The sequence below is a fragment of the Podarcis vaucheri genome, assembly GCF_965113315.1.
Source record: "Podarcis vaucheri genome assembly, chromosome: 17".
NCBI classification, from domain to species: domain Eukaryota; kingdom Metazoa; phylum Chordata; class Lepidosauria; order Squamata; family Lacertidae; genus Podarcis; species Podarcis vaucheri.
The window spans coordinates 2,103,585-2,157,506 of NC_138755.1; the positions used below are offsets into that span (position 1 = coordinate 2,103,585).

The 53,922-nt window shown below is 45.5% G+C and overlaps 1 protein-coding gene across 1 annotated transcript; it reads left to right on the plus strand.

The window, feature by feature from the left end:
• Positions 1–20,833: 20,833 nt before the first annotated feature.
• Positions 20,834–46,779, plus strand: LOC309522510 (intercellular adhesion molecule 1-like). The gene is made up of 7 exons (XM_082205839.1): positions 20,834–20,954; positions 31,528–31,791; positions 33,608–33,928; positions 34,554–34,832; positions 36,162–36,437; positions 44,030–44,272; positions 45,242–46,779. Exons 1-7 carry the CDS (start codon positions 20,882–20,884, stop codon positions 45,424–45,426), a joined length of 1,641 nt encoding a protein of 546 aa, XP_082061965.1. The 5' UTR covers positions 20,834–20,881; the 3' UTR covers positions 45,427–46,779.
• The last annotated feature ends 7,143 nt before the right edge of the window (positions 46,780–53,922 follow it).

Consider the following 53,922-nt stretch of genomic DNA (forward strand, 5'->3'; position numbering starts at 1 on the left):
GTTTCTGTTAAGGAGCTTTTATGCTGGAAACGATTCCGAAAGCAACCACTGTCGGAATCTGCAAGTGACTAGAGCAGCCATGTCTGAGGGGCTCCGTCACAGACAGAAGTTTGTGGACTTGCACAAACTCTGAGGGACTACGATTTTACGCACAAGCAGCTCATCATCCCATCACAGCATTCCGACAGTCTCTGTAAGCAGTTTGTGCAGGAGAAGGCATCATGAGCGACCCAGCCGGAACCGGAGAAGCAGGAGTTGGAGCGGGTCCAAGCTTGGAAGAAAGGTACCGAGCGTTGGAGATCCAACTGGCGCTGCAGACGGCGAGGCTTGAGGAGAGAAGGGCTCAGGATGCAGACAAGAAGGGGAAAGCCACCCAGTTCACCAGAAAGGTACCAGGATTGGTGCAGAAGTTTGGGGGGGACCCCAAGGACTACCATGCCTTTAGGACAGAGATGTAATATGCCCTCAATGTGCAGTTTGATGAATTCCCTGACGAGGAATCGCGAGTGGCTTTCGTGATTGGGCATCTTGAAAGGGGGGCGAGGGACTGGGTTAGACCCCTGATGGCAACGAATAATGACGTCCTAAAGGACACAATGAAGTTCTTTCGTGCAATGGATCTGATGTTTTCCAGCGATATTGAGCAGGGGGTGGTGCGCAGACAGCTAATGGCTTGCAAACCATTAGCCGATCTGTCCGTGAGTACTGGACTGAGTTCACCATGCTGGTTCACAGATTGGGGTGGGACTTATCGGCGGAACCCATTCAAATGCTTTTTGAAGAAGGGCTTGCTTCGGCTGTGAAAGACGAACTTTCCCGGAGTCCCAGAGCGGTTTCTATGGATCAGCTGACCAAATCTGTGCTGACCATAGGAGCGCGCCAGGAGGCGAGAGCCTTGGAGAGGCGGGAAGGGAAGGGGGAACGGTGGAAGGAGTTCCACATTCCAGACATTCCAGAGCCAACGTTCCCGCCGGCGGAGCCCAGTGAGGGGGGAAAGAAGGAGGGAAAAGGTGCCCGGAAATGCTATCTCTGCCAACAGCCAGGTCACTTTGCCAGAGTCTGCCCCCAGAGGAAGGAATGGCAAGGGATGGTGGGAGCTGTTGAGGGAGGAGTGGAGGAAATACCGGAGCAAGTAAAAGCCAACTCCTGGCTGCCACCGTCGGGGCACAGCAGCCAGGCCAAACAGCAGTGAAAGTGCCCAAGCCAGAACCCCCTAAACCTGCCCTAGTGATAGAAGTGTCACTAGAGCTGCAAAACGGACACCCTCTAAAGATAAAGGCGCTGTTGGACTCAGGCAGCTCCTGCAATTTTATGAGCAAAGAGTTTGCAGCTGAACACGAGATACAGACGATCCCTTTAAGCAACCCCCTGCAGGTGACCACGATCGATGGCAGGGAGCTGTTGGGAGGAGAAGTCAGCTTGCAGACCGTCCCAATGATCATGAAGGTGGCAAGGCACACCGAACTGATAGCGTTTAATGTGGCCACCTTGGGAGGGGCTCCTATTATTTTGGGGATGAGCTGGTTGGCGTTACATGATCCGCTGGTGGGCTGGCATCAGAGAGTGGTTTCCTTTGGTTCCGCACATTGCTTAGAGCACTGCAAGGAGGGAAAGGGTTCAGCAGGGGCCCAAGCTACCCTAGCAGGGACGGAAGTAACGGAGAAGGTGAAGGTACCACGACAATACGCAGATCTCAGTGACGTGTTCAGCGAAAGGGAAGCTGACCAACTACCCCCGCATAGACCCTTTGACTGTCAAATCAATTTACTCCCTGGGGCACAGCTCCCTGCAGGCAAGCTGTACGCCATGTCAGACAGAGAGATGCAGGAGCTAAGAGAGTTTATTGACAAGAACCTGAAGCGAGGTTTCATCAGAGAGTCCAGAGCGGTGGGAGGTAGCCCAGTGTTTTTTGTGGATAAAAAAAACACGGACAAGCCGAGGCTGGTGTGTGACTTCAGGGCTTTAAACGCAGTGTCAGAACCAGTGGCCTTCCCTATGCCCAGGATTGGCGACATTTTGACCAGGGTGCGGAAGGGAAAGATTTTTACAAAGCTGGACCTCAGGGGGGCGTACAACCTGATACGTATAAGGAAAGGGGATGAATGGAAAACCACCATGTTCACCCCTTTGGGGGCATTTGAATATTTAGTAATGCCTTTCGGCCTACAAGCAGGCTTGGCGTGCTTCCAATCGTTTATGAACCACGTACTGGGGTCTTTGCTTTACAAGAATTGCGTGGCCTTCCTAGATGACGTGTTGGTGTATTCTGAGAATGAGGAGCAGCATGTGAGAGACGTCAGAGAAGTGTTGAGCAGGCTGCAAGCCAACCGGCTGTGGGTGAAACTGGAGAAGTGTCAGTTTCATACCAAGGAGGTGGAATTCCTGGGGTACCGCCTGTCAGACAAGGGATTGGCCATGGATCCCGGAAAGGTCCAGGCAGTGCTGGAATGGAAAACACCCAAAACAAAGAAGGATGTGCAGAGGTTCCTAGGGTTTGGGAACTTTTATCGTAAGTTCATCCGAAAGTTTGCTCACCTGACGGCGCCCATTACAGACTGTCTCAGCAGTAAGAAGAAATTTGTTTGGACTGACGAGGCGGAGCGAGCATTTGAGGAACTGAAAAGGGCCTTCGCCTCTGAAGAACAACTTCTGCATGTGGATTTACAAAAAAAGATGAGAGTCGAAACAGACGCATCAGACAGAGCCATAGGGGCGGTGCTTCTTCTGCAGCCAGGGAAGGAGGAGTCAGAGTGGCGACCGTGTGCCTTTTTTTCGCGAAAGCTGAACAAATCCGAGAGGAACTACACGGTGTACGACCGAGAACTTCTTGCTATTCATGAGGCTTTCTGGAGATGGAGGCACCTGCTAATTGGTGCACAACATAAGGTGCAAGTGTGCACAGACCATAAGAACCTAGAGTATTGGAGAACTGCGCGAGTGCTCAACCAACGGCAGTTGAGATGGGCCCAGGAGTTCTCCAAATTTAACTTTGAGATTTGTTACGTGCCAGGCCCAGAGAACGTTAGGGCGGACGCTCTCTCACGCAAACCTGAATATTTGGAGGGGGAGGGAGCACCCGAAGAAAGACATGTCATTCCAGAGGACCGCTGGGTGTGTGGGGCTGCATTGGTGAGGCAAAGAGAACTGGTAGAGGGAACGGAGAATGATGAATACGCCCAGGACAAACTCAGGGGTCTCAGGAGGGAGGGAGATAAACCCGGAGGTTTTGAGGAGAGAAACGGGGCGTTGTATTACAAGGGAGCGTTATATATATCCGAAGGAGATTTGAGGGGGAAGGTACTCAAGCAGCTGCACGATAGCCCCACAGCAGGGCATTTTGGGCAACACAAAACCATGTGGCTGGTTACCAGGGAATTTTGGTGGCCCAAGTTCAGGGAAGATGTGCGGGAGTATGTGAGAGGTTGTAACCAATGCCAGAGAGCCAAAGGGGAGAGTCGGGCACCGGCAGGCTTATTAGAACCACTACCCACACCTGAAAGACCATGGGAAGCAGTGGCCATAGATTTTATGACTGATCTGCCAAGGTCCAGAGGGAAAACAGCCATCATGGTTGTGGTAGACCTGTTAACCAAAATGGCCCACTTTATAGCCTGCTCACATGCTGTCACGGCAGAAGAAACCGCTAAATTGTTTGTAGAAAATGTGTTTAGGTTGCATGGCGCCCCCTTGAGGGTGGTTTCAGACCGAGGGAAAAAATTTACTTCCAGGTTCTGGAGGAAGCTCATGAGCTTACTGCATGTAGAGGTCAATTTTTCGACTGCCCGGCATCCTGAAACCAACGGGCAGGCAGAAAGAGCCAATGGCATCCTCCAGCAATATTTGAGGTGTTATGTCAATGACAGAGAGAATGATTGGGTGGAGAAGCTGGCGTTGGTGGAATTTGCCTACAACAATGCGGAGAACGTGTCCACGGGGATGAGCCCCTTTTTGGCTAATTACGGGTGCCATCCCAGGGCTTTCCCAGGGGGGGAAGGGGAGAAATGGAGCGTTCCAGCTGCCGAACAGTTCGTAGAAGAAATGGAAGCGATTCATCGTCAGCTCCAACCTAACTTAGACAGGGCCAAGGAGGAATATAAGAGGCAGGCAGACAAAAACAGAAGAGAAGGTGAAACCATTAGGGTGGGGGACCAGGTGTGGCTGTCAACCCAAGGGTTACCATTCGAAGGGGGTTGTAAGAAGTTAAGACCCAAAAGATTGGGCCCATTTGAAGTCACGCAACAGGTCAACCCAGTGGCTTTCAGACTCCAGTTACCGAACCACATGAAGCTGCACCCAGTTTTCCACAGGTCGTTGCTGTCACCGTATAAAGGGGACAGAGAAGGGAGGGTCACTCGGGGACCAGCAATGGAGGAAAGGGAACGCAGCTACCATGTAGCGGAGATCCTCGATTCCAGGTGGAAGGGAGATCAAGTAGAGTATTTGGTAATGTGGGAAGGGGAACCGGAGTCGGAAAACACCTGGGTCATGGCAGAGGATGTCAATGACGAGGTTTTAATAGAAACTTTTCATCAGAGGTTTCCACGTAAACCTCAGCCTGTAGCGAGGTTCCGGAGGGAATACTTTGCCACCACCGACGAAGAAGAGGAGTTGGAGGGGTTCACAGATTCCGAGGAGGAGGAGGAGTCAGCGAGCCGGAACGGCGACCGATGGAGGGAAATGTTTGAGACGTCTGAAGATGAAGAGGATTCTTTTCGGGGTTTTACCTCCTCACCGCCCAGAGGAGAGGGAACGGGAGGGGGTGAAGGGGGCCCTGGAGGGGAGGTGGATGTCAGGGAACTGCCATCGGAGGAACAGGTGGTGGAAGGGCTCACGGAGGCTGGGAGAGACTCAGCAGCTGAAGCAGGAACCAGCAGGGGGAGAGGTGGATCTCTGAGGGAAAGCGAGCAAGAGGGAGGGCTCAGGGACACGTCCAGCGAGAACAGTGGGGAGGTATCTGAAGCTCCCATAGGGAGACCCACTCCTCGCCGGAAACTGTCACGACGTGAGTCCAGAAGACGTGTTTCCGTTAAGGAGCTTTTATGCTGGAAACGATTCCAAAAGCAACCACTGTCGGAATCTGCAAGTGACTAGAGCAGCCATGTCTGAGGGGCTCCGTCACAGGCGGAGGTTTGTGGACTTGCACAAACTCTGAGGGACTACGATTTTACGCACAAGCAGCTCATCATCCCATCACAATAGTCATAAAAGAAAAAGGAGGCTTTGCTCTGCCAGACCTGCAAATATATTATGAGGCAGCTTGCTTGTGCTGGTTAAAAGAATGGATTACACTGGATATGCGGACATCCTGGACTTAGATGGCCATAATTTAAAATTTGGCTGGCACGCATGTCTCTGGTATGGGAAGGTGAAAATCTATAAAAGTTTTATGAACCATAAAGGAAGAATTTGTATAAAGTTTGGGAGAAATATAAAAATCTGCTTGAGAGGAAAACATCTTTATGGCTATCTCTTATTGAGGTTATTACAATAAAGAGAGTTAATAGACAACTTACAGGGAATTGCTGTATTTCACAGAGGGAGAACCTAAACTGAAATCAATGGACAATGTAAGAAGCCATGTTACAGACTGCCTACAATATCATCAATTACATGAAATGTTTAAAATAGATAGGAAAAATGGTTTCTTGGACCAAAGCTCACAATTTGAAAAAGAACTTATACAAAACACAGAAAACCTTTATCTAAAATGTACAATCTGCTATTAGAATGGGAAACAAAAGACGAGCTTGTCACAGCCTCTATGACTGGGCAATAGACAGAGGACATAGCATAGATTTTAATCTCTGGGGAAAACTTTGGAAGAGCGATCTGAAGTTTACAGCATGTTATTCCTTGAAGGAGAACTGCTTGAAAATGATTTCCAGATGGTACCTACCTCTGAGTAGGCTTGATAAGATATATAAGGCTGAATCAGATAAGTGCTGGAGATGCAATGAGATCGAAGGTACTTTCATATGTGGTTGACCTGTAAAAGGGTTAAAGAGCATTGGAAAATAATTTATAATGAACTGAAAAAAAATGTTTTAAAGCACTTTTTTAAAAAAACACCAGAGTTCTTTCTGTTGGGGATAATTCAGATGGAAATTCCCAGGTGTCAAAAAAGGTTATTTATATATGCCATAACCACGGCCCGTGTATTGTTAGCCCAAAAATGGAAAACGAGTGAGGTCCCAGCCAAAGAAGAATGGCAACTTAAACTGATGGAATATGTGCAGCCTGTGGACCTAATTTATAGAATAAGAGAACAAGAAAAAGATACGTTTAAAGATTGGAAAATGTTTATTGAATATATGGGGGAAATTGTGTACATTTGAAAACGTTGGCAGCATTAAGATAAATTAAACAGTGTAAATAAGTTTTGATGGATGTAATGAAATACTGAATGGTTTAGCTTATATAAAATATACAGGCATTTATGTTATGCAAAATGAACCATGGAAAGAGAAGAAGGGAAGTCATTGATATTTTAAGGCTGTTTAAATGAATATTCTAATTGTAAAACAGAAAATTTGTTTGGCCGTCAGATGCTGCTGAACTGCAACTCCAATCATTGGCCATGTTTGCTGGGAGTTGCAGTTCAGCCGCATCTGGAGGGACAAATATTCTGCACACTTTAAAGGTTTCCCAAGGGGAGGTTGGTAATTTAAAGTGGGTAGGGTGGGAACCAGAAAAGGATGGAGGATTGCAAGAGCTCTGCTCTGCCCTTACATTCACTGGGCCAGCAAGAACCCGCCAGGTCACTTGATAATTTGTCCATCTTCAGTCCCTGTCACTTTAGGATTAAATTAAATAATTTAGAATCCAGTTACTTTTCAGATGAAGTGCCTGGATAAAGCCCCTGCTCTGTCCGAACAGGTGCATGAGCACAAGAGACATGTGGAACTTCAGGATGGTGGGCCAACAACTGTGAAACTCCCATCTGCTAGAGATTAACTGGGTTCCCTCTTTCTGCATTTCGACAGATTGTAAAGACATTTTCTTTCCTAATACAGTTGTACCTTGGTTTTCGAATTTAATGCGTTCCAAGAGGCCATTTGATTCCTGGAACACTTCGAAAACCAAATCATGGTTTCAATTGGAAGCTGCGGAAGCTGTGCCAGATGTTCGGCTTCTGAAAATTGTTCAAAAACTGGAACAATCACTTCTGAGTTTCGATTGTTCAGGAGTCGAAACGTTCAAGTTCAAAGGAGTTCAGCTTCTAAGGTTTTTATTAACATTAATTAGTGACTTGCTCTTTCACCACTATTGGGAGTTTTAGACCTTTGGGTGCTTTAACTATTGTGGGTAATTGTTTCAGTAGTTTTGTTCTACCATGATTTTTTTTTAAATTTTAAGTCTCTTTGATTATTTTAATAGGCAAGTGGAATTCATAATCTAACAAAAAAACCCTAAAGAGTCCAGTCCTGTGCATATCTACTCAGAATGAAGTATCTCATTGGATTAAATGAGACATACTCCCAGATACATTTGCTTTTATAGCCTAATTTGTTTGACCAGAATTCCCATTTAGCAAGGTCCATTTTCCCTTGCAGCTGGCTTCCTCCTTGACCTATTCTTTCAAAACAAAACCTATTCTTTCTCCTGTCTTGGCTTTTTCTTCCTCCTTTACAAGTTGCTTCCTGTTCACCAGCAGATTTATGGCAGTTGAGACCCGGATCCTAATTACTCAGTCTCTGCTCCCTGCAAAAGTGCATGAGGGCTTCAATTTATGACTTTCTCTCTGTAGCGAAACTAATTCCTCATCATTATTTTTTAATTAATTGCACATCTTAGGTGGTCCAGTGGTTCATGAATGCCCCACAATCTATCTTCTGCCCACCCCCTGGGAAGAGACAGAAAGCAACACTTAGAGGTTTCTGTTGATAGTTTGTTCTTAATAACTCATCAAAAGGAAGCAATCCTTCCTTGAAACTGTCTGTTCAAGGTTTTCCTGTTATTCCTTTGGCTTCATAAAAAACTAACAAACAAGGAATGCCACTTTCACTTGGCTGCCCTTGAAAATGATTGGATTTGTTTGTGCAATTTTGGCACATCACTGACTATTTGTCAGGCCATTACAGAACATAGTGAAATCAAGTCTGTTTACAAAAAATAGTCAATATATAATTGTTCTTTAATCAGGAGAAAAATGACTGTTGCAGAGTAACAATTATGCTCAATGCTTTTGCATCTCCTCTAAGAGAGTAATGGGCCACCATCCTGAGGAATCAAGTGATCCTGGATACATTGCTTATGGCAAATTTGAAATTAAGCTCACAAAAGTTACTTGTGTGCAAAATCATCATCATCATCATATCTGCATTGTGCATTTAAAGCACATGGCCTTTCCCAAATAATATTGAGAAATATCATTTGTTAAGGGTCCTGGGAATTGTAGCTGTGGGGGGTAAACAGTTTCCAGGATTCTTTGATGGGAGCCATGTGCCTTATGGTGCAGATGTGACCACTTGTCTCCTAGGAACTGCCAGAAGAGTCATGCAGAGCATCTTTCTGGCGACCTCTCCCTGCATTTCAATGCTGGGTGCAGAAGCAGGGGCTTCTCTCCTCTGGACGCCCACCTGACTTCTCTGCTGAGCACTGAACAGGGACAGAGAACTGTTCCACTCTTCTTCTCTCACTTGCTGTCGCCTGCAGACTGTTTGTGGGCTCTCTTTAATTTGTATGTCATCACAATCATTTCCTTCCCTTCACTGAACTCTCTTGGCAGTCATCAGGAATCCGTGTTCCTGGTTTTTGACAGCATCATGTTCTGCAATCACATTTTCATTACACCTCATACTGTATTCCACTTGTGGGTTCTGCCCAAAAAGCTACAGAGTTTGCAACCAAAATCCTGTGAAGGAATGGAAATGTGGTCATTTTGGCAGTAATATAGGGACCGACCAGGCTGAGTAGTGATCACTGAGTAGTTCTGGGATGGAAGAAAGCTAAGGGATAGGGAGCCCCCAGACAAGGAGATTCGAGGTCTTTAAGCAGAGGCTTGACAACCATATGTCAGGAGTGCTCTGATGGTGTTTCCTGCTTGGCAGGGGGTTGGACTCGATGGCCCTTGTGGTCTCTTCCAACTCTATGATTCTATGATTCTATGATTCTATGAAGGTAAAGCACATCAGATGCCAGGGAGATAAAGAATCACACAACTTTCAGGGAAGTTTTTTATGTCTGACATTTTATTATTTTTTATATTTTGCTGGAAGCTGCCCAGAGTGGCTGGGGAAACCCAGCCAGATGGGCAGGGTACTACTACTACTACTACTACTACTACTACTACTACTACTACTAATGCAGAGCCGTAGGTAATGGGAGGGGGGGCTAGCCGGGGTTTGGGCACTATTGAAGCTCCCAAACTGCCAGGATTTACCCCCCCCCCGGGAAGAGAGAGGGACTGAGGCTGCTTGGCTCTCCCCAGTGAAGCCAGATGGGATCCCCTGTGGTTTTGCAACTACAGGTATGTGAGCAGGGACGCGGACTTATAAAAAATATTGGGGGGGCCCGGGAAAGCTCGTGAAATGTAAATAAGCTCATGAATATGCAAATAAGCGCATGAATATGCAAATAAAGTGGCGCCGCCCCCTCGTGAGCGAATAGGGGAGAGCGTGCTGCTGCATATTAATCAGCTCCGGAACAGCTGATAGGCGAGAAACCTGGGGCTAGAGGCAGGAGCCCCCGCCCCCGGGGATTCCCTAATCTCGCGGGGGACGGCCGGGGCTCTCCGGCTAGGGCGCGCGGCTGGCTGGCTGGCTGGCGAGGGAGCAGGTGGGGAGGAGGCGGGGGACGGCGGCGGCGCCCGAGATTATTGGGGGGGCTGAGCCCCCCCAAAAATTTTTTTGAGGGGGCTCAAGCCCCCTCAAGCCCCATGGAGTCGGCGCCTATGTATGTGAGAGAAATCCTGGAGAGAAGAATGGGGTGGGGGGAGACTGCCCTCCAAGCAAAGCTGAAAAAATACAGGTTTGTTGCTGTCAACGGCTAGTTTTGCTGTTAAATCTAAGCGAATAATAGAATTGCAGAGTTGGAAGGGACCCAACCCCTGGAAATATCCTTTCTGCTTTTTCTCTTTCCTCCCCTCCATGTTTCAGAGATCCCTACCCTGTCCTTTTTTTGGAAACAGGAGCTTTTGTCACAATTAAACAATTTAAATGTCAAGTTCACAAGATAAGCCCTTTGGAGTATTGTTTGCTTATCATATGTGTTGTGTGTGTTTCTGAATCTAGAGGACAATGTATTCCACATGCACCATGTGAATACGTAAAGAGGGCACTGCCACATACAATCAGCTCTAAAATACTTGAAATGGAAAATGTGGTGCTGACATGAAACACTTTGTATTTACGGTATCCCTTCCTGTAATTTTTAGCCAATCCAGCTTCCTTAGGCAGGGTTTCCGGCCTCAGCCAAGTTGCTGGAAACAAACGGCAGAGCTCAGTGGCGGGAGAGACCAGCCAACCAGCCAAGTCTCAGGGGGTCCTTGCCTGGAGGCAGAGTCCATATACAAGGTTCAGTCCAGTCCTAAGGGCAGGAGCATCTCAGCTCAGGTAGTCAGATGGTCCGGGGGTCAAGAAAGCTGAGGATCCAAGGTCAAGCGAAGCAAGAAGCAGCAAGGTTTGACTGAAGCAGGAAACCCTGCCTAAGAAAGCTGGAGCCAGCTGGTTCACATCAGGAGCAAGAGGGCTGATCAGCAGAAGGTGGAGTCACTCTGCCTTCTGCTCCTTCAGGCTGCTGCTCAGCAGGTGAAGCTGATTCCTGGCCCATGACAAATGGGTTGAAGAAGAAACCTGACGGAAGAGGCCTGAGACAGGACCAGTTCCAGGTGTTGTTTGCAGGGGTTGGGCAGCAATATGCCATTGGGTTGCTCTCTGATAGGGTGGTGGGGTGGCTGGAGCTGCTCCTTGGAAGCTGCACAGCAGCAGGGTTTGGCAACAGGCCCTTCCAGGGTGCTTGCAGCCCTGGTGGCTTTCCAAGGATGTCTGCTGCTGCCAACCATCTGCTTGTGATATCTGGACAACCCTTTACAACTGCAGTCCCCAACAAATACCTCCTTTAGCACCCACCAAGGCACCGCTGCCCCTTCTGTTTTTTAATGGTGCGCAGGTATAGTTTGTTTGTTTGTAAATGTTGACCTTGGGGGGGCAGGTTCCCTTTTTTGCCTATGTTTCATATATTTTTAGGGTGTTGGTGTTTTGCCTGTTTGGGTAGGGGTGCGATCTGGGCACTGTCAATTTTTCTTCTGTGCATTATGTGTCCATCGTGGTTTATTGAATTCCACATTTGCTCTTCAGTTCAAAAAAGTTAGGGCCCCCTGTTTTATAGTATTACACTCCCTTCTGGAAGCATCCCCCCCCCCCGTTTTTTACTGAGCAAATACATAACATTCTCACAAAATCTCTCCCTGCCTTCCTGTATTTTCCCTGTGCTATTTTCATCCTTTTTTCAGAGCACAGAAAAAGCCAACTGTTTTGGGGAGACCACACTGCCTTGGTGCTACCTTTTCATTTTTTAAGAACAGGTGTGGGGAGCCTGAAGCCCAGGGGCTGGATGCGGCCCTCCATTCCTCTCCCCAAGTCACACCCCTTCCTCAGACCACACCCCTTTCCCCAGACCACACCCCTCTGGGGTTCTGGGATGTGTCCTTGAAGTGCAATCCTATCCCCGCTCATTCCCTGAGATCATCTGGAGTAGCGAGAGAGGAGCTGGGCTCCTCCGCTTCCAGGCTGCAGAGATGCAGCAGGAACCCTCACTTCCAACTGCTTGAAGCTTTTTTGCCTTGTACTGTTTTGAATTATGTGTGATGGTTTTTTTGCTGTACACTACCATGATATCAAAATACAGTGGTCCCTTGGTTCTCAAACTTAATCCGTTCCGGAAGTCCATTCCAAAACCAAGGTGCACTTTCCCATAATAAGTAATGCAAAATGGATTAATCCATTCCAGACTTTTTTTTTTAATAGATTTTTTATTAAAGGTTTAAATAAAACATATTATCTTAAAATATATCATCCTTAATCCCCCCCATTTTCCCCCTCCCTCCCATAAAACAACCCACCTCCCCACCCACCCCCAACTTCCCTCAGTTCCAATCTCTGGTTTCTCTATCAATGCTATTCTTCATATTACAGATTTGTATAGATCCTTAATTTGTCTAGCTGTTTGTTATCAATAAAAAAATTGTGATTGTTTATTCAAAACCTACCAAGGAGTCCAATTCATTTCGTTGCGTCTTTAAGTACTTTGTAAAAGGTTCCCATTCATCTTTAAAGTCACAGTTATCCTGGTCCCGTAGTTTGTGTGTCAGTTTTGCCAGTTCTGCATAGTCCATCAGTTTCTCTTGCCATACTTCTTTCATCGGAGTTTCCTCAGTCTTCCATCCTTGTGCTATTAAGACTCTCGCAGCCGTTGTCGCATACATGAAGATGTTTTTCAGATTCTTTGGCAGGTCTTTCCCTACAATCCCTAACAAAAATGCTTCAGGTTTTTTGACAAATGTTAGATGGAACACTTTCTTCAATTCATTGTATATCATTTCTCAATTTTTTAAAATTACATTACAATCCCACCACATATGATAAAAAGTCCCCTCATTTTCCTTGCACTTCCAACATATATTTGAGCTAGTTTTGTACATTTTCCCTAGCTGCACTGGTGTCATATACCACCTGTACATCATCTTCATATAATTCTCCCTCAGCAAAGAACAATCTGTAAATTTTTGGTCAATTTTCCATAACCTTTCCCAATCTTCCATCATGATGTTGTGACCTACATCTTGTGCCCATTTGATCATGACTGATTTTACCTCTTCACCTTTCGTCTCCCATTCTAGCAGTATGCTGTATGCAGCCTTCAGTAATTTCACTTCCCCTTCAAACACTTCGGTTTGAAACCTAGATCTTGTATAGCTAAATCCTTTCTTACTGTCTTTTTCATATGTTTCGTGTAATTGTTGATAGTGCAACCAACCGGAAGTCCGTTCCAAAACCAAGGCGCGACCTTTGGGGTAGAGTTGTCATATGTCCGGTTTTTACTGGGTACATCCTCTTTTTACGGTTTAAAAGGGCTATCCGGGCAGATTTTTGAAATTTTGCAAAATGTCCAGGTTTATTTGTTTTGTACCATTAGTAACACCCAGGCCAAAGCAGTAGCAGCGCGACCGGCAGGCAAGGCCAGGGGAGAAGGGAACATGGGGTGTGAGTGACAGAAACAGCTGCTGCTCCTCGCCCTCCTGCAGCCAGCAAGAGTCTGGATGCTGAGTGCCAGTGTGGGGAGGGCGCTGCAAGAAGAGGGCTCCAGCACTGTCACCGCCTAGGTGGAAAGTTCCCCACTGCGTCAGGCCAGCGAGGAACTGCCGAAAATCAACCAGCCTCTGGCAGGCAAAGGGACATACGGATCTGCAGATCTATCCAGGGGACAGATTCCCCCCCCATGCAAACTTTGCATTTTCCCCCACACTGCCTTTGGGGGGGGGGGCGAAAGCCCCACTTGCTCCCCTGAGAAAAATGCACCTTTACTCTACTGCCTTGCAAGGAAAGTCGCCACTGGTAGACAGTGAGTAAAACCTCTTCCCGTGCCAATATATTCTGCTGTTTTTGTTAGGATATTTCCGTTCCACCTTAAAAGGGAGCAGGCTGTGAGTCACAGAGTCTGCGTATTTCCTGTTCACAGGATGTTTATGTTTCCTATTGCTTTCGTTCTCACTCTGTGATGGAGACACTGACGCAGGCAGTCATGTCTTTCTTTGTTCAAATCAATGCTTATTAAAACTTGTAAATAATGCTCTCCTGAGTGCGACTTTTGCTGTGACTATCTGCTGATAGAGTGTGCATGAGCTCTAGAATGTGGCAAGCTTTTTCCTAGAAACTCATGTCGCTACTTGCTGATACTGCGTGCCTACGGGAGATCGATGGATCGTCCGGCAGACGGCTTGGGGCCATGATGGACTTTATCTCCCTGGCAGTATCCCAACAACAGGTTTCGGGCCCAGATTCACAGCACTTACAGGAGAGTAAGACTGCGACGGACTGCTGAAAGGTATGTGGAGGAAAAGCGAAAGTGAGGCTTTTCTATTTGCCGCAGCAAGGGCCTTTGAACTCCGCGTAGACTAATGGATCTGGGAGCTGCGCCAGAGAATTCGTGATTTATGAGCTGCCGATATAAGACGTTTCTGAAGTGTGAAAGGCTCATGGCTCAAATAAAAAGCTGGAATGGAGTTTTTCCAAGCTTCTGAGGCTGCTGAGTGCCCAAAGTTAAATCGGCACAATTATAAAACCTAGGCATAATGGTGGGAGAGTTTGCTGCGTCAGTTTGGAGCGTGGCATACTGTGTCTGAGGCCCCTCCAGTTCCTCTGACAGATAGATGGAAGGCCGAAAATTCCAAGGCCATTGACGTAATAGTCTTGTCCATCTCTCTGGAGGAAATTAAAACGTTAGCTGGCAACGTGACTGCACGTAAGATGTGGAATGCTTTGAAAGAAGCTCATCTGCCAGTCATCCAAGCCCAGAGTTTGACTGCATCGGAGGTCCTGGCTGTTTCCCAGAATGCGAGTGAATGCAGGGATGCCGAGGGCACCGGTTTCAAGCTGCAGGGGGAGCTGACTGTCACGTCATCCCAGGCAGCATTCCAGCCTCCAGGGGGAGCCAAGGAGTCGGCAGCTGAGAGCTCTGTTTCTCATGGGAACCAAGGTCATCGCCTTTGCAGAGACCGGAAGGGCAAAGGTAAACAGAGGCAGACGCCTGCAGATGGCCAGAAGCAGAGGGAGGGTGAAGAGCCCACGCCAGTGGAAAACAAGGCTTTGTTTGCTGGCACAGCTTCACCAAAGGCTAAAGGCAAGTCTGATGGCCAGGAGCAGGGGGGCAAGCTGCAAAAGCCCACGCCGATGGAAAACAAGGTTTTGCTTGCTGGAAAAGCTGCTCCAAAGGCCAAAGCCAGGTTTGTTGTTGATTCAGGGAGTACCCGCCATATCTCAAAGGACCGCCATCTCTTTATCTCCTTCAAACCTCAAGGTGAGATCCACGTGGCTGACGGAAAGACATTGCGAATCGCAGGAGAAGGGACTGTGAGACTAGCAAGTCTGCACACTACCATCAAAGATGTACTATATGTTCCAGGTGCTGCAGACAATTTGCTCAGTGTCCCACAGCTTACTGGGTGTGGTTTTGATATTTCCTTCAAGAGGAGTGTTTGTGTCATCAGAAAAGGCAAAGAGGACATTTTGCATGCAAAGTTTATGGATGGATTGTTCTGTATAACTTATGATGACACTGGTGCTGTTGTGTCTAATGTTGATTCTTGTTGTGTTGCACAAACTAACAAAGTTCTTCATGGAGGATGCATTCACGATGCACACAGAAGGTTTTGTCACCTCTCTTGGAAGGCACTGGCCAAGATGCCAGAGATGGTTGAGGGTTTGAACATCAAACCCTGTAAGTTTCACATGAAATGTGTATCTTGTGCAGAGAACAAGGTGAAGGTTGCTCCAAAAGGCAAGGAGTCTAGCAGGCAGGCTTCCAAACCCTACCAGCTAGTGCACGCAGACCTGGTTGGTCCACTTGCGCCCTCTTTGGGAGGAGCAAGGTGCTTCATGGTTCTAATTGATTCTTTTTCCAGGTACATTCATGTGTTTATGCTCGAGCAGAAGTCACAAGCGTTTCCTAGGTTCAAGGCATTCTGTGCTTGGTTGGAGAATGTTCACGGTAAACGTATTGGCTGTCTCTTTACTGATCGGGGCAGGGAGTTCACTTCTCAGCAGTTTGAAGCTTTCCTGACTGAGAAGGGAATCCAGCATGATTTGTCAACGCCTAGATCGCCATGGATGAATGGGCTTGCGAAGCGAGCAAATCAAACGTTGCTGCAAGGAATGAAAACCTTGTTGCATGATGCCAATCTCCCTGATAAGTTTTGGGGGGAGGCTCTGTCGAATTTTGCTTACACTTTTAATTGCAGATTGTCATCACCTATTGGTTGTACCCCCTATGAGAAGATGTTTGGTAAGAAACCCAACATCAAGCACATGAGAATCTTTGGTTCTGACATGTGGGTACACACCCCACAGAGCAACAAGCTTGGGAAGCGTGGGGCACATGGTTTGTTCATGGAGTACGAAAAAGGTGCATACAGGGTATGGACCTGACTCTAAGTCCATTAAGTTCACAAAGAGTGTTGAATACAATCCTAAGTGGGGGGGGGGAATGTGGGAATTTTCCAGAGTTACCCAGAGGAGGATGAAGGTGATGTGAAGAAAGCAGATAATGTTGAGGAAGCTGAGGAAGCTGAGGATGATGATGATGGTGATGATCAGAGTTCGGATTCCAGTTCAGTGGGCGGCGCTGCTGCTGGTGTCAGTGACGGTGATGACACAGCAGACTACAAGAGCGCAAAGGCCTCAGTCAGACCATCTGATGCGTCTGACAATGAACTGGAAGAACCACTGTTCACCATTGGTCGCTTTTCTCTTAAGAAAGAGGAGATGAGTCCAGAAAACTTGCATCTAGTACGCAGATCTGAGAGAGCGACCAAGGGCAGACCTCCAAAGAGATTTGCTGATGAGTTTGCTAAGACAGCAACTGCTGTTCTTAGTAGCTCAGGGAAGGTCTGGGAACCTTCAAGCTTCAAAGAGGTTCAGGAGTTAGCCTCGAAAGATGCTGAACCTTGGCTAAATGCCATGAAGGCTGAAGTTGATTCCTTGAACAGGAACCAAACTTGGGAACTGGTACTGGTAGGCCCAGGAATGAGACTGGTTGGCAGCAAATGGGTCTTCAAGGCCAAGACAGACCAAAATGGCAAGGTTGTCAGACACAAAGCTAACGAGGGCCTGCTCGTCATCAGAAAAACAATCAGTCTCACGCCAGGATGGATTTTAAGAGCCTCGCTCTCTCTCAGGAGCTGCTGCAGCCCACATTTATTAAGAACAGTAAAAAACATACAACATTGTATCAACCAGCAGATAAAGACAATACCATATATGGGGATCACCCCACCATCAGACCATTTTATGTGGTCCAATCACTTTCCTTGCATGAGGTGTTCACGTGCTCATCATGCCTAGCACAGCCTGTCCTGCCAAAAGGTCAGGCTGCAGTAAATTTCCATCCACGCGCCCATCTTGCCACATAGATAAAAACTTATGCAAGCAACCATTTTCCTACATGCCCTCTTTTCTTATTTGTTTTATGAAAAGTAAAATATTTCTTAACAAAACCTAATCAGAATCATTTATCTCATTGCCTAAGCGTTTATATCTTGCAACATAAATTCCTCTTGTAATCCCTGTGGTGGGTCTTGGTTTGTACCACCACGTAGTACATTGGGCAAACAAAGAGGGCAGGCATTGAACGCAGCAGCACAACACAATGAATCCTACACCGAGCAAAATTACAAATAGCAAAAGTTTTCTTAACCAGGCTCTATTAGGTAACCAAGAAGACAACCATTCCCATGGATCAAAACCTTCAGGTGGATTCAAAGGATTATGGGCTATCATTTGTTCCATATAATCAATAGTAGCAGAAATATTGGCCGATTGATCAGATATATACATACAACAATGAGAATGAATCAAGGCACAAACTCCACCTTTAGATGCAAGAATTATGTCCAAAACATAGCGATTTTGAAGAGAAACGTCCCTTATTTCTGACATTTCTGTGTTAATTGTTTTTAAAGCCAAGATGGTAGAATTAAACAAAGCTTCGGTCCAGTTTGCCAACATGTGTAGATCACGGTAATTCATTCCTACACCTAAAGAGGGCATAAGGGACCTGGAGATGGCTGTCCCTGTATATCGAGAAACAGGTGATTGTACTTCCCTTCTGTTACGCAAACGGACCTCTGGGAGCTTGTCCATTTTATACACCAAGGGAACAACCACACCAATAGTACATACACCAGAAAAATCCATTGGAACAGATTTAAAAGCTCTAGTCCCACACAAAAGCCATAAATCATCAGGGAGAGCAAAACTAACATTTTGTTGTTGTGTACGGTTCCAAACATCCTGAAGCAAAGTAGCTATATGCTGTTCATCACCTGTTTGATTAGCTAACAGATTGGTTGCCAGAGAGGTTTTTCACAGGTACCAGGACAGGATTACCACGAGACCTATTCACCCACAGTCAAATATGAGAGCATTCGGCTGATGCTCAAGATAGCTGCAGAGGAGAAACTGCATGTTTCCCATCATAACATTAATACAGCTTTTTTGTACGGGATTTTGGGGGAGGAGCTGTTTATGCTTCCACCTGATGGAATGCAGATACAGAAGGGCATGGTCTGTAAACTGCGGAAATCCGTATATGGTCTCAAGCAGAGTGCCAGGTGTTGGAACACGAAACTCACTGAGACATTGCTTTCTCTAGGTTTTCACCAGGGTAAAGCTGATCCATGTGTGTTTGTCAAGGAGGAGGGGCAAAACAAACTGTATTGTTTATGTTTTGTTGATGATCTTCTGATGTTTTGGAAGAATCAGGCTTTGTACCAAAGCACCCTAGCTCAGCTGAAGGAGCACTTTGACATGAAGGATCTTGGTGAGGTATCCAACTATCTTTCTCTGCAGGTGGAGAGGGACCAAGCAGGTAATTTTCTGGTACACCAAACACAGAAAATTGCTGATGTATTAACCAGGTTGAATTTGGTTGATGCAAACCCAGCAGACACACCGATGGTGACAGGTTACCAGGTAGACAGTACTGCTGAAGCGTTTTCTGACACAACGCTGTACAGATGCATTCTAGGCAAGTTGAATTTCATTGATAGATGCTCAAGACCTGACATAGCTGTAAGCACTAACCTGCTTAGCAGACATGCTAACAATCCTACTGTTCAGGATTGGAAAGCTCTGAAGCGCATAGCCCGCTATTTGAAAGGGACTTTGCACTACAGGCTGAGGTTCACCAGTCAGAAGACTGGAGGTCTTGAAATCTTTGCAGATGCAAGTTTTGGAAGTGACACCATGGATGGTACAAGCACTTCTGGAGTATGCTACATGTACAACCACTGCCTGTTTGACTGGTTGTGCAAAAAAGCAGACGACAGTGAGCCTAAGTTCCTGTGAAGCAGAACTCACTGCTCTGTCATTTTCACTCATGGATTGTGAATGGTTGATGCAACTGTTTAAGGACATCAGAGTCTCTGTGAAATGTCCTGTACAAGGGTATCAAGACAATAGATCGTGTTTGGCTTTGCTGAACTCAGAGAGTTGCAAGCAAAGAACCAAGTACTTGCAGATTAAGCTACATCGTGCAAGAGAGTGTATTCAGAAAGGACTCATTCAGGTGTCCTACATGCCAGGAAATGAAATTCCTGCTGATCTGTTGTCTAAGGTTGTTAACAGAGAACAACTTAAGGTTTATGTACAGAAGTTGCAATTGGGTTGAACCACAGGTACTACAGGTTACACGGAAAGGGGGAGGATGTTAGGATATTTCCGTTCCACCTTAAAAGGGAGCAGGCTGTGAGTCACAGAGTCTGCGTATTTCCTGTTCACAGGATGTTTATGTTTCCTATTGCTTTCGTTCTCACTCTGTGATGGAAACACTGACGCAGGCAGTCATGTCTTTCTTTGTTCAAATCAACGCTTATTAAAACTTGTAAATAATGCTCTCCTGAGTGCGACTTTTGCTGTGACTATCTGCTGATAGAGTGTGCATGAGCTCTAGAATGTGGCAAGCTTTTTCCTAGAAACTCATGTCGCTACTTGCTGATACTGCGTGCCTACGGGAGATCGATGGATCGTCCGGCAGACGGCTTGGGGCCATGATGGACTTTATCTCCCTGGCAGTATCCCAACAGTTTGGTGGGTGGGCGGAAGCAGCGCCTTCCCCAAGCTCTCTTCCTTGGAAAGTAATTTGTTAGCAGCAGTCAAAAATCAAAACAAGAAAGGCAGCCTATTCCTCCCTCCTGCCACCTCAGGCTCTCAAAGTGGGGGGGGGGGCGGGGGCGGGGTTTGCATTCAGTGTTAGTCATACTCAGCATAAACCCATTGACATTAATGAACATGGCTAAATTAGGCCCCTTTATTTCTGTGAGTTTCCTTTTGAGTAGAGGTCAGTTGGCTCCACAGACCCTCTGGGTGCAGATGGGGGGCAAGTGCCCAGCAGTGACTCCGCTTCAGGGCTCCCCCTCCCCACAAATTAACAAAAACTCCACCCCCGCCACTGAATGAGGGGCGCGCGATCCACGTGTGGTCGATGCCTCAACCTGGGCCACATGGGGGGGGCAGGGTTGCGTGACATCATATACACGTCATGCACAACGGGGGGGGGAGGCAAACCAGGCGCCCCTGGCAGATCCCCAGGCTGCCGCCCGCGGGCGGGACGGGGGCGCCGAGGGCGCGCGGGCGGGCGGGCGATCTGCTTGGGGCGCCCTCGGCTCCTCGCCCACAGCTATGGAGGGGCCGAAAGGCGGTTTCACTCCGTTTTTAGAGTTGTCCAGGACAGACACCGAAGAGCCTGACTTTGTGAAGCTTGTGGACAGAATTCTTCGCCCGAGGAATCGGCTTCGCCTTCTCCCGACTGAGACGGGGCTTCCCCGAGGATCCGCGCTCCTAAACGGTCCTGAGTCGGGGCCGAGCGCTGAGGGGGCGCCTGGTGCCCGCGGGGAGCAGAAGGGGAAACGGGCCGGAAAGCCTCTCCCGAGGCGGCGCCTGACCCGGCTCCGTGACCAGCGCAGCCCCTCGCCGCCCCCACGAGGCCGGCCCGGAAAGGGGGCCGGGCGGCGGCGGGAGTTTCCCCGACCCTCGTGAGCGGAGCCTTTCCCGGAAGCGCCTCGGGGCGTATAAACCTGGGGCGAGAGGCTGCGGGCGCCACAAGCGGGACTGAGTCGGCGTCGCCCGCGCCCCGAAGGGCTCTCCGGCCGCAGCGCCCGCTCCGCGCCATGCCGCGCCCGCCCGCCGCCCTCCTGCTGCTGCTGCTGCTGCTCGCCTCGGCCGCCTGCTCTGCCGCGCAAGGTAAGGGCGGGGAGGGAGTCCGTCTGTCCCGCCGGCCGAAGGTGCTGGGGCGGGCGAGGGCGAGGGCGAGTCTCGAAGGCCGAAACCACGTGCTCGCCGTTTGAGAAGAAGGGGCGAAGGGTCAGAAATGCACTCTCCATATGCTCAGAGGCACTTTCTCTGAGCCAGACTTCACAGGGTTGAGCCACGGCATTGCAAAGGGCTTCTTTGATTTCGCTTAAATCTGTGACCGGGCTCTCCGCTCCCGGTTTGAGGAGGGAAGGGGGTTGCCGTGAACCCCCCAACCTCCCCTCCTCTTGGGCTGAGGCGCAGGGTTGCATTCCTACCTTTCTTAGCTGGGGGAAACCCTGAGTTTTGCTTGAGCTTGGTGTTACGCTTCCTGGAATGAGAAAAGCAGCAGCAGTTCATTTCTGGCTACTTTCTGCCTGATTCTGTGAGTGAGCTGATTAGTATATCTATGGAAGGACTCAGGAGTGTGAGAAGTGAATGAAAATGAATTCATTCTATGGTTCATGAACTCTAGTAGTGCAAAATTACAAGAAGAAAACAAGAAAGATGTCAATGCAGGTGGCTTCAATTAAAATTTCAGTTAGAGCAGATGAAACAGACACAGTTGTGAAACTTTAAAAAAAATGCTATGGTGCCAAAGTATGAGTTCACATTCACTAAGAGCAAATCACAACAACAACATACACACCATTCCAATCTCTGGTGGAAACATTCTCTGGTTCTGTGATTGTTTGGATCCAGTTGGGCAGCCACCTCAAGCTCAGCTCAGTCTAGGTAAAATGTCCAGGAGGGCAAAAGCCCAGGGTTCAAACACATGCTTTGGATGCAGAACAGCCCAGGTCCAATTCCTGGTAGCATCACTAGCTAGAAGGGTCCCAGGTCCCAAGGCTGGAGAGTCACTGTCAGAGACCTTGGAGAGAACTGCTAGGTAGAGGGCAGATCTTCTGACTGGTCTCTGGGTTTGCAGCTTTCTGACTCCCGTCTGTTTTTAAAGCAACATTTCTTTTTCTATCTAAAATTAGAATGGTGAGATGAAGAAAGCTAAACAAGAGGTAGACCTTTTTGTGTGTGTAAAAGGACGTGATCAGAGCTCAGTTCAGTTCTGGTACTAAAAAGAAATCCCTAGAAGGAGAACATGCTCAGATCTTTAATTCTAGCTGTATGTCTTTTGCACCTGCCTCTGGTTTGTAGATCTTGGGGTTCTTATTAAAAACAAGGTATTTCTAACAAGCTCGAAGTTTGCCCACTCTTGGTCACTCTCTAGATGGACCAGCTGTCTGGCAGCTTCATATGTTCATGTCCCCGGGCCCAGAGAGAATTCTCTCCCAGCATTGTGTTTGCCTTCTTGCTGCCTTGTAGATATCCACTGCATTTGTCTTAAGAGTGGAGACACAGTTTTGCTTCACTGGTTCAGAGAACACAGCCTTTGGAAGCGGGTGCATCTCTGGAGTTACATAGAACAGAGAATGGGGGGGGGGGATAGCTAACCAACCCACAAATTTATATAATGAAAATACTCAGCACTAAAGCCATTTTATACTTTAGTCTTCCTTGTGGAATTCCAAATGCCTGTTTTCCCTCAATTCAAATGACCACTCTCCCTCATATGTACTGATGTATGGGAGTTGAGAGGAGCTAGATCGAGATAAACACAGACATAATATGCTCATCAGAAAGGCAAGAATAGTTTTGCATTGGGGTGGGGAGCCTTTTTCAGCCTGAGGGGGACTGCGTTGCAAGGCCAGACGCAAAAGGTGAGCAGAGCAATGGGTGTGACTCTAATCTTTGCACAGAACGCATTCCAGCCGCACAAGAATCGGGGGTTTCCACACGCACGTCCTCCCCATCCAGGCGCATGGGAGGCATCGTCACAGTTTAAGGCAGGGAAACGCACTGGGGCTGGTTCAGAACAGGGCCAGTTAGAGGGCGTGGCCTGGGGAAACTCCCCAGAGACGAAGTCTGGAATGCCCAGGCCTGAGCTGCACTCAGTGGCAAATACAAGTTGCTGCCATGTGGCTTCCAAAAACTTTTTCACTCTGATACAGACATGATGCAGACCATATCAGCCTTGTCATCTGGCCAGCCCAGGACCTCCACACAAATTTTATAAATGCAGGAAGCAGTAGTTACAAGTTACCAGTTTCTGCAGCCACAGCAGACACTATGATTCTCCAGCAACTTGACTTCACCCCTGGTGATGCCTTGTCCCTCGAGACAAATGGATGTCAGCAACAACTCCCAGCTGTGTGTGCAGAGGATTGCAACCCTAAGCATGAATGTTCTGCGTCACGTGTAGGTGCATCCCTTTGCCAGACATAACAGGCAGTATTTGATGACAGGCTTCCAAAAACGGGTGCCCTCCAGATATTAGACCAAAAGAATAATAGAATCATAGGGTTTTAGAGTTGGAAGGGACCCTGAGGGTCATCTAGTCCAGCCCCCTGCAAGGCAGGAATCTCAGCTAAAGCAGCCATGACAGATGACCATACAATCTCCGCTTAAAAGCCTCCAATGAAGGAGTGTTCACCACCTCCTGAGGGAGATTCCAACTCCTAATGGTGAATACAGTGGTACCTTGGGTTATAAACACCTCGGGTTACAGACTCTGCTAACCCAGAAGTACCGTATTTTTCGCCCTATAGGACGCACTTTTTCCCCTCCAAAAATGAAGGGGAAATGTGTGTGCATCCTATGGGGCGAATGTAGGCTTTCGCTGAAGCCTGGAGAGCGAGAGGGGTCCGTGCGCACCGACCCCTCTCGCTCTCCAGGCTTCAGGAAGCTATCCCAAGTCTTGCAAGCCCGGTGGGATGTCCCGCGGGCTCGCAAGGCTTGCGGGCAGCAGCCTGCACCCAAAAGCTGGGGACAGCGGGGAGGCGCAGAGCCGCCACCCCGCTATTCCCCGACCTGATCTGGAGGCTGGCGGGGGGAGAAGCAAGCCTGCTTCTCCCCCCCCCCGCCAGCCCCACAAGCTTGGGGGATAGGGGGATGGCGGAGCGCCACCATCCCGCTATTCCCCGACCCGATCTGGAGGCTGGGGGGGGGGAGCAAGCCTGCTTCTCCCCCCCCCCAGCCCCACAAGCTCGGGGGATAGGGGGATGGCGGAGCGCCACCATCCCGCTATTCCCCGACCCGATCTGGAGGCTGGGGGGAAGCAAGCTTGCTTCTCCCCCCCGCCAGCCCCACAAGCTCGGGGGATAGGGGGATGGCGGAGCGCCGCCATCCCGCTATTCCCTGACCTGATCTGGAGGCTGGCGGGGGGAGAAGCAAGCCTGCTTCTCCCCCCGCCAGCCCCACAAGCTCGCGGGATAGTGGGCCAAGCTGTCCCTGAAGGCAGAAGAGGGAGACGGAGCACTCCATCTCCCTCTTCTAGCTTGGGGATGGTTGCGCAAAGCCTCTGCTGGGCAGCGCAGTGCGCTGCCCCACAGAGGCTTGGGAGGCTGTCCCTGAAGGCAGAAGAGGGAGACGGAGCGCTCCTTCTCCCTCTTCTAGCTTGGGGATGGCTGCGCAAACCTGGGGGGAAATCAAATTTTTTCCCTTGATTCCCCCCCCCCCAAAAAAATAGGTGCGTCCTATGGGCCGGAGCGTCCTATAGGGCGAAAAATACGGTAGTACTTCTGGTTAAGAACTTTGCTTCAGGATGAGAATAGAAATCAAGCAGCGGTGGCAGCAGGAGGCCCCATTAGCTAAAGTGGTACCTCAGGTTAAGAACAGTTTCATGTTAAGAACGGACCTCTGGAATGAATTAAGTTTGTAACCCGAGGTACCATTGTAGTTAGGAATGATGGGAGTTGTAGTAGTTGGAATATCTAAAGGACATCAGGTTGGGAGGCTTGGGCTACACTGTTGAGTTTGCACGTGGAAAGTCCAGATTCAGATCTGCCTCCCCACCTTCACCATGAAGGCTGCTCGTGTTTGTCACCTCTCCACTGTGCCAAAATGCTTTTCTGAGTGGCATTGTTATATAGCCAACACAAACGTTTATATCCCTTTTGCCACACTCAGGGGTTGTTTTTTTTTTGGGGGGGGTTATATTTTAGTGTCTGTGAATTGTTGAGCACTTAACTATCTCAATGTGACTTAACTTATTGAGTAGACATTATGATAGATGTATACGGTTGCACTCTTAAAAAGTTGCTTTAAGCACCCTGCCATGATCACAGTTCATAACTGAAAGGGGATTTCTCCCTATCATTCTCCACTCTCAATCACAGCGAATGTGATTATAGGGTCCATGCTGAATATTCCCTTGAGTCATGAGGAATCCTAGGTGTTCAGAATTGGGGGGGTAAGGTGGGCAAGGTTTGAATGATGATATTACCCCTTTTGTGGGGGTGAATAAATTGCACTGTTACTGGATTTTTTAAAGCAGTTATCTTCCTATTCTAAATTAAGCTGTCAGCCTTTAAGTGGAACCCACCACCTCACAAAATAAAATCCCAGTTCATTTTTGACTTCACTCCTGAGGTGCACTCTTCCATTGTTTCCTGATGCCAACCATACGATACTTGTTTTCCCTTATGGGACAAATACTACTTTGGGAGGGAGGCAGTCTAAAGCTCTTCTTTAGCGCCCCCCCCCCAGCTGCTAAGTTTTTGTTTTAAAGAGACATCTAATCACAGACCCCCCCCCCAATAGTCCTTCAAAGTGTTTCGCCAAAGCAAACATTTGCTTAAGTGAGGTCCTGAGAAATTAGCATTTCACTCTGCATTATGAAACCAAGTGAATGGAGGTTTCCAGATTGAAGGTCCCAGTACTATTACCGGTATTTCCTTGTATTTGCAAAGTGAGATTATTGGGATGGAAGGGTTAGATGAAGATAAGGGATATTTCTTCTGGGGAGATAGCAATCACGACTGGACCTAACGATCAGGGGTCCCTTTACCTTTATACACATGTTGGCAGAGTTAGGTTCCTCTGTGTTTTCTGGGGCTTGCGATCCGTAGTCAGTGTGTTTGTGTAGCCTTGCATTCCAAGGGTTTGATGTATTCCTCCTTCCCGCCCCAGTATTTCTTCTTGTAATTCACTTGGTGAGTTGAGCCATTCCTGGAAAGGGCCTGATTTTCTTTCAGCACTAATCAGAATAAGGAGTGGCAGGGAATTCCTCTTCTTGATCTACTGGCAGCAGTCTAAAGAGCAAGTCAAAAAGTGAGTCATTAAACAAAGGAAAAAGGAAGCCTAAAAGTCTCCTCAAAGGAGATTTAAAGTCACACCTAAGGCATTTCTATTACAGTGCTTCTGTTCTTAATTCTCAGGAATCATGGGGGAGGGAGGAGAAGGCATTGGTTCCACGAACAGAAGCCTCTGTTTAAAAATAGAAGCAAAAGGACTCCAGTATTTCAATGGCTAATCAGTACCATTAATGGATTTAAATCAGGCATAGGCAAACTCTGGCCCTCCAGATGTTTGGGACTACAATTCCCATCATCCTTGACCACTGGTTCTGATAGCTAGGGATGATGGGAGTTGTAGTCCCAAACATCTGGAGGGCCGGAGTTTGCCTATGCCTGATTTAAAATATCATTTGTTGTTGTTGGCATCTGTCTGTCTCAATGGACACAATGGAGTTTGCCTCTCGGGGGGGGGGGGAGTCAAACCGCTGGAGAATCATAGCGCCTGCTGTGGCTGCAGAGACTGGTAACTGGTAACTGCTGACTCCTGCGTTGTATTTGCTGTGTTCGCAGCCCCAGAGTGATCTCTGTGGGGCACAAGCCTGAGCAGTGTGTATGGTGGTCCTGGGCTGCCCAGATGACAAGACCCCCCTCTTGGCCTCACTGATGTGGTCCAAAGGAAAGCAGAGCGATACTCTTGGCACCAGCTGGCTGCAAGAGTTGCCAGAAAGAGGCATACAAGGCCAAAATCTTTTGGACTCCACTCTGAATTTGTGTAGGGTTTGCTCCTTAGCCTTTTCTTCTCCTGAAGATGTCCTGTGAGGCAGCAGGTATGGATTTCTCGTCAGGGTTTATGCCCAAAGCCTTTCTCATGAATGAGTATAACCACAAGGCAGCGGAGCTTTAGGATCAGAGTTTCCTTCTCCTAGATGGGCTGCCTTCCCAGGTTGATGATCCCCATCTGCCCCTCATTTCCCTCTACAGCACGTGCAGAAAACACATTATTGACCATTGTGGCCCACTATTGGTTTCCTCCACTTAATCTGCCAGAGCCTGTCTTCACATGCAGGGGAAGTCCCATTGGATACCCTCATGTGGTTAAGCTGGCCAGTCAAAGCCATTTCTGGGGTGTGGCTGCTGTCACATGCCGACAGCTTCAAGGAGCCACAGGTGAGAGCTGGTGGGGATCAAAGGTGGACAAACTACCCCAGAAGGAGCACAGAATTGTAGAGTTGGATTATGAGGATAATCTAGTCCAACCCCCTGCAGTGTAGGAATATTTTGCCCAACGTGGGGCTCAAACCCACAACCCTGAGTCTCGTGCTTTATCAGCTGAGTTATGTTTCCTGCTGAGGGAAATGGCTGTTCCCCATGAGGTCGGACCCCCAGTCGTGCCAGAAATTCAGGGCTAATAAGAGGGTAATTAGTCCTGCCAACCTCTCCAGGGTAGGAGAGGGCTGTCTTACTCGCGGAGTCCGTTATCTGGCCGCTGCAACAAGATGTGGGGGCAGAGGACTTTGGGGGCCAAGCCTGGCACGGAAACTGGGCACTCTCTGTTTTTTAAAAAATGATATTTACTGAAGAAAACAATTTTTTTAAAGTTACCAAAGAAAAACAAAGTAGAAAAAAAGAAAAACAAGCCACTTCCAACCATACATATACAAATTCAAAATAAGAGAGAAAAAACAAAAAGAAAAATACACCACAAACATTTAAAAACATTTAAAAACAAATCCATTATTCTCAACTATCATTACCCTCTTTCCTTGACCTCCTCCTCCTCCCCTTCCTTGTATCCTGGTTGTTAATTGTCACAGCAAATCCTTTCCATATTTCATAATATTCTGTCATTACATTACATTACCTTAAACTATTTTAATCTTATCTTACTATAAAAAACCTTGAAACTTAAAACTTAAATCTTATTTTTACCAACTTCTCATAACCATAATATTCTTGCATAATTCTTTAAACATTTTTACTAAAGCCAAGTAGTTTCATTCCAACATTTTTCTAACATTCATCAATTTTATAAAGCAGCCCTAGTAGTGAAAAAAAGAAATAAAAACAAATCCAATCTTCATCCCGCGTCCCTTCCTCCTGGTCCCGGATTTTGTCAGTCCTTATTATCCCATCGATCTGGCGCATTAACCTGGTATCCTTATATCCGAGGCCTTTAAGTCTCTTCCATGTCCCTTCCGCAACTCTTCTTCATATTTGTAACTGTCTTTTCCCTTTTCTCCTGCTCGTTTCACTCGTGGGAACTCCAGCTTAGCAATATTTTTGACCCTTCTCGACAGATCAGCCCCTTTTCCATAATCGACACTAAATTCCATGTGGTATTTAAAGACATGTTTCAAAATCCCTCCAAAATTGAGAGCCCCCACAATCCCAAACATCTCACGGCCCATTGCCAGACTTGAAAAGTCCAAACATCCCTGCATAGGAGGGTCTATCCAACCCCCCATTTCCAAACCAAACTTTTTCTTTCCAAATCTGGCTTTTTCCAAGTTCGTTTGTCAAATCCGAAAGTTCATATTCCTGTTGGGCCTGTTGTGTCAGGGCACACTCCTGATTTAATTCCTGGATGGGCTCCACATATTTTCCCACTGCCTGTTCAAAATTTCTAACCGAATCAGACATCAAATTCGTCTTCTCATGTAGCTGTTCCAGTAGGGCATTTGTTTTATAGAAAGCACACAACAGAGCTTCTGACTACATTGTCCTGAAGGTCAGATGTCTAGTCCCACGATTGTAATCTGTAACAGCTGCCAGCTCCCAGGAGTTGGTTACAGTTTCACAGTCTCCCTCTAGGGGGAAAACTTCTGTTTAATCTTTCTTTTAAAGACAAGTCTAGCAACAGAGTTTCCTTTTTTCAGATATTTTGTCAATATTTGTTCCTTTAAGGTGCGAAAGGAAACAATGGAATCACTGTGTTTCTCTTCTTTTAGCTATCTGTCAAAAGCGTTTGTCTCTGGTCAATGAGCTTCAAACGTCAGTCCTGACACCCCGCTCCAGGATCAGGATGATGGAAAGTTACTTTACTTTAAACTCACTTCTGCAGGTTTAAACAGTCCAGAAAAGATCCCCCTTCTTCTCCTGCTGCCGAAGGGGGGTTCAACAATTTTAAATGATGAAAGCCAATCCTTTAGAAGCGATTTTCTGAGCTCTAGTTTATGTTGTCTTTGCTTTATTCTATCTACAAAGAAATGGAAGGCTGACTTCCTGTTTAGACCTTCCCGTTTCAGTACCAAATTGAAATAAAATTTTTAAGTCCAATTCCTTTCTGCTCACAAGTCCTTATTTAAAGTCCAATTGTTCAAAGTTTAAGTACTCATGGGTGCTTATTTTAGAAGCCAAATTGTCCCAGGATTGGATTGGATTGATCTTTATTACGGCCATTGGCCCGTCACACGACAGTTTCCCATACCAACATAATGTACTTGAACCTCCAAATTTAAAACCGTCAAAACTTACAAAAAACAGACAAGAACCAAAGCAGAACAAAAACAAAAGACCAACATCATACATTACAATAAATTTGTAACATAAACATCACCCTCTGCTCATAAATTAATAGAAGACATCGATGGTGATTCACCTAGTTACATCCTAAAACATAGATCATGGTTTAAAGGGATTTTCCGAGCCGCACAGGAGTCCGTTTCTCTTCTTTAGGGATAGGACGCTGATCAAGAATCTGGCAACCGTGAGTGATCTTAGGGGGTCATCATCATTTAGTAGATATCTCAGTTTGGCTTCATTCGTATCATTGGCAATTCCTTTAGATATTGAGCAAGAAACTTGCTCCTGGCCGATGAGTGAAGAGCACAATCAAAAATTATGTGATGCAACGATTCCGGTGCCCCACTATTACAATCACATAAGAGCGATATCTGTCCATTGGAGAATCTATTTCTCAGCACGTTCGATGGGAAGGTGTTGAATCTTGCCTTTACAAAGGCATATCTATGAGCCGAAGAAGTTAAGGAATTCAAATAGTTTGGGAGCCTTAAGAGGGGTAATAAACCAAGGTTTAGAGGTGAGCAGGTACCATTGCCCAAGACCATTTTCTGCTGCAAGTCCATCTCCTCTAGTTTACAGGTTACTGTTCTTTTAGCTGGAACTATGTCCTGCTCTAGTAATTTGGATGGGGAGATTCCCATTGCCGTAATTTTCAGCTGTAAATTTTTTACCCATGGGCTCTGGAAATCATCTCTCCACATACATTGTATCAAGTACAAGTTTGGGAGATTGTGCCATAGAGATAACCAATGACAAAGTATGTGCTTCCACAGAGCGTTTTCCAGGGATACAGTATTAAGTTCCATGCGTAACGCTGTATTACTTACACAGTTGGGCAGTTTCAATATCCCTCTTAAAAATTGATTTTGAATAACCTCCAGGTGAGATAGATTGACAAAAGTCCCCCAAATTGAGATGGCATAGGCAATTGTCGGGATCACCTTGGCCTTGAAGGTGATCCCAGGAAAAAGGCAGCGCGCTCTGGCAACGGCTGTGTGGCTTCGCTCCACGGAAATAGCAGTTGACTCACAGCACCGCGCCACTTCCCCCTCTTCGCTTTGGAGCCCGTTAGTGGGTTCCTTTGCGGGTTGGGGGGGCGCTAAGGGTGCCCGCCGAGTCCCATGGTCACAGGCTTCATCCGCCTGTGATTTTTAAAAGGGTCCCCACTTCGCCGTAGCGGAAAAGACCCGTTTCGCGCGGAGCTAGTCCCTCCGGATCAGAGGGAGTCCGCCATTGCCGATGGCGCCACCCCGGAAGTCTCTCGAAACTGGACACTCTCTGGAGTCATTCTCTCTAGAGCAGGGACACCTGTTTCTTAAAAATTAATAAGATTTGGCTAAAAACAGGCGTATTCTGGACTGAAGGAGATAAGGGAAACAATCTGTGGAACTGCAGAGTTCACCTTATTCAGTTTCACCTTATTTGGTATTACTACTTTCTTTCTTTTGCCTTTTCCTTGCTTCTTTCCCCCCACTGTAATCTCACCATTTTATTGCTTCTTATTGGGTTTTTTAATTAAGAACTATTTAGTATTGCACCTCTGAAGATTTTCCATACTTTATCACTTATTCTGCATTTCTTAATTTCTCTATTACTTTTACTTATCATTAACTAATCATTAACTAATAATCTAATAAACTAATAATCTTATTAATTAGTTAATAATCATTAACTAATAATCTTCATTGCAATATTTCACACATTCCTCCTTACAGAAACTTCTTGCGGTCCTACTAGCGTAATCTGTTTATTACAATTGCTTTTTAAATAGTTCAAATATTTACTCCAGTCTTCTAAGAATCTCTGATCCCGCAGGTTTTGAATCCATCCTGTTAATTTATCTAATTTTGCATAGTCCATTAACTTCATTTGCCACTCTTCTTTTGTCGGTAATTCTTCTTGTTTCCATTTCATATCTATTGTGTTTTCAGAGGCTCAACAAGAGGACTACTACTTGAGGATTTGGCCAGAAAAGCCTGCAGTGAAGTATGGAGATTCCATGGTATTAAACTGCAGTTCCAATTGTGAGAACATTGGCTTGGAGACCAGCTTACAGACCGTTGCTGCAGGGACTGGGCCTACTTGGAAAGCCTTCAATCTCACCAGTGTTACTGAGTGGGAACCAAAGCCATTGTGTTTTGCTACCTGTGGGGGGACAGAGCAGAAATATCAGAGGATAACCACCACAGTTTACCGTAAGTCACATACTGGGCAGTCCTGGAATAATCATTCACTCAGGGCAGAGGATTTGGAGTGCTGCTTGGCTTGAAGGTTATTCAGTGGAAAATAGGAGGGGCATGGATTCAAATTCAGCAAGAGGCCAGGAAAGAAAGTGGCTGGCTACTGCCCTGAGCATGCACAGCTGCTTTCTGAATCCACATAACCCGGTAATCTACCTTGGAGTGGCTGTCCAGGGGACCAGGTAGGGATCTCCTGCACAGTCATTTGTGATCCTGGAATTGGAGCCCTGTCTTCAGGACTGTCTCCCCAGAATAGTTCACTGTGGTGCTGACGCTGTTGCATTTTCAGCACCAGCAGGATACTTCTGTATTTGCCCAGGCCTTTGGTTTTTCTTTTATTTCCTCATTTAAATCTGCTTTGAATGCTGTTGATGTTTACTTCTATGTTGCTGCACTGCAATTCCTCCTGTTACTATCATTTGTTCAATTCCATTTATGAATTACTTCTTATAAAGCATCTCAAAGCAGTTTAACAGCAGAAAGAAAGAACAATTTGAAATGCAGTGCAGCTATAGAGTGTTTTTATTAAAAGAGCTTTGTTTTTATGCTTTTGTTTTTTAAGCTGCCCTGGAAGTTTCCTTGTAAAGTGAAAGGCAGGTGCCAACCTCAAAAGCCCCAAGCAGCTTTGAGCCATTTGCCCAGAGGGTGAGGTTCCCTTCCAAGGCCCAGCTGCTTGGCCCACCTCAGAGTTGGGCGAACTTTTTCCAGCCCAAGGGCTGCATTCTTTTCTGTACAGCCCAGGGGCACTACCAGTGGTGGACAGGGCCAGATGCAAAAGTGGGTGGAGAAATTAATGTCCAATTTACACTCATGCATCTTCTCTATCCTCCATCCAGACAAGGAAGAGACATCCAAGTTCAAGGACATATTCCAAACAGGCAAAATCATTCATTGAGGCTGCAGAGCTGGGCTGGTGAGGGGCATGGTCTGGGGAAAGGGGCTGCAGCTTGAGGAGAGTTCTGAGAACCAGATAGAGAAGCCTGGAGGGTTTACCCAACATCGAAAGAGGTTCACTTGCTGAGAACAAGGGGCAGGGCCTTGCTGCGGTAGCCCCCAAGTTATAGAATTCCCTTCATTGCCCCATCCTTGATGACGTTTTAGTCGACAGTGGAAATGTCTGTGCCTTGAAGAGATACATTCTGCAACCTGTAAATATTATGTAAATTAATCAAATGGGCATGCTTCCTGCCACTTTTAATATTTTGCATAATTCAGCCTGCTGTGGCATGCCCAGAAGTTTTGTCCTTTCTTAGCTCTTAATGGCTTTGCCCAAGTCAGCTCTCACTTGGTTCCCAAGCAAAATTATCTTTGCAAAGGCAGGAGGGAAGACGGCAGTGGGGTGAGAGGGGCTGCCTAGCTGAAGCAGAGACCTCATGGGTCTCATCCTTAAGGTCTGGACATGCTGCCCCCTGGTCCTGAGATGCCCGGCAGGGATTGCTTCCAAGACTGGCGTTGAAAGAAACACAAAACGTGTATCCTTTCTTTTTCCATTACTTCTGAATTTTATTAACCAATGAAGATTGGGTGGTATTTGATACTCAATTGTTTATTCATTTTTTTATTGTTAAATTGCTTTGACCTGTTTCATAGGAAGTGATCTGTAAATGAAATAAATTATTATCATTACTCATTTCATTTCTATACTGCTTTATTTTTATGGGGGGAAATCTCAAACTGGTTCACAACATTTAAAAAACAACAACAATCCAGAATAAAATATTATTGAAGAAAGTCAAATCAATAGGATTTATCACTTTTTATTCCGTTCCAGGAGCTCCGGTGCACGTAGTGTTGGATCCGCTGCCAGAGGTGGAGGTGGGTAAGGAGTATAATGTGACTTGTCGAGTTTTCGATGTTGCCCCCATCTGGAACCTCACCGTGACCTTGTATCAAGGGGAGAGGAGGCTGTATGTGGAGACCTTTGAGGACCACAGGAATCCTGAAGCCGGCAATGTTGTGGTGACAAGCAACAGCATCACCGCTCAGCAGAATGACCACGGAGAGGAAGTCACCTGCCGCGCAGCTCTGGACCTGAGGCCGGAAGGGCCCTTCTTGGAAATGGCTTCCCTCAGCAAATCGCTGGAGACTGTTGGTGAGTTCACATCAGAGGCCCCACGTCCTCTAAAAGAAGTGGGCACAATGGCAAAAGAAGCAGATTCATTGACTGCTAATGGGCATAAATCCAAGCAGAAACTCTGGAGGTAATGGAGCCCCCCCACCCTGCATTGTCACTCCCCCATACAGATCCCCTTGGATGTCAGAAAGGACACTCTTTCTTGCTACTGTTTTGCATCCATGATGGATCTATTTCATTTTTATTTATGAAATGGCATTGGGGTGCAGACAGGGCTACTGTATCTGCAAGGCTGGGGGTACTGAATGAAACTGCAACTGGTTGTAATCTTTTTGGTATAGGTGGCTACCTGTAATTATGATTTATTTCCATCTGCCGCAAACCAGAGAGGGCAGTAAGTCCATGGAAGCCAACTAACATCTAAGCCAACTGAGCAGGCTTGATGTTCATTGGGCTGGTTTGGATATCTTTACTGCCTTCCTTTGTTTTTTGGGAAAGCTCACTTGTTTTAACTTCTGCAAACCTCTAGTTTATTTCTTCAGTAGCTTTGTTTTCATTTCTGTTGGCATCAGTGGTCACTGCCTGTTTATGGGAGTGATATCTCTTTTCATAACTGATATGATTTCTTTCATGGTTTTCACAGTTTTCCCTATGGACCCATATCTTCAAACTTTGGGCTCTGTAGAGATCAATACTAGCATGCCTGTGGAATGTGAGGTGTCTGGACTTTTTCCGGTTCAAAAGGCAGCGTTTCAGCTGTTCTTTGCAGGGGAGAGATTGAACTCCAGCAACCACGTATCAGGGCACAAAGTGAGTGCCCAGGCTCAGGTGACCTCCATATCAGCAGGAGAACATCAGCTGATCTGCATAGTCTCTTTGGGACCAGTGACCAAAACTGCAGAGAGCACTGTGAATGTTTACAGTGAGTATCATTTCTGGATTTCATAGAATCAAAATTGTAGAGTTGGAAATGACCTGAGGATCATCTAGTCCAACTGCCTGAAATTCAGGAATCTCAACTAAAGCATCCATAACAGGTGGCCACCCAACCTCTGCTTAAAAACCTCAAATGAAGGAGAGTCCACTACCTCTCATGTTTCGCTGTCAAACAGCTCCTACTATCAGAAACTTGTTCCTGGTGTTTAGTTGGAATCTCCTTTCTTGTAACTAGAAACCATTGGTTCAGGTCCTAGCCTTGGGAGAAGGAGAAAACAAGCTTGCTCCATCTTTCATGTGACAGCCCTTTAGATATTTCAAGCTGGCTATCATATTTCTTCTTCAGCAGGCTAATGCTGAGCTCATTCCACCAGCATTTGTTGGCCCAACACCTATAAAGTACAGCCTTTTGCAGTGGGGCTGCCAGGCATAGGTCTTCCCTGCATGCCTGTCAAAATGACAGACATTTGGCTCCCATTAGTTAACAGCCTTTCAACATGCAATTCCAGGGAGCAGAGTCTGGCCAACGTCTCCACACCAAGAGGGGGGATGATGAATGGGTTGAGCAACAGAATGGAACTTTCCTGCCTGTCCAAAAAAACATCTAGATCAGTTTGTCTGGCCCAGCTGGATGCTTCCAGGAAGCCCACAAACAGTAGGGAAAAGAAACAGCTTCCCCTGCCCCTCCTGTTTGTCCCTAGCATCTGGTACCCTGCCTGGCACAGGTACACTGCCTCTACAGGGAGTGGGTGGCGCTGTGGCCTAAACCATTGAGCCTCTTGGGCTTGCTAATCGGAAGGTCAAATCCGCATGATGGAGTGAGCTCCCGTTGCTCTGCCCCAGCTCCTGCCAACCTAGCAGTTTGAAAGCATACCAATGCAAGTAGATAAATAGGTACTACTGCAGTAGGAAGGTAAATGGTGTTTTCGCATGCTGTGGCTTCCATCATGGTGTTCCATTGTACCAGAAGAGGTTTAGTCACGCTGGCCATATGACCCAGAAAACTGTCTGTCGACAAACGCCGGCTCCCTCAGCCTGAAGCAAAATGACTGCCTCATCCCATAGTCTCCTTTGATTGGACTTAAGCATCCAGAGGTCCTTTATCTATTACCTGTTACCTTTTGTACACTGCCTCTAAGTATGGAGAGCTCTAAGCTATTTCACCATCATGGCTAAAATCTGCCAATTTACCTCAAGCCTATTTTAAAAATTCACCAAAAATTTTAACTTGATAGGGTTTAGCTCATGGTGTAATAATTATAGTCAGTCAAGCAATGTAGATAGGTAATGGCTGTTCTGCTACATTCTCTTGCAGGTTTGCCCAAACCCACCCTGCACATTGACCACCCCCAAATCCCTGTCAACACAAACGTGACAGTTATGTGCAGGTCTGATGGCTCCAAGTCCCCTGGTGTCATCCTGCGGATCAGTGACACCCAGGAGATCTTACTCTCCGGAGATGGTCCTTCTCTGCAGTATTCACTGACGGCCCAGAAAGAGGATAATGGGAGGCAATTCATGTGCAAAGTGGAGCTGAAGGTTGATGGGCGCTCGGTTGTGAAAGAGACAGCTGCAAATCTCACTGTCTTCTGTGAGTAGGAAATGCTCTTCTGAACAATATTTTATTTCTAGAGATTCAGAACTCTTCACATTCTGCAACAAAGAATAAATAAATTATGCAGTGGGAATGAATTACCCAACCTGTGCAGCTTGTTGTCCATCTATCGAGGCCTAATCCTGCATGAGGCAGCCTGTGCTTGGACTGTACCACTTCAGACTGTAGACAGGGGCTCACATGGCTGAGAGCTATTTTATACATGGTGGTGGTTGATTTATTTATATTCCGATTTTTCTCCTGACAGAACTCAAGGCAGCTAACAGATAAAAATAAGAACCACTAAAAACATAGAAAAAAAACCCCAATCATTAAAAAACAATTAAACATTGGTAGAATTAAAACCGCACACACACAATTAAAACATACAAATAATTACAACAAAAACAGCACAACAATCAATCCCTGAACTTCAAAAACAGGCCTGGCCTTCTCCGTTATATATATATATATATATATATATATATTTTTTATAAAATTTTTATTGGTTTTACAAAGTTTTTAAATAACAAACAAACACTTAAAAAGACAAACATACACGTATAGTTTCATACCATATTTTCATAAACCTCTTTTCTTGGACTTCCCCTCCCCCCCCCCCTTTCTGCATCCCAATGTCCAAAATTTTTTAGCAACTCCCAATTGTTACTTCCAGCCTCTGTCATCTTAGTCTTCTCTATATTCTGGGCTTATATCACTGTATCCCTTTGTCTCTGAAAACCACAACACTTTAACATTCCTTAAGTTTATAATAGTCCTTAAGGTAGCTTTTAAATTTTCTCCATTCTTCTTCCACCGTCTCCTTTCGTTGGTCACGGATTCTGCCTGTCATCTCAGCCAATGTCATATAGTCCATCACTTTCATCTGCCATTCTTCCAGCGTGGGTAGATCTTGTGTCTTCCAATACTTCGCGATGAGTATTCTTGCTGCTGTTGTAGCATACATAAAAAAAGTTCTATCCCCTTTTGACACCAATTGGCCGACAATGCCCAAGAGAAAGGCCTCTGGCTTTTTAGGAAAAGTACATTTAAGTACCTTTTTCATTTCATTATAGATCATTTCCCAGAAAGCCTTAATCTTCGGGCACGTCCACCAGAGGTGATAGAAGGTACCTTCAGTCTCTCTACATTTCCAACATTTATTATCGGGCAAATGGTAAATTTTTGCCAGCTTGACTGGAGTCATGTACCACCTGTAAACCATTTTCATAATATTTTCCTTTAAGGCATTACATGCCGTGAATTTAATACCGGTGTTCCATAACCATTCCCAGTCAGCTGACATGATATTGTGCCCAACGTCCTGTGCCCACTTGATCATAACCGATTTAACTGTTTCATCCTGTGTATTCCATTTCAGCAACAAGTTATACATTCTAGATAAGATCTTAGTATTGGGTTCTAGTAATTCAGTTTCTAGTTTTGATTTTTCCACCTGGAAGCCAATTTTCCTATCCTGTTTAAAAAACTCCATTATTTGACGGTATTGAAACCAATTTTGTACTTTATGTTTCAGTTTCTCCTGGCTTTGTAGTTTAAACTTATCTCCATCCTGTTCCAAAATTTCCCAATACTTCGGCCATCCGACCTCCATATTGAGTTTCTTCACTGCTTTAGCCTCCACTGGTGAGACCCATCTAGGGGTTTTGTTTTCCAACAAATCTTTATATCTTGTCCAAACATTATATAGTGCTTTCCTAACAATATGATTTTTAAAAGCGCTGTTAGCTTTATCATACCATAAATATGCATGCCAACCAAAAGCATTGTTGAAACCCTCCAGATCCAAAATATCCGTATTCTCGAGGAGCATCCATTCTTTCAGCCAGCAAAAAGCAGCTGCCTCATAGTACAATTTTAAGTCTGGCAGGGCAAAACCCCCTCTTTCTTTTGCATCTGTCAATATTTTAAATTTAATTCTGGGCTTTTTGCCCTGCCAGACAAATTTCGAAATATCTTTCTGCCACCTCTTGAAACATTCCAACTTGTCAAGAATCTGCAAGGTCTGAAACAAAAATAACATTCTAGGCAATACATTCATTTTGATCACAGCAATTCGGCCTAACATTGACAATTTCAAATTTGACCATATTTCTAGATCTTTTTTGATTTCTGACCAACATTTTTCATAGTTGTCCTTATACAGGTTCACATTTTTAGATGTCAAATAAACCCCTAAGTATTTGACCTTCTTAACCACTGTCAGCCCTGTCTCTTCTTGGAATTTCTCCTTTTCCATATCTGTTAAGTTTTTTCCTAAAACTTTGGTTTTTTGTTTATTCAACTTAAATCCAGCTACCTGGCCAAACTGTTGTATTATTTCTAGAACCTTTTTCGTACTAGTGATTGGCTCTTGTAAAGTCAAAACTAAATCATCTGCAAACGCTCTTAACTTGTAATGTTTAGCTCCGACCTGCACTCCTTTAACCTGCTGGTCATTCCTTATCATATTCAGCAACACCTCCAGAACTGAAATAAAAAGTAATGGGGAAATTGGGCACCCCTGTCGTGTTCCTTTTTCTATCTTAAGCTCCTCAGTTACTACGTTGTTTACAATCAATTTAGCCTTTTGTTCAGAATATACTGCAGCCATACCATTCTCAAAACCTTGACCTACCCCCATCCCATGAAGGTTCTTCATCATAAAGCTCCAAGAAATGTTATCAAAGGCTTTCTCCGCGTCCACAAAAATCAATACTGCTTTAGTGTTTATATTCACCTCTAGCTTTTCCAAAATGTCTATTACATTCCTTACATTGTCTGCCAGGTGTCTTTTAGGGAGAAAGCCTGCTTGGTTCTTATGAATCCTTTCCATCAACACTCTTTTAAATCTTTTTGCCAAAATGTCTGCAAAAATTTTATAATCCACATTAAGTAATGATATTGGGCGGTAGTTCTTTAGTTGAGTCTTTTCAGTCTCTGTCTTTGGTATGAGTGAAATATATGCTTCTTTCCACGATTCAGGTGCCTTCTTTCCCTCAAGGATCTCATTACAGACTTCTTTTAATGGTTGAGTCAACCATTCCTTCAACGATTTGTAATATCTAGAAGTCAGTCCATCTGGTCCTGGAGATTTGCCCAATTGCATGTTCTGAATGGCGGCCTCTATCTCTTGTTCTGATATTCTCTGGTTCAGATCCATCTTACTTTGATGAGAGATTTTTTGTAATCCATATTTATCAAGGAATTTGTCTATATCTTCTTCATTTTGCGAACCTTGAGTATATAGCTTTTTAAAATAACTCAAAAAACAGTTTCTAATTTCATTAGGTTTAGATATATTCTTTCCATCCACTTCTAGGCTTGTAACCGTATTCAATTTCTGCCTTTTCTTCAATTGCCATGCCAGAACTTTGCCACATTTGTTTGCTGATTCAAATGTCTTTTGTTTCATTTGTTTTATCTTCCATTCAATCTCCTGGTTCATCAATTCCATATATTGTATTTGATATAGCTTGATCTCTCTTAAAATCTCCTGGGACTTTGGTTTTGTTCTTAATTTTTTCTCTCCTTCTTTTATCTTTTCCAAAATCTTTTCTTTTTTCTCATTTTGTTTTTTCCTCTTTATTGAATTTTGTTGAATCAAGAAGCCTCTCATCACTGCTTTACTTGCGTCCCAGATCACTCTCTTTTCCACGTCGGTCCTCAAATTTATTTCAAAATAGTCTTTTAGAGTTTTTTGGGCCTTCATAAGGATCTCCTTATCTCGAAAGAGGGTGTCATTCATTCTCCATCTGAATTGACCAGTTGTTGTAAGTTTCATCTCCATCCTCACGGCATTATGGTCGGAGCAAGTTTTTGGGCAGATTTCCACCTTCTTAACCTTTGGAGCCAAACCACTAGAAATCCAAATTTGATCGATTCTGGTCCAGGTCATCATTGCTTGAGAGAAAAAGGTTCCCTCTCTCTCCAGAGGGTTCCTTGTTCTCCATATATCTATCAAATCCATGTTTTCCGTCATTTCGAAGAAAGTCTTAGGAAGTCTCCCTTCCTTGCTAACTGTTAGTCTTTGTGCCTTGTCCATGTTAGTGGAGACCACACCATTCATGTCTCCCATGATTATCATATTGTAATCCAGATAGTCCATCAGAGTTTCATGAAGTCTCTTAAAGAAGTCAGATTTGCCTTCATTTGGTGCATAAATTCCCACAACTAAAAGTTTTTCTCCTTGTATTTGTATCTCCACAGCCAGATATCTCCCTTGTTCATCTTTAAATATCATTTTTGGGGCCCATTTCTCTTTCACGTATATTACAACTCCTCTTTTCTTGACTTTATCTGATGCAATAAATTCTTGTCCTAGTCTTTTATTTATAAGTAGTCTTCTATGGGCTCTAGTTATGTGAGTTTCTTGTAGACATATCAAATCCAATTGTTCTCTGTTCAAAATATGAAACACTTGTCTTCTCTTCAAAGGCCCATTCAGTCCATTACAATTCCAGCTAAGGAATTGCAAGGCCATCTTATTATTTTTCTGAAACTCCTCCAACAGCTCCAAGTTGTTGCTCTTCTTCTGATGGTGGTGGTTTTTGTCCAAACGAGAGATTCAAGATATCTAGTACTCTCCTCTGTTCTGCAAGTACGTCCACTGTCCCCTTCTGTAGGTCCTCCTGATTTCTTGCTAAAAATTTGTCCTTGTCTTGAATAGTCTTTATCTTCACCTTCTTTCCCCTGTAATCAAATGACAGTCCTTGTGGGAATTCCCACCTAAAGCGGATAGAGTTTTTCTTCAGCAGAAGAGTCAAATCTTTGTAGAAGTTTCTTAAATCCAGAATATATTTTGGAATATCTTTAAAAATCTGTATAGCTGAATTTCCGATTTGTAAGGCCTTTCCAAAGTGTAGTCCTAATATTTTGTCTCTTTCGTCCTTGGATCTAAATGTAATCAGGCAGTCTCTCGGGGTCTTTCTGTCCTGCTTTTTGCCCAGTCTGAAAGCTGTTGTAATTTTGAATTCGTCTTCTTCAAGATCCCAGCAGTCAGCAAACTCCCATGTCAGATATTCTACAAGATTGTCTCCTTCATTCTCTGGAATCAGTCTTAATTTTAAGTTTCTCTCTTTTCTCTGTAACTCCCACAGGGCCAAAGTTGCGTCGTGTTCATAAACCTTCTTAGCGATCGGCTCTAATTTCTCTTGTGTCCCTTCAGCAGTAACTTTGGCATCTTCAGCAATTTTACGCGTAGTAGCATTTTCCTCCACCAATTTATTTATTGATTCTGTATTCTGGTTTAGTCTTACTGATATTTCTGTTAATTTTTGTGTATTTTCTGAAGTCTGTTTTGTCAGAGACTCCAAAGATTGATTTATTTTAAGCAGGGCTTCTGTCACGGCATCCATAGAGGCAGCCGTCCCTTTTTCTTGTCCTGTTGTTCCTGCAGATCCAATAGTTACGCCTGAAATTGAGCCTCTTTTCTTTGTCTGTTGCTGCAGCTGCTGTTGTTGTTGTTGCTTGGTCTTGGCTCTTGTGACTATCTCTTCTTGTGAGCCACTCATGTCAAGGTCGTTTCCCACGGGAGCTATTCCCCGTTGGAAAATTCCACTGTCCCAAGCTGTGCCAAGTTTTACTTTACCCTCTAGAGGGAGCAAATCAAAATGGCCAAAAATAAAATGTCCAAGTACAAAGACAAAGGAGAATATCCAAGGATGTAAAAAGAAGAGTTTTTTAACGCAGTTAAAGCAAGTATAACTGGAGGCTTATAGCTACAAATTGCCACTGTTTCCCAATATATACTGTTTCATCTTGTAATGTACTGTAGCCAGGCACTGTATAAACTTTGTATCGCAGTATCACTTTTACAGGAGAAAGTCAGTTCAGTGTTCTATTGTCCTAAAAGGCAGACCGTTTCATACTTTTATAGCTGAGACAGCAGAGGATTTTTACTGTAAATAGGTCGTGCAGTTACTAAAGTCTCTTTCACCTCCCCTCTGCCCTGCTAGCTAGAGGGGAGATCTAAGGTCTGAGTGTCCGGTTTAGTTATATAAAAGCGAGTTTCAACGGATGCAGATTTAGAGTTCCGTTGCTTTCATTTTCATGCAGTCGGGGGGAGGGAGACTTCCTTGATTTAACCTCCCCGCTTTTAGTCCGATTTTCAGAATTTGAGGGGTCCCAATTGTTTTCAGTTCCTACTCACGGGAATTCAGTCCAAATTTTCTTTCAGGAAGGAATCGGCGCTCTCCGCTTATGGCGACGCGGCTTCACTCCGCAGGCTGGGTGACGACTCTCAGCACCGCGCTCACTCCCGATGCCGCTCCGTAGCCTTTAAAAAGGCTCTTTCGCAGTACCGGGGGGCGCAAAGGTGCCCACCGAATCTCCTTGTTCTCAGGCTTCAGCGCCTGAGATTTTAGGGGTCCCCCGCTCGCCGTAGCGGGTAAGACCCAAACTTGCGGAGCAGTCCTTCTCCGGAGCTCGGAGGTAGGACCGCCATTAAGCGCTGGCACCAACCGGAAGTCCGGCCTTCTCCGTTATATGCTAGTTTTTAATCTTTTGTTTGCATCATGGAGCACTGAGTCATGTCAGCCCCCACTATCCCCTGCCTTCTGAAGTGGTGCAGACCAAATATAGATTTAGCTCATCATTGGGATCAATGTGATATATGCACAATTTGTGGGGTTAATTATTGTGTAAGGTTAATTAATTAATTTCCATGAATGAGAAAATAAGGGTTAGGGAAATTGCTTGAGAAGCTGGCCTATAAAATGAGAGGTTATTCTTGGAAGCCATCAGGTCTTTCCTACCCAAGCACAGGTCCTATAGCTGTACTTTTTTCCAGTGTCAGTTCCCAATGCATTTTCTCAAATCTTGGAGCCACTTGCACAACCTGATCAACTCCTGATTATTCACATCTGATGTGATGTTCGATGCTGGGAGGATTGTGTTTGGATGTCCGGTTCTTTTTAAACAGTGAAACCAGGGGCAGGGAGGGACTGATTCAGACCCGAGCCACTTAGCTGGGAGTGTGTTAACCTCCCTCCCTCAACCATTTCATTGGTCCAAATTGTCCCAATGAGAGATACCAAATGGTGTGTGCAAGGGATATACTAGTACCTATGAGTGTGTGTGTGTGTGTGTGTGTGTGTGTGTGTGTGTGTGTGTGTACTCCCTCCAGTGCTGTGGTTCAATCCCACCCCCAACCCCCCTGTGGTTTCTTTTAGCATGCTTTCTTTAAGAAGAAATAATAATTGTAGGACTGGATTATGGATGTTAACTCCTGACATCACATCTGTTTTGACCCTGAATGTATGAACTGAGCTCAGCTGAAATGCATTCTGTGATCTGAAGTGATACGACACTTCCGTCTATGGTGCTTGGCCTCTGGTGGTTTATTCACACATGCGTCATGCAGTGAATACGGATGCATGGACTAGCCTTGGGATTCTCAAGTTTCTGTGCAAGCTGCTAGACTGGAGCATCCAGGTGGCTTCTAGGATCCATGAGCATCCTGCGCACGCTGCCTAAAGGGCACAAGATTACCACCAAATCTTATGCGGTTTTGCAATGATGAAATAAGATGCTGCAATTCATCCCTTATGGCCAAGGCAAAACAACCACGTTTGTCTTCTCCATTCCAGATGCGCCCCAAATGAGTGATTCTAGCTGCCCTGATAAGTTGACCTGGAAGGATGGCAGTGAAGAGACCTTTATCTGTTCAGCCTCAGGAAACCCACCACCAACTGTTGAATGCAGGAAAGATGAGGTGTCGTACAACATTGGGATACAGCAGCAAGTCTCAAAAGAGCATGGTGGCATCTATCATTGCAATGCCACCAACGCCTATGGATTTGATGTAAGGGATGTGATCATACACATTAAATGTAAGTTAACCTCCTTGTCCAAATCGTCTTCCAATGAAACACACACACACAAACACACACGAGAAGGAGAGAGAGAGAGAGAGAGAGAGAGACTCACATGGTTTGGATTTGTAGCAGACTGCCAAGAATGTGGAATTATTTAAAATTACTCTGCTAAAAAGCAGGACAAAGTGTAGGTTATAAATTGATCCCAAGGAGGCCAACAGAGAGAACCTTCCTCAATCTTTCTGGATTGGAGATAGTACACAGCTGGATATGGGATGGCAAGCCGAGCCAGGCCACTGGCCGGGTTTTCTAACAACCCGCAGGCATTAATTGCACAGGTCCAACGGAAAGACTCTTTGGGGTTTTGATGTGAGTGCTGTTGAAATCTTGCACACGCTTGTTGGCTCGCTGAACAGCTTTTGTCAGGTGCCAGCCTCTGGAAGTCAGAGATGACAGTGGACCAACATAAAAGTGTGCACTTACCACAGGTAATAGTGATGCCTTCAGGTTCCCAAATCAGTGGACTTGACTCTTCTGACACTTGCTCCTGTGTTCCCTTTGATAGGCCTTAGTGCTTCATAACCTCCAATTTGTGTGTAGCCTACACAAAATTCCACTTTCGGAAATGTGCAGATTAGCTCAATTGTCTTAGCATTTCAATTTGCAACCAGACTTCCAACCCTTAAAAGACCAGGAACTTCCGGAAAGCAGCTAGTTTTGGAGGATTAGTCACACCTAGCATTCAATAGCAACCCAAGTGTAGGAATCACCAGAGGTCTTAAAGTTAGCGAAAGAGGCCAGAATCTCTGTGGTCCAGGCTCATTTACTTGAGCTTTTGGTTTTTGAGCAACCTACATGTCCTTTCAATCACGAGGGCTTGAATTTTGCCCTTTAAAAAGCAAAGCTGTGTGTGTTCTGCAGATTTGCAGCCCTGCAGAATTCTTAGGCCCATAACCTTAACCCACTTGTCTTTGCCTTTCACAGCTTACCAGCCTGACATCCTTGGAATCATAATTGGGATTCTCTGTGTAGTGTTTATTTCTTCTGCAGTAGGGGTGGCTTATTACATGCACTACAGAAGTAAGATCAAGAAGTACCACCTAAGACGGCGGCAGCAGCAAGTAACGGGAAGCCCCATGGAGCAAAAGTGCCTGAATGGCAACGTATAGTCTGTGAATGTTTAAGTGGACAGGTGGCTGCTATAAGCTGAAGAGGAACTTGAGCCCATGCCAGCAAGTTGCAGTTGTTGTTCAGGTTCATCCTCCCCACTTAGCCAGTGATCAGGGGGAGAAAACGGGAAAGCATTCTTGAGATGCTGAACAACTGATGGGCAGTGCTCCAACTGGACTTTGTCTTAAGGAGTTTGGATGGTTTCTGCACTTTCAGAAAAAGACTTGTGATCAGAAACTTGTCCCTTTTATGTTTTCTTAAAACCTTCTCTTCCATCCAAGCCTTGGAATCTTGAAGTTTTGAGAACTGGAGCATTGGACTCTCATGCTTACAGGTCAGGAGGGGGTAAAAGCTGCCAGAGCATAAGCTTTGAGAGATAGCTGACAACATTCAGTTACTCAGTAAGAAGCAACACAAAGAGTTCAGGCAGGTGTGTTGAAGGCAGAAGGATGGAAGAGCCTCATTAAGGATGGACTATTTCCCCAGCAGTGGATGCTTTCAGAACTTAGATTTTCATTCCTGCAGTGTGAAATGAAGTGTCTGCCTGGGTCCTTCACCCCACCCCACTGGGACTATAAGCCAGCAAGATCATGATTGCATTTTGCATTGTGAAAACAATTGTCTCCTTCTTGGACCATCCAAGCTCTTCCAGGGTGCAATCTGGCACCAGTTGGGTCTTAAAGGAAAGCCAAGATTCTTATGTGGGGGCATAGTCAACATAAAATGGTTTTTTATCATGATCCATGAACTCAGGGTTCTCTTCTTTAAAGATACTACATGTCATAACTCTAAGACAACTTGTCTTTTTCAGTGTTAGGCCAGGCTGAAGTCTTTAATGTGAAGGATATGAGAATGGTTTAAAAATAATGTAGGCTTTTAAATGACTGCTGAAAAATGTTGGGTCATGTGTTTCCACATGCTCAGTTTTTCCACACTCCCGCGAGTTTAAAGTGTCATTTTTACACATGTGGCTCAAAGCCACATTTATATGTAAAAACACCAACAAAATCTGCTTTGTGAATTATGCTTTATGGGTGTATGCCTAAAATGTATGAAATGGTCTACATACATTAGAATAGGAGGAAAGCGCTCTTGCAGAACCTTGAACTTGTCATGTAGATTTTTTAAAATGACTCCTTGTTTTAAATCTAACCTTGTATAGGAGAATTACCCCACTGTTTCAAAAATCTTTGAGCTTCTATTCTGGAGGCTGAGCACCCAAACAGCAACTGAATTGAAGGGACTGCAAGTTAATTTTCTTGCATCAAAACCTAGCAAGTCATTCTCAATGAATTTATTTTTATGTTCTTGTCTTATTGCCTGGAGAATAAAATTGTTTGCTAAATTCTGTTCATGCCATCTCCTGAATGAATGAAACTTTCACTGCAGCATGGTGAGTCTCTGTTACCAGGAAGAACTGCAGACTGCGAACAGTATGTGGGACACGGTGTCTTCTGAGAGGCAGACGGCATATGCTGTGATTATGCTTCCTTAGCTGCTCTGTCAGTTATCATGCAACCATATATAAAAATGGGAATGCTCTGAATTTAAAATTGAAGGATATTTCACTATCTGTAGACTTTCCATACCTTAGACATTAGAGATTTTTAATAATAGTAATAATTAATAACAAGAATAATTTATTATTTATACCCCACCCATCTGGCTGGGTTGCCCCAACTACTCTGGGCGGCTCCCAACAATTAAAAGCACAATAAAATTTTAAAGAGGTTTATCACTGCAAATAAATCATAGAATCATGTAACTGTAGAGCTGGAAGGAACCCTGAGTGTCATCTAGTCCAACCACCTGTCAGTAAAAGAACACCTGGGAGGCCCTGACACACCAACTTTCTAAAGTGGCTTCATGTGCATTTCAAGGCTGGATTCCTGCAGTGCTGTATGTGGGGCTTCGCTGGCACTTGGTCTGGAAGCTGCAAGACAGTGCAGGATGCTGCAGCACAGTTGCTGGCAGAAGAGACGCCTCGTCAGCATAGAGCACCTCTGCTCAGAGGTCTGCGCTGGTTGCCTGCTCACTCCCAGGCCAAGTTCAAGGTGTTCCTATTAGCATATAAAGTCCTGAACAACTTGGGATCAGTTTACATCTGAGATCATCTTGCCCCACATATGACCGCTTGACCACTTCTCTTGGCAGAACTGGCACCTTCACAGAGACTGCACATCTGTCAGCAGCATCAACACTGGAACGCCCAGCCTCTTGCTCTCAGGCACCTTCACTGTAGTCCTTTCAGCACCTGCTGAAGATGTTCTTATTTAGACAAGCCTACCCAGATATTCTGAAACTTTGTAGGAGTTTAAATTGGTTTTAGTCTATTTTACTGTGGTTTTAATCTTCTGTATATTTTAAATTATGGTTGTAAATTTTTTTTAGAGATAATTTTATTGTTCTGTCTTTTTTTGTAAGCCACTTTCAGGTTTCCTACAGTGAAGCAGTATATACATTTTATGAAATAAGTAAATAAAATTAATAAATGGGGAGGCTTGGAGAGGGAGGTGGAAGCCCTGTTGTTATTTTAAAAATTGTTTTATTAAAAAAATTCTTGGGTTACATAAGTACATACAGTGTCTGTTTTCAGTTTTCAGTTTTCTTTTCTAGAGATCATTTATATTTGATGTGAGACAATAACGTTTTAGAAAAGATAAGGTTGGGAGAAGCCCTGTTATGCATGTGGAAGGCCTTGCGTAGGACTTCTGCTGATGGAACTCATCAGCTGAATCCTGCCCAGGGTCTTACACCTGCTCCTGCTGCCCCTGAAAAGGAGCCAAAAAATCCTGAAACCAGATCACCTAATCTTGGGGTAACCTATGATGTGAGCATTCAATCTTCTGGCTGTTTTAAAATTATTATTATTCAAGGAAATAAACATCTATCTGACTTTTAGAAGACATCTGAAGGCAACCCTGTATCGGGAAATGTTTAATGCCTAATGTTTTACAATTTTTTATGTGCTGTAAGCTGCCAAGAGTGGCTGGGGAAACCCAGCCAGAAGGGCAAGATATAATTTATTTATTTTTTAAAAAATATTATTGAAGTGATTTTGCCCCCTCACAAATGGAACGAGCTTGGGAGAAAAGAGACTGTACAAATTGAAACACATGCTATGTCTCTGCACCACAGTTCCCTAAGTGCATAGCTGGATTCTATGAACTGGACCAATGTCTGTTGCTGAGAACAGAGTAGCTAGGCAATACTGGATGGTTAAGCCCAGTCAAAGGCGACTCTGGGGTTGCGGCACTCATCTCGCTTTACTAGCCGAGGGAGCTGGCGTTTGTCCACAGACAGCTTTCTGGGTCATGTGGCCAGCAGGACTAAACCACCTCTGGCGTAACGTAAAATCAACCATAGTAACATTCACATTACACACAGAAAATTAAGATAACGAAGTGTAGCAAGTTTAAAACTGACTCAACCCCCCCCTTTTGTTCTTTCAAAAAAGAGCATTTTAAATGCTCAAAACTTGAGCTGTTGAGCAAAAGCAAAATAAGGACACAATTGCATAAACAAGCTCTCTCCTTTATCAGTCACGGCAAGAGATGACCCTGACTCTTTAGGGGAACAAAGAAAACACGTCAATACTTTATCTTATGTGCTAACCACAAAATATGTGGGGACCAAAAGCGTGTTCCCGGAGATCACGACCTCTGCGTCCCAGATAAGAGTAGGGAGAGGAAGGTCCTTTTATGGTCAGAAGTACAGGAAGGAAGATCCTTTTATGGTTGAGAGTACCGGAGCAGGAACATCGGTGATGTCAACCTGCGTACGTAGGCCGACGTGGTTGGGCTCCGAGGGGAGGAGGGAGAGGGTGCCTGGAGGATATATATACTGCACGAAACTTCCCATTTCTTTGTACCACGCAAGTGCCTTCTGCTATACGGAGAGCAGAATAAACTCTTTCTTTGAACCTACTCGGTGTCATTTGACTTCCTTCCTCCTATCCCAGAGCAACGCAGACCCAATCGTTGAACTCCAGTAAGGCTACAGAAGGATAACATTAAAATAAAAATTATGAATAACATTAAAAATAATCCTAATGAGAAGGCTGAACCTAGTGCACTGCTATCGATTTATTCAGGTTTGGCTCTATTTCTGTCAGCAGCATTCTTAAATCACCACAATTAGCTATCCCCGAAGCCGGGGAACCCCTCCCTCCAGCACGACCTCAGGGTCCAGGGGAGGCACTGCTGCTCCCTGCCCCCCCCCTGGCCAGCGCCATTACACAACACACAAAACAGCTCTGAATGGGTTTTTCAAAAATTTCTTCTCTTCTTCCATTATGCTTCCGCCGCCCGCCCCCAGTTGCACCCCAGGCTACTCCCGCCCCCCTGGGAAACTCCTGGAAGCCAGTGCGAGGCCTCCCCCTGCTCCCCCCTGGGAAGCTGATGGGACCCCCAGAATGGTGTGTAGCCCCAGCTGACGGGGGGGGCTCCAGGGTCCCTCCAGAGAGCCCCCTCCCCTCCTTGAGGTCCCAAATCGCAGTCACAAGGTTTGTGCCTTTCAGGTGTGCAGTAAAATCCTTGTCTGCCCCCCAGTAGTGGTCATGGCCGCCCCATTTATCTCCCCACACTACTTTTTCTGCTCTTTCCCCTGCAAAGAATGTCACGATCTCGTTAAGAAGAGGCCGCATTCAGTCACAGTCAAGCCCTTTGGAGGCCCAGACTTCAAGCAGGGGCAGCTGGGTCTCCTCTCCTTGGAAATAAGGGGCGTTTAGACACCGCCATCCTTCAGTCTGAGGGTCTGTGAATGGGCGTCATCTGCTGGCGAGTAGCAAGTGCATTCAGTGTCTTGTGCAGAGGCATTTTTAAGGCAATGCCATCTTCATACTGTTGGCACATCCATTCTTTGGGTCTGAGAGAGCGCCTTTCGGCAGAACTGTCACCCACCGCCTCCCATGTCGCAAGGCGTCCTGAAGGGCCCTTTGCCCTGTGTGGAAACTGGAGGCCTCTTCTGGGAATCTTCTCTGACAGCCTTAGGATGTTGGGGGGCTGCACTCAGGTAGCCACTGCCCCCCAGTCCTGTGGGGATTCACCTGGAAGATACCCCAGCCATTTGGTGCTCTGGATAACCTCAGGAATAATAAAGTTGTTTAAAAAATACACAATTTCTCCCATGCATATCATGTATACAGATATTTCAATCTTTGGAGAGTTCCATACGTTTTACAAATGTTTTGCTCTTTAAAAGGTGGGGCAGAAACAGCCTTGGGGAAGACACCACCCACTCTTTCTCCTTTGTATTCAACCACAATTGGAAATAAGCTGGTTTCCACCAGACCATTATTATTATCAGGGCTTTTTTTCCAGCTGGAGCTCAGCTCTGGCCCCTCTCAGGCGGGCACCGTTGCCATTCTAAGAGAACAAGGGAGAGGTTCATGGTGAGCGCCAGCACGTCTTTTTCTTGGAAAAAAATGATTATTATTTTTTACAGTATTCCCCCCATTTATTGAAATCTTGACGCTTTGATCTACCTAACGATGCAAACACTATTGTAGCAAAATATAAACTTTTTCCACTGCCATATTTCCGACTGTTTATGCTGGCAAATTGACAGATGTGAGGCATGTCCATTTTGTGCATTGCCTTTTTTAAAAAAGTAGGTGTATGTTGCTGTTTAAGAAACCACAATGACTCCAGTGGAATTAATTTGCATAATGGGAGCAGATGTATAGGAAGCCTGAAGTGCAAATGAGGCTGGTGGTTGAGAGCCCTACCTTTGAGTTGCTCTTCTGACTGCTTCTCAGGTTTTAAGGTGTGACATGAGTCTTCCTTGTGGTCCGCTCCCCCCCCCCTTGCCACTTTTAACATCTTACTGAACCCGCAAGACAATGTGCCCTACATTATGGTTACCAGACGTCCCTGTTTCCTGGGGACAGTCCCCAGATTTATAAATCTGTCCCCAGATTTCATTTAATGTCCCCGGATTTTATATATATATATAAAATTTTATTGAGTTTTCAAAGTTTACACACACACACACAAACAATACACAACACAAACATACAAACACAAATACACACACACACAATTTCAAATCCCTAATTTCTTAACCACTTTCCTGGCCTTCCCCACACCTCCCCCTCCTGCATTCCCACTTCAATAGTTTACTCAGCAAGTTCTTATCTCCCTCTTTTACCTTATTAATATTTTACTTGTTTCTTCTTAGTTAACCAAATTTGACTTATAACCCTCAGTTTAAACCAAAATACCCATCCTTAACATACTTTTCTAAGGACGACCCCATTCCCCTTCCACAGATTTCCCAATTTTTATATTATTTACAAAACAAAGTAACAAAAAAACAGCATACATTTAAACACCCTTTGGATTCCCAAACTCTCGCCCCCCCCTTTCCCGGTCTCGATCCTCAGCAAATGTCCATCAATCAGTCAACTCTCAGCCCGGATCTCTCACGTCCGAGGCCCTTAAGTCTCTCTCAGTCCCTCTCTGCCGGTTTTGTTGGTAGTCTTTTATAGTAGACATCGAATCTCGGAGAAGCTCTGACCCAATTAGGTCTATATTTCTTCCAACCAGACCTCCATATTCAAAAGTGGAGCCCAAATCATGTTTCTTGTTCCTTTTAAATCCAAATGTCCCAAATGTCCCAAAAGCTCCAATTTTCGCCTTGATCAAATTTGTAATCCATAGGTCTTCCAATCTCCCCATGGGGAGATTCTTCCAATCTTCATTCTCAAGTTCAAACCAAATTTTCATCATCCAGGTCTTGTTTTCTTTGTAATCCATTCTTACAGGCCGCTGGTTGTCCTTTTTCACCTGCAACATTTCAACTCCTCCTTCCCACTCCTCTAAGTCTGGACATATCTCTTTCTTTTCGACTGCAGGGTTTTCTTGAGTCAAGTCCTTGGGACCATCAACAAAGTTATTTACTTTCAATTTCAAAGTCAAAACATCTGTAGCCATAGCTGCACTCTGGTCTTGTAATTTTCCCACGAGAAAGAACATCTTATCCAGCTCAGCCTGTAATTTTCCATCTGCAGCCATTGTAATGTCTCAGAACCCCCTCTAGAGGGGTTCTGGTTACTTAATATTCTTCTCCAACAGTCTGATTACTTTGTTCTTATTTTTCCTTTATTTTCAACAGTTTCAAGTTAAAAGTATCAAAAATAACCAGCAGAAATAACAGAAAGCCAATTCTTGTAACTTTGACAGCTCGTTTGACAGCTGTCAAACTCTTTATACCTTCTCAGCAGGCTCTCTCGCGGATCACTCCCAGATCCCGGGGGGTTGCGTCTCAGCTCCTTAAAATCAGTTCTTATCCTCCAGCAAAATACTTATAGTGCCAAATCGTGGAATTAATAACTTTTATCTCACAAAGAGAGAAGTGGTCTCTCGACCTTAGTTATCCAATTCTTGCTTTAAATTGTCTGCAAAACGGGGGGGGGGGCGGACTTCCTTTTAACGCATCCCCCGGTCGTACAGAATTTAAAATAGAAATTTTAAGTCCAATTTCCGTATTACTCACGGGTTGTTACTTTTGCAGCCCAAATGTTCAAGGAAGAAGTCAGCGCTCTCTGGCCATGGCTCGCGGCTTCACTCCGTAGAAGAGGCGATTCACTCACAGCACCACGCCACTCTCCGTCACCGGCTCTGAAGCCTTTAAAAAGGCTTCTTCGCTGGTCGGGGAGGGCGCAAATGGAGCACGCCGAGTTACCAGGTCTACAGGCTTCCGTGCCTGTGGTTTCTGAGGGTCCCCGCGTCGCCGCCGCGGCAGGACCCGTCTTCTACAAAGCCGATTCCTTCCGGAGCTCGGAGGGAATCCGCCATTTGCCGATCGCGCTAACCCAGAAGTTCCCGGATTTATATTTTAAGTGTTGCAGATTTATTAGTAGGGAATGAATGTTGCGTGATTGGTTCAACGGCACAAGACACATCATATGGGGACTTCCTTTGAGGCAAAATGGCGGGCGCTACGGCAGTGAGCAGCTCCTGAGGCCAGCCAGAGCCAACTGCGCTACCAGGCTGGCTCTGGGCTGCTGAGACTGCTGCTGCCGCCGCCACTGCTGGGAGGGAACTAGGGACGCCCAGCGTGTCAACTGGGGGAACCACTGACCCCCCTGCGACCCAAATCGAGCTGGGAGCAAGAGCACCAGCTGACTGCCCAGCGGCACTCTGGGGCCAAGAAAACCCTGGAGCTGATGCAGGGAGAAGGAGGAGAGGAGAAGGAAAAAGAGGAAGGAGAAAAAAGAGGGGAGCCCCGACCTGGCCACGCTGCTGCCGCCACTGAGGAGGAGAGGTAGTAGAGCACCGGGAGGGCAAGGACATGTGGCCAAGTCCTGGCCCGACCCGATCCTACTCCATGGCGGCTAGCACTCCAAAAGAGCAGGCTGGGGCCCAGACGAAGGCCACGCGACAGAGGAGACCACAGAAGAGAAGATATTACTTCTTTTTAAAAAATAATAACTTTTTTTTTTAAAAAAAAATTCCTCTTTTCAAAAAAAAAAAGTATCCCCGGATTCTTTG

What these genes read in the sequence shown, in the direction of transcription:
- LOC309522510 (XM_082205839.1), top strand. Translation starts at nt 20,882, where the DNA reads ATGCCGCGCCCGCCCGCCGCCCTCCTGCTGCTGCTGCTGCTGCTCGCC. An exon ending in GAGCACTGTGAATGTTTACA is followed by an intron (nt 34,833 to 36,161) that starts GTGAGTATCATT and finishes ATTCTCTTGCAG; the next exon opens with GTTTGCCCAAACCCACCCTG. An exon ending in TGTGATCATACACATTAAAT is followed by an intron (nt 44,273 to 45,241) that starts GTAAGTTAACCT and finishes TGCCTTTCACAG; the next exon opens with CTTACCAGCCTGACATCCTT.